The sequence below is a fragment of the Amblyomma americanum genome, chromosome 3, assembly GCF_052857255.1.
Source record: "Amblyomma americanum isolate KBUSLIRL-KWMA chromosome 3, ASM5285725v1, whole genome shotgun sequence".
Classification (NCBI taxonomy): domain Eukaryota; kingdom Metazoa; phylum Arthropoda; class Arachnida; order Ixodida; family Ixodidae; genus Amblyomma; species Amblyomma americanum.
The window spans coordinates 72,982,281-73,054,369 of NC_135499.1; the positions used below are offsets into that span (position 1 = coordinate 72,982,281).

The following is a 72,089-nucleotide window of genomic DNA, read 5'->3' on the forward strand; positions in this document are numbered from 1 at the left end:
ATGGGGCGCCAGATGTAAACGGCGAGCCCAGTCCATGAGCAAGAAAACGTTGGCGCTGTCGCATTACACGCGATAAATAGGCGCGTTCATCTCGGGAGGGCGATAATTTGGGACAGGATACCAGTCAATAAAGACGAATGCACGGTGAAGAAATGAAGTTGACGAAGGGCCGCGGAGCGTCTAGAATAAAAGTTTGCGTGCAGCGTTCATGAAAGCCTTTAATGGGGTGAAAGTGAACGAGGTGAGCAGGTCTTTCTTTTGTTTCTTTTCTTCACGTGGATTGACTTTCTTTTGCAAGGAGGCCGGTAGTCGGGTATCGAAAGGCCTTTAGGGATGGCAGGGAGCCATATAAGTACAGTTGGAAATGCGTGACGTATATGCCATATGTGACCGTTCGGATGACGATCCAGAATGACAAGGCCATCTGGTCACATCTACCCTTTAATGCTGAAGAGCTCTGGAGGTTTCATCTGGCAAACGGTATCGACACGGTTCCGACGTGGTCTTGTATCCTTGCGTCACCGTTGTTCAGCCTGGAGGTCATCGTCTGTGGAAGCTTGAGGTGTGGTTGATTCCGGCTCTTGTTGAGGGGCTGCCTTCCATAGGGGATCTCGTGTGAGATGGATTTCACGACCATCCTCGGTCTTTACAATAATGTACCCTGGTGTCTTGGATGGACTTGGAACAACATCAGGAGCCTAGATTTTGTGCAGTGTGTTGTACGTCGTTACATGGCGTCATGGCGTGAGCGAAGACAGGTTGCTGGAGCCGCGGTTGCAGGGAGCACAAAAGAAATAATAATGCCACATCTGCAGAAATTGGCACGCGGATGTAAGAACAAAACAAAACGAGAAAAGGGAAAGAAAGCGTAGATGAAGAGGAGCCGGAAAAGAAAGAGATGAACACAGAGGCAGGCGACGGTGCGGAAGAAAAAGGAGAGGAGGAATAATGCTACGGGACGTTGCGCAAGCGATAAAAATAGAACGACATCACTGATGGTGATGGCATGATTTATGGCTCAGGGTCTATAGCGCGAGCGCTATGTCCCGCGCCACTGCAGGCTTCGTCTTTTAGCCTGCAACAGGACCTTCGTCTGAAATTTGGTGGAGGGGAGAAATCCCCATCATCGTGGTCCTGAAGTTTCAGCAGCTTTGTTGTCGGCTGCATGTTTGTGGTACGCGCCGCCCACACCAGAAGCGACATCGCGTGTTAGCACCCCAGCCGCCCCGTACGCCGCCCCAAACAGTAAGCACGGTGAAGTGAAGCTGACGCGGGGACCAGGCGTTTTGAACCTATATACCGACCCGCGGTGACGCCCACACATGAGCTCAAAGCGCCCTGTTTATGCCGTTCGGTGCGTCCATGGGCATTGGCCGTCAACGCCTTGCGACCTGCGTCCCGGAAGCTGCGTGAGCCAGAGCTCATCTAATCATCGTCTCGCCCAGCGTCTACGTCTTTCGCACTGTGATTGATAAGAAATGAGCTACACAAATAGGTGGGGAAAGAGGGAATCCCAGAGCAACCGAGCTGCTGGCCAAGGGAAAGCTTGTACCCATAGAAAAATTGAAAAATTGGGGGTACCCGATGGCATTGGTGATAAAACGCTGCTTAGTAGTACGTTTACTGGGCTAGTTGGTCATTGGCTTCCATTAAGATGAAACGGCGCGAAATTAAAAGACAAAAAACGGAGACGTAACACACGAGACATGCGCAAACCCGGAATCTCCCGCACACAAAAACAACAAAACACACTCTTTATTTCTCTAAGAGACTAAAAGTCCCCTGAGCAAAACACTAATTTCAGAGCAGCGTGACTAGCACCGGAGCCGTTCACATGACAGCAGACAACATACCGCACTCATAAAAATAGTAAATCATAGGACGAAATTGCATAAGCCACGTAACTTCAATGCGTAATTAATACGAAACATGTAAAGCATTTTTACTACTTAAATCAAATTGAAATGGGCGAATGTGACAAGCAAGAAGAAACAATAAAGGACATCATTAACAGGCGTCAAGAACAAAATGCAATTAAATAGTTTAAAATAATAAAGGCCTACGTACAAAATAAGATAAATGTTATTAATGAGATAATACAACTAGCGAAGTGAAATTTTCTGTTAAAAACTGCGATACATTGAGAATTGTGGAAGAGAATACAACCAGAATATCGAAGAGTAAAAACTGCGATCATTCATGACAAGCCTGAGAAAATTCCTCATCGAGACATTCCTTTTAAGACCGGTGTTTTCACACCAGCATCCTTTTGAGTTAAGTGTGTTCAGAATCAAGAATTTCACCATTTGCCTCGCATAATTAGTACGAACCTGAGGTGCTGTCCATTTCTTTTTTTTTGCGCGTATATCTGGGTGGGACCATTTTTTTTAAGGATGAAAATTTGAGCAGGAATTTCCTAATGGGGAAGGTCGTGGATTTCTTACGGAGCAGGACGTAATACTCTAATGTTTTGTTTATTGGTGGAATATTCTGCACAAAAATAAAATAAAGGTGGTGTATGTGCTACGTAATCTCAAGAGGAAATAATATGGCTCATTTTGTTTAGAAATGCGCTGGACGAAATGGATAGGTTAAAAAAGTGCGATATACATGACGCAAGAAGGTCGGCAAAAAAACTCAACTGGTTTAATAGCCAAACCCTTTGTGTGGGAGTTGGAGCTACTTTTTAGTTCCCTAAGCGTAGAAAATACTTCAGAGGAAGCAGTATAGGCTGAAGAAGTAACGAATCCTTTACTTGCTTCGAAATGAAGCAAGCCGCGTCTTTATTGTAAGGAATGTTTGGCAGGTTAATGAAGTACTGATTGAAGCGGTCCGCTAACGCGGCACCCGTTACTGGCGACCCGTCGATTAAAAGTTCACCGATGCTCGCATTGCTACTTGCTCTATTGAGCACTTCATTCGTGGCCTGCCACATTAGCTTCGAATTGTCGCGCCTATTTTTCTGGAGCGGCTGCGCAGTTCTCTATTGAAAGGGTTCCTAAACTTTTTGAAAGCAACTAAATCATCTTTGTTCCTGCCTAATGAAAATTTTTTATACAGTCTGTCCGTTGTTTCAATCTTCTGGGAAAGTTCAGCGGTAATCCAAGGTTTCCTTAATTTTTGTGTTTTTGATTTGTTACCCAAGGAAAACGAGAGCCGTGATAGTCTTAAAGTTTTGAATCAATGAATTGTAAGCGTTATTAATGCTAGCATAATTATAGATGTCTCACCAATCCATCCTCTGTGTTGCTTCCCTGAGTGAGATTAAGTTTTCAATACTGAATGATTGGAACGTTATAAAAGGAAATTTATAACTCGCACAGCTGCGCTTCTTAACGGATACAAAAATAAGTCAGTAATATCACATGACACAGTGCCAGCACAATTAACAGTTGTGTCAACGTTAACTATGAAGAGATTAACGCAGATACGACGCAATACAAGGCACATGCTCGAGCCACTAGGTCACCGCTAGGAAAACGCAAGTAAATGAAAAAGCAGCATGTTCATAAGTGGCTATACGATAAAGCGAATAGCACAAACGGGAAGAAAATAATTGCGTCATGTGCAATAGGAAGCAGTAAAATATAGATATTGCTACAACACCTCTTGAACATAAAAGTCTTGAGCCATCTAGGAAACGTACAACTACCAAGCCCCTAGCATTTTTCCTAAACGGAGTTAAAGCGATATCTCAATGTGAAGCGCGGAATGAGTTGGGGAAGCATAATATGGAGAAGGTTAATGTAGCAGTAAGACGTACGAAGTGGAAAGAAAACATAAAAATCTGAATTACAATGGAGAGCAGTGCAGATGTTAGTAGTGAAGAAAGGTCCGATCTTGTGTAAGAAGTCGCAAGTACTAGCACACGCCAAACATATTTGGTCTTGTATGACATATGGGCTTTCAATGCCCCGTGTCGACACGTCGGTTTTGAGAGAAGCCGCAGTGAAAAGCTGGGGACTAGATTCAACGCCCTGAGGTTCATAAACGAGCATCGAGGCCGTACAGCGCATTGATGGTTTCGCATTTCGCTTCTAATTAAAAGATGCCGCCGCGGACGAGAGTCTATGCCATGTCCACGTGCTGAGCAGCTGAATGCAAAAGACTCTAAGACACCGCGGCTGGTACATCTTCCAGCATATAGGATATTTCAAGTACAGACGGTTTGATTGCATGTTAGCGAAGTACAGCTTACATAATATGCGTATACATAACAAGATACCAAAATCTGGCTCTGCTGGAGGATTCTAAAGTAAAAATAACTGATGTCGGTAAGTTTTGCTGCACCTATCTCGCCGAATTTCCCAGAAAACAGGCGGTGCCTGCTTTAATATAGCTTGAACGTTAGTCCGCTCTGTGTTGCAGCCTCGGCTCGTTTATCAAGCCGAGTTCCAGCCCCTTAACCTAAGAGTTTGGGACCACTTGGAAACAGTCCACACAGAGGCCATACGAGTTATCACTGGACTTCCTCGCTTGAGGCTCAGGTAAATACCATTGATGAGCTCGTGGAGCAGCGCCATAATGCGCGCAGCCTGAAAGTATCAGCAACCCCTGCGGCTTCTCCCCTAGCAAATTACTTTGATCCTACTTATCCGCTTCTTCACGCAACTCCTTTGAACACCCCCCCCCCCGCCCCCTTTAGAAGCGTCCCCAGGTCACCGACAACCGACCCCTAAATGTCATCCACAACGCTCATCGTTCAGTAAAAGAACCAGAGCCTCCTGTCCCATCAGACTCCATTGGCGCACTTCAGGCTTACGTGGACGCAAGCATAAAAGATCGTATGTTGCACACCACTATCCTCTTCCCAGCTCTACCTAATGCACGCCAGACATGTTTCTACATCACAGAGGCGCCGCTACCCTCTTTGATAGCATAGCTCATTGCCAATCGTGACGGTTTGTCCACTTTAAACGATCGCCTTTGTATCCCACCATCGAACCGTCTTCTCCTATATTCCCACTCAACACAAGCAGTAAAGCTCTACGGCGCGTAGTCTGTCCCCTGGGCATTGTTTCCGATGTGCGCAGCATTGTAAAATCATATCCAAGCTCTGTCCGAGTTGTGTGGGCTCGACGCAGTCCTCACCATCAGTCAGGCTGGTCCCTCTCCTCCCTTCACTTCTCTTCTTCTCCCGATCCAGCCAGACCACATGAAGACTTCAGATTATAAAGTGCCGAATTTATTTACAACTATTCACGATTGCGGTTTTGTTTAAAATCCGATGGTGCACATTTATCACACAAGGAAGACAGACAAAAGACAACCTGAATGTTCAAAGCAAAGAAAACCGATGCTTGGCGGCGCCACAGGCAACCAGGAGAGTTTTGATTTGTTATGGCGCTTCGCGTCTATGAGATTTGCGTGCTCCATGGTGTTGGTTTTGACGCGCCTCGATTTACAAGCGCCAAATAGCAGAAGAACTCCAAGTGCCGCTTCAAGTGCTTGGTAACCTTTGAAGGAGCCTGTTAAGGCTTGTCAGATGATCGCCACGGTCGATGAAGCACTATGATGGAACGATAGTCGTTGATCGTACAAGGCAGCACTTGTTTATTCGCAGGCTCGCCCGGCGAAACATTCCAGGCTGTGCCAGCCAACTTCAAACTACTTATCGGAAATCGTTTATTAGGGACGGGAGACAAGGTACAAGGCAGTTAAGAAAAATTGCTGATGGCCTAGCTCTGTTAAGCCAGGATATACGTAGCGAAAGCGCGGAGATTTCTGCATCGGAAGAGTGCATTCACTAGATGCGCCTTTATTGCTTGTTATACCGTTGTTATACCGCCTCAAACGCCAAAGGCTCTGGTTCGATTCTGATCCTCGAGACATGATTTTTTTTTTTATTCAGTGAGTGGGCGCGGGGTTTCAGTGGTTCCGATAGATGCCGCCACCGAATACGGTGGTTATCGGTTAAGCGCAGGTTCTGTTAAGACTCGTTTGCGCTCCGGCGTAACGCGCGCGCGCGCGCGCGCGCTGCACGGTGACGTCACGTCGGCCAACGCGAGACCATCTATAATCCAACTGCGCTTGACCGCCGACGCGTTCAGCTGCTTCGGCGCACTCTGACCGCACTGGCGGAGTCTTGGGGAGCATGTCTCTATTTCGCGCCGAGGGTGCCAGCCGCCGCCGGCTCGGCCAGACTGATTCGGCTCCGCGGCGAGGTGCGCGTTTTGACGCAATTCAATACCTTCGACTGTTAGGCGGAGCTGTTCTTTTTGAGCTCTCGTCTAATTGAATCCATTCACAGTACACATATGAAGGTATATGCAAGTGGGTGAGAGAGCTTGATCCAGTGGACCCGTTGGATCGAGAGGAAGCCGTTGAAGCGTCATGCGTCAGCTTTAGTTTCAAGCCGCCAACTTTAAACGCGACCGCCCTTGAGCTCCCATCCGTTTTTTGTGGCAAAAAAAAAATAACTTGGCTCTTGCAACCGTAGGAGACCTCGACGCCGCCTGCTGCACTGTGCAGCCGCGCCGTTCAAGGAATCACAATCCGTTGGTCCCAAAGCCCCGGCCAACCCGCCGACCTTGTCCTGGTCCCTCCCGGCTCCCCGCGATGGGTTATGATATTTAGTTTCCAACGGCTGCTCACTGAGGAAGGCGGAAACGACCCGCCGGCGCCTAACCTAACCGTGCTCCCTCAAAATCATCGCATGCTCTGTGGGGCTGAGGTCGCTGAAATGCAGGCCGGAGTTTTTGCGAGAACTACGTCATCGGGTTCGGAAACGGGATCCATCGTAACGCTGGCAAGACGCCGGTGCAAACGTAAACGAAGTGACGGTAGCGACCCCCGATAGATGTTTCAACGTGGGGCGGCGGTAGCTTTCATTTTGGCATCTGCTGGACCGCACCACTAGCGGCAGAAATCACGGAGTCTGCGTTTACGTCACGTTTCCCGTCACTGCGTTTTATGACGTCATAAGAGTTCTCCGTGACGTCTTAAGAGTTCTCGAGTCTGAATCGGGGTGGCGGGAAAAACTTTTTCAACTTCGAATCCAAATTTTATTGAAACAAATGCATCCTTCGCTCCCTGGCAAGCAGCAACAAAGCCATGAAATGCCGAACTATCAGATTTTGCTAACAAAAAAGTTTGATAGAGTTCTCTTCAGTGTCCCTTTAAAGAGCCCGACGCTATCATGGAGCAGCGAATCCCAGAGCAGTCTTCTCAGCTTTCAATCTGTTTCCCTTTGAATGTAAATCTTCAATGTTGTAAAAATGTCAATACAGTTTTCCCTTGCTTCTATTCCCCGCCTCCGGCCCACGTTCCTGCCTCAACCGACACGGCGGTGTTCCTGTACCCGATGCCAAGTGAAACACGGCGAGTCGTAGCACCAGCTAATCTGCCTGCATCAATGTGAAATTATTTTATCGGGAAGAGCGATTCAGGATAATTTGGAGAATATCCCACTTTGATGCTTAATTGATAAGGTGCGAGTGTGTCAAACTTTGTTGTATAGCTTGTTAATCAAAGATCAAAAACATTTTCGATTATTTTAACAAATGGCAGGATGGCAATTGGGGGGTAATTAGAATGTGATGTTTATCCCCCTTCTTGAATGCAGGAATTAGCTTAGCATTTTTAATGCTTAATGAAAATGCGGGATTTGAAGACCATGTTAGCAATATCTGCAAAAGCATCACAAATGAGATGCACATTTTGCCTGATATGCGGGAGTGATTATCAAGACCTTGACTGTCGTCATCTAGGTTACGAATTATATTGCATATGTCACTTGATGTGAAGCTTAAAAGGAAAACTCTACGAATAGATCGATGCAGCGCGTGAATTATGACCATATTTGAATTCTGTGGTGCTGGAGCAAACGCGTCACTGAATGTTTGACCAATGTAAAGGGGGTTAGTATACCGGGTGTTTCTGCGAACACTTTCAAAAATTTTCAAAATTAGGCTTTTTGAGGTAAAATATGGCTTTTGTGGCATAGCATTATAAACTGTTGGCGGACACCAGAAAACCGGTGAATCGTCTTAAGTATTGAGCTGCTTAACTAATTTTTAATAATGAACTTTTATGTGAAACAGTTAAGTGCCTAGTTTTAAATAGAGATTTGTAGCTGGTCGTTAGTAGTAGCCACATCAGTTCTTAGAATTTCGAAAACGCGATTAGCCTCGGCGCTGTGGCTCGACAAAATTTGGCCTTTTCGACTAGTTACGTGTAATGAAGGGGTGGCTTTGCCTGCATGCTTTCGAAAACGCATGTATTTTCGCACGATCCAGCGAGATTTTGTCGAGCCTCAGCGGCGAGGGTAATCGCGTTCTCGAAATTAAAAAACTGACATTGCTATTACTAACGACCGGCTACAAATTTCTAATTGCAACTAGGCGCCTAAATATACTAGTTAAAAAGTTAATTATTAAAATTAGTTCACCAGCTTACTAAACAAAATTCACCAGTTTTCTGGTTTCCATCAACACTGGTAATACTATGCCGCAAAAGCCACATTTTTACCCCAAAAAGCCTATTTTTGAAAATTTTTTAGTGTTCCCTGAAACACCCGGTATATTTGCTAGACTTAATGAATAGTAGATATTGGGTTATCGAGTTGTTTCTGTTCAAGAAGGCTGTTGTAATTGCCCGTTGTGTCTAAACGTTATTTCCAGTATATTCATTTCTCTTCCAGAACATTCTAATTTAGCTGTTCAAAAGAGCCCACTTCGTAGATTGGAATAGTCATAACGCGTTAGCAGTTTTGTTTCAATGGCTCCTTTTTTGCATTTCTCATAAAGCTTGTCTTTTTTCTTAGTTTAAAAGGCTGGAAATCATCCATAGAGTAATTACAGCTGAATTTTCTACGCGCCGTAATATTTACAAAATTTATTAATAGTATATCAGATAATGTGAAAGAATTGATCGATCGCACCACCAGCGTCATCGAAGCCCTTAATTACTGACCAGTCAACGATGGAGATATGTTAAAGCAAAAAAAAAGGTGTTGAGTTGCTGATATAAGGATATTATGTCATATGAATGTTTTCTGAATTTCCGCGCATGGTAATGAATAACTGATCAGAAAGAGGTAGAAATGTTAGTTCTTAGGTATACAGGTGAAAAGTATGAGGTCATTGAAATGGATAAGAATGAAGAAAGAATGAACAATCTGAAGTGAAAATACCTTGTATTGAAGATTGATGCAGAAAACGTGGCTATCTGCAGCCTTTAGAGTCTTTATCTCGCCATTTTAAGAGCGTTAGCTCTTACTCATCACATTTCGACATTTCGTGGGGTCTGCTGCCACCTCGAGGTCAAAGCGCCATCTGTGGCTGCAACTAGAAAACAGCGCATCTCGCACTGAGACTTGTAGCGCCATCTACAATTGCATTGTAGAAACAACCACCTTCCGCGTGTCAATGATGACGTCATGGTTCAATATGGTGGATAGAGGTTGACGTCAGGAGACGAAATAACGACATAGTTTCGGTTTATCGAATCCAAGATGGCGGCCATTAAAATCGATTGTGTCCTCTCATCCCTTCGCTAGGCGGCGTGCGTGCACGCGTAGCCGAGCATGGTTGCAATCCACCCCTTTGAAAGGGTATCTATTACATTCCGTTACTCGACCTGAGCGGGAACCACTGATACCTGATTTAATATCTGCAGTGGACCTAAGATATTAAACTTATTTTTGAAATATGGCGGAATGCTTGGCTTGAAGCACTCTGGCACGGGTCGTCCCGGCATAGCACTGCCTTCCTGATCGGCCCCGGAAATATTAGCGCGGCGCGACTTGTACTCTTTGCTCCCTTAGCCTTTACCCCTCCTACTTTCAGCAAGCGGCAGCGAGCGTGGCTTGGCTTGAGCAGTAGGCAGGCCGTGCACTTTCCTTTTCCTTCTTCCTCTCAGCAACATCAGTCAGTCAGTCAGTCAGTCAGTCAGTCAGTCAGTCAGTCGGTCGGTCGGTCGGTCGGCCGGTCGGTCGGTCGGTCGGTCGGTCGGTCGGTCGGTCAGTCAGTCAGTCAGTCAGTCAGTCAGTCAGTCAGTCAGTCAGTCAGTCAGTCAGTCAGTCAGTCAGTCGACATGAGCGGTGCGTTCTTCTTCGCTTTCTTCATTTAGTAAACCAAACAGCTAACGTTCGATCGTTACTTCAACGTCTTCCAGATGGTGGCGGCCTTTTTTTTTTTTTGTGTCCAACAATAAAGCCAATCTTTTCCCCCGTGAGTTCTCGTGCCTTAGCCGGTTTTAAGCCGCGCGAAGTGATGTTTTCCCCTGATTTTACAAGGAGCCTGTGAATAACATCTCGGTGAGCAATGTGGACAGGGCTCCTCACTTCGTCCGGAAAAGAAGTCGCAATAGCAGCGCAGTCCTCGCTTTGTGTGCACTGGACACCCCTTAGTTCCACGTTATTTATTTTAGGGTATTGACCTTTTCTTCGGTTCGATTCTTTATCATTTAGTTCTCTTGTCCGAGAACTTTGTTTGAAGCCAAGAGTTCCCGCTTGACTGCGGTAAACTTTTACGACTATGTTATGGAAGCACTTCAGGCTGGCGTCCATGTCTGATGCTACCTTACGCAAGCCTCTCATGTCCTGGACGGATTCCTGAATTTAGTGATTGCTTCTATCACGAGTTGATTAACAAGTTCAACATTCTTATCTTAAAACATACCGTCTGGATGCACTATTAATGCGAAAGAACTATTTAGATGTGTAAACACCGAGCAAGATCTTTCGATGTTTGTGGTTTTTGCGAAGTCAAATAAAGCAATAAAAATAAAAGAAATAAATATCCGTGACTGCGATTCAAACCCGCGGCGGCGTGAACAGATCAGCTTCGCTGGACACTGCGCGAAAGCTCTAGGCTAGGTTTTGTGGCGTAAGCATGCTTTGATTTTTCTTTTCAGCACTATATCGATGCAAAAAGAAAAAAAACTAGGCTATCGCCGCCGCTAAATACACGTCGTGTTATACTGCAACACGCTCCCGTGCTGTGCATTGCACATCGTATTTTTTCAATTAATGCTACTACGAAAGCAATTTTCACACTTTGAGCTACGTAGTGGTAGTGACAGAGAGATGTGCGTTGCATGCGTTGGGGTGGACAACCTTGAGGTACAAAAACGGGACTTGAGCAATGCCCGTTGGCGCTAACAACATCGCTGCAAAAACGCGACACTGCAGCATAGGCCACCGGCGTACGCTTGGCAAACTTGCATTGAAGGAAAAGGTGAAGACGCGCGTAACTGGCTCCCTGGGTCAATGAAAACCTCAATCGCGCTTTCAGGTAAGTTGTGGTGGTGTCCATCTGCAAAATACAGTGCTTTCGCACATTTCGTGCTTGGGAATGCTAAACCGCAAATAATTTTTTATGGCCAAATCGGTATTAGACGTCGTCATCAAAAAACGCGAGAAGTACAAGAAACAGAGCAAAGAGAGGTGACAGCAGCAGCGGTTGAGGATGAACGTACCGTAACGTACTGTGAGAGTAGACCTGGTGACGGAACTAACCTGCATGAACTGGATTGATGCTTAGCGGTAGTTAATCGACTGCAACCACTCAGGGTCTCAATATTTGGCAACAAACACAGTAAACATCAAACAGGGAATCTAAGGATCGTGCTAAAATATATGAGAAGGAAAGGTACAAAGACCAAAGAAATTAGACTAGCAGGGAATGGGCAGGCAGAAAATACATTTCCAGTGGTGCAACGGCGCAGCCACAGCGGAAGCAGTGTGTGTGCGTGCAAATTTCCACGCCTGCGGTGTGCGTGAACTATTGTGTTTACGCTAGACAACCGAGACAGCCCAGCGCATCCTCGCGCTGCGAGCTTACGCTGTCCTTCTCCTCCTCCTTCTCGTTCTCCTCCGCCTAGCGCACCGCTGTTCAATTCACAGATGGAGAATAAAATCGTGGAGCAGAAACGTCCCATGCCTGGCTGCTTCTCTTGCATGCGCCCTGCCCAATAAATAGGATTATTCCTCGCGTGAACATTTTATGAGTAATCCTCAACTTGGCTCTGAAACAAAGCGACACAGAACACAAACAACTTCTGCTTCGAAAACATCTACAAAGACCAGACAAAAAGTTCCGAAACATACCGGGTGTTTCAACTAAGGCTTTATAAAATTACAAAAATGATATGTTTTTTGAGTTTGAAGAGCGCTTCTTTCGGCGTAGCATTGTTAGCGGTGCTGTACATATTACAGCAAAGACGGGCTAACTAGCAGGCTGGTTAACTAATACTGAATAGTTAATTTTTTATCTATTACTTATAGGCTCCGTGATTATTGAGGCGCATGTAACCCACAGTAAGTAATATCTATATAACTTTTTATGAATTTCGAAAACGCAGTTATCCTGGGCGCTGTGGCCCAACAATTTTTGTTATTTCGGCGATTTACGTGCAGTGGAGGGGTTGGCTTGCCTGAAAACTTCTCGAAAACTCATGTATTTTGGAGCGATGTAGCAACAGTTTTTTGGGCTACAACCACTAGGGTAACAGCATTTTCGATCTTCTAAATGTTGATATTGTCACCGAAAAAAGTAGCAGGAAGCACAGCCGTTTACTGGGGCGAGGCTTGCCGAACCGCCGCGCTCATTCAAGAGAAAGAAGACGTTCGGCCACGCGCTGGGAGACAAGGTTCAGCCACCAGGTGGCGCCGGCAGAGAGACAGCAGTGTGGCAGATATTCTAAATGTTTGTATACATGTCCAACATTCTCGGACAAAAATTTTGAGACCTGGAAAATTGTACGATACTGTTATAGAAATATTGAAAATGTTCCATTATTCTCATATGTTGCAAAGTCATTCTTTTAAAGTGTTTCCATCGATTGCATCAAAAAGTTAAGACTGCCACAAACAACCAATGGGGAACGCTTTGAATGACAGCGAAAACGTCAATAGAAAAAAATACACAACTGCCGTAGGGTGATCTGGGGATATATTGATTGTTATACAGTTGAATCCCGGCACAACGAATGCCACTTCAACGAAATTTTCGCCACAACGTGGTATTTTTCATTCCCCACGAAATCCCCATAAAAGTTAATGTATTAAAATTCCCTCGAAAACGAATTACTTTGTGAGCACGCATTCGCTATTACGAATTTTTCGCGAGCCTTCACCGGTAAGTGGCCCCGCCTTTCTTCAAAAGTTGGTTGCTGTAAGAGATTATTGCTTGCTAAAGCGGTGGTTTGGAGCAGCTAAATAATGCACGGAATGAATGTTTATTACATTTTCATGCATTCTTTATTAAAAAATTTGGTTGGGAATCGTTTATTTGTTATAGAGAAGCAGCGAGGGAACGTGTTGGCGCCGTGCGAAGGCCGCCGGCCGTACGAGGACCAACGACAAATCCAAATCCAGTCGCCAGCCTCCCCTCCCCGCCTTCTCCGCAGCCCTTGCCGCCATTTTCTCGTGTGTCGGTGTGTGTTGATCGTCGATCTCTCGCTGCAGTCTGATCTCGTCGATCGCCTCGGCCATGTCGCCGCCAACGAAGAAGCGGAAGTTTATTTCGCTAGAAGAAAAGCATAGAATTATCGCCGAACCGGAAAGCGGGAAAAAGAAGGCAATTTATTGCCGCAGATTTTGGCATCGCGCCGAGTTTGCTATCGACGATTTTGAAGAATAAGGACAGCATTAGGAAGGTACTTTTATCGGGCACTTCAGCACAGCACAAGAAAGTGACGCGACCAACGTATGAAGAGCTCGTCAAGGCTGCCTATGCTTGGTTCGTCGATACGCGAGCAACAAACATGGCGCTGAGCGGTAAAATTGTACTGCAGAAGGTCCTAAATTATGCTTGCTTGCTAGGGCTGAACGACTTTAAGGCAAGCATAGGATGGCTGAATTGCTTTAAAGAAAAGCGTAATATCGTCGGCAAGGTTTTGTGCGGTGAATCGGCATCTGCGGACGTTGACGGCGCATCAGCGTGGACGGCGGACAACATGACTGACATAATGAGCAGTTACGCTCCGTCTGATATTTATTACGCAGACGAAGCGGGCCTCTTCTATGAGAAGCTGCCAGCGAAGACGCTTGATTTTCAAGGGCAGCGTTGCCACGGAGGCAAACATAGCAAGAAACGAGTGACTGTGCTGCTGTGCACAAATGTGGATGGGTCTGACAAACGCCTCCCGCTAGTTATTGGCAAAAGTGAAAAACCGCGCTGCTTCAAGGGGAACAGGAGCCTACCTGTCGAGTACGTGGCAAACAGCCGGTCGTGGATGACCCATGCCATTTTTGTTGACTGGGTGGTGGCACTTGAACGCGACATGAGCAGACAAAATTGAAATGCTTGTTTGCTCTTGGACAATTGTTTAGCACACCGCATTGACAACGTCAAGCTGTCAAGTGTGGAGCTGAAGTTCTTCCCGCCGAACTGTACATCAGTCATTCAACCCCTGGACCAAGGCATCATACGGAGCATGAAGTCTTCCTACCGGGAGAGGTTGATCCAGCGGCTTCTCCTGAACCGACACCGGTAGGGAGACGAAAGTCGATCTTTTCATGGCTTTAGAAATGATGGCTGCTGCATGGAGAGCAACACGGTGCAGCGTGATCCGCAACTGCTTCAAGCACGCCGGGTTTGTCGACAGCAAGGCGACCAGCACGACTGCAGCCGCGGAAAGTGTACCATCGTCATCGACTCCGGGATTTACGTTGCTTGGAAATCACTCCAGGAAGCTGGAAACGTTCCTGCTGACATAGCGCTGGACGATTTCCTCGACGCTGATGCGGACGTGATTGTCCACGAGGAACGAAGCGATGAAGACATCATCAAAATTGTTCGCGAGCCGGAAGAGCCGTCCGATCATGAAGACGACTCCGCTCAATATTTACCTACCCCGGCAGCCTCATCGCTGGTACTGGATGCCTTCGACGTTATTAGAAAATTCCTTGGCACACATGATGACAGGGTTGCGACGTCGCTGTTAACAGAATGCGAGAGTCACGTGACGCCGCGGCTCGCAGTGAAACGCAAGCAGGCTAAGATCACAGATTTTTGGCAATAAAACTATGTTTTGCTGGAGTTATTGCCTTGCATTTTCGGTTAATTTCTGGACAGCAAAATTTCGCGACAACGAAATTTATCGCGTGTTCCGTCAAATTCGTAGTAGCGGGATTCAAATGTAGTGAAATCTTACATTATATGAAAAAACTGCGTTCATAAACGGTTTCCCGCTCAAAAATGCTGCTGTACTTAATTGTTGGGTATGTACGTACGGTTGGCTACACCCCTCTGAATAATTAAGAAGCCTAACAGTAGTAAAAAGCAAGTTAACATGCAATATTAGTAACCAGCCTACTAATTCAAATCATATTTTTTTTTATTCTCCAGCAAGTATCTGGACGGTCACCTGGGCTAGGACGTCTTAGCTGTATTCTGACGAACTACACCGCTGATAATGCTATGCCGAGAAAAAAGCGCTCTTCTAACTCAAAAAACATATTTTTAAAAAATTATTTAAAGTCTTAGGTGAAACCCTGTAAAAAAGTGTTGAACGGAAATGGGATCAACTTGGTGACTACGGATCAGGCATAGGCGGTATCGAGAATACGTGTATTTCGGTACCATCTTTCGACATGTTTGATGTATCGGTATTAGGTATCGCTTGACAAAAATGAAAGCATCGGAGTATCGGTATGAAAAATACATTTTTAAAATTTTAAACGATAATCGATATTAAAAAAAAAAGAATTGTGCAGCAGATTTCGAGGCTGCTATGAGCCAGACATTGGGCCGGCGACGGTGACTCAAGCGGCAGCGCACTGGACAAAGGTAAGAATTAGGAAGAGGCGATGCAAATGCCGTCATATACGTCACGACATACATTTTGTGCTTCTGCACACTCGACGAAAGAAGGTAACAGGAGACAGGCTCACTGTTATTTAAGAAACAACACCCCTTCGCCCGTATTTGAAGTTGCGGTGTTCGCCAACAGGAACGGAAGACTTGTGAGGTAATTTCAGTTGCCAAATCCTGCGCGCTTAAGGTTTAGTTTAGCTTTGCTGCTTAAGTCGATCGCCTTCGGTGTGCTGGTTTACCGCAATGCTGTTCTTCGGGCTGTCTGAGGCCTTGCTCAAGTCCTCACGCCCCACTTCAGAACTCTATAGGTGGACACTTATTTCAGAGGCGGAAGTTCGAGCTGATACCTTACGTTCACAAGGTCCCGCATAGTCTGAACAGGGTTTCCGGAAAATTAGGTGCTGAGGTTCCTTTTCTCCGCCCTTCAAGCTATCCCGTTTGTTCTTATTAACCAAGAGAGATGGGCAAAAGAAGGGTGGGTGTGACACCAATCGCAGAAACATGTTTGTGCCTTTCAGAACGAACGCCGCCTGTGAGATTCCTCTAACCTATGGTGAGTTGTAGGTGTTCCAGAAGAGCCGCTGCACTGACAAACAATCACTAGAGCATGCCGACACCTTATATGCCAGGCCGGGGTCAGCATCTACCCAAACATTGCAAATCCTGTAGGCATGAAGACGAAGTATGCGGGTCGCTTTTCGGCCAAACGAAGATACCGCTGGTGCGAAGGAACGAAAAGAACGGGAAGTTCTTGTAGCCCTACAGATACCGAGATCTGATCTTGATAAATGCCTAAGTGAGGCTTCTATCCACATTTACAGTAAGTAACTGGATTTTCTTGGCTTGAGAAGGTGATTCTACGTTTGATGGTCTCGTGGGCTTCGTGCGCAAGCGTTTTTTTGTGCAGTTTGAATTTTTAAACAAGGTCGTACCAACTAGCCTTCCATTGCACTCTTCTTTTATGCACACGGCTGGTGTAATAACTGCTCGGCTTTCCCAAGCGTAAGGAGATTGTGGTTGTTAGCGCACGACAACGGCAGAGACAACTGGTAAATACTGCGAAAACAAACGAAGAGCATCCCTAACAGTTTCAAGTTTATCCGTATGTAGTTAAATAATTAGAGGCTGGTTAGCATGAAGCACATTACTTTTAAAAAGATTTTACTTGGCTGCTTATGTAAGTGTTCGTTTCAACGTCACCATGCCTTCATTCCAATGCTAAAGTTTTAACAAAACCAGCTGCGCTCACAGTGGAGCTTAATGAAAGGCTTGCTGCCGGGTTAGGCCTTTCAAGTACTGTGCGCTATATTTTAAACGCAAAAAAAATTCAGAAACCACGGTGAACTTTCTTAACTTAGCTAATAATATAACCAGCTTTAAAATTGCCATTTCACTGGTGTATCGAAGTATCGACGATACAGCATCCAGTAGCTGTATCGAGAATCAATTTTGGTTCGGAATCTTTTGTCGGTATCGGAAATAGACCTGATGGGTTATTGGGCATTGGTATTGAAGATACGTTTTTCACATTACCATGCCCATCACTGCTAGGGATAATATTTTAGAAACGGAACATACAGGGGAGAAACATTCTACTTCACAGAGAACCTCGCACACATTAAACTTTTTTCCTCATTTTGTAAATGATAGCTGCACCTCCATATTAGTTTGGAGAGAATTCTTATTTTGCTTTGTCTACAGAGCGCATATAAAACGCTGTAAAACATCGTCCCTCTTTGTGGACTTGCAAGTACACAAGCAACAAGTTCTCTAAACATTGCTGTGTCGGTCAGTCCCTTGATCCCAACGGCACAGTACTTGACAGGTTTGATAAGTGTATTTGCAAGAAAAGCACATCAAGAAAAAAAAAAGGTCACTGCTGAGGTAGTTCACTTCTTTCGCAAGCACGTGGGGCGATATCTATTCCTTTGTGAAAAGCTGGCTTGAACCCTGAAATGTCGCCGCCGCATGCAGTGCTGACTTGTTTAACGCCATCGGGGGCTGACCGAAACGAGGCAGAGGCAGCTGTTCTGGCAATTTCTAGTCTTTTGTCGCATTCGCGGTGAAAGTGAAAGCATTCAGACAATTGTACATTATTCTGAACAGCGTCCAGCGCATAAAGAAACAAACATGACGCTCAAGGCGAGGTTAAAGGAGCAGGTGGATATCTCAGAAGACGAAAGACCAATTGTGAGGCGATAGGGTTCGATCTCTTATATGCCTAGTTTTGTTTTTGGCGAGCACTGCGAGAAGACATGCTGTTATAAGCTCTAGGCTCTAACATATGTGACGGTGAAAGTACCACAGTATTCCCAGTCGAACTTTTTCTGTAGACAGAAGTGTTTTGAAGCCACACAATGGAGTATATCGTCGTCTTTCTCCTCACTACACTTGTAGGGAATGCCTTCGCCGTGTTTCCCGTGCCCCACAAGGATACTGAAGGCAAGTCGTTTTGCATCCAGGTAGAAATTGAGATGAACCAAGGATCACTGGAAGGGAGGGAGCGAAGAGCAAAAAGAATTATGTAGCTTAGGCAAAGAAGTATCAGTGATCAGCTCATGCTGAGCGCTTTTCCTGAAGACAGCACGAGTTAGTTTTCCTTTTGAGAATCTACATTCGCAATTTTTAAACCCTGCACTGATAGTGAAAAGAATATTGCTCACGCGGACTCGCAGTAAGAGAAAAAAATGTATGTCGCAAAATGTCCCGTTCTCGCAAGTTATATCCGCACAGGACGTCTAAAAGTTCAAGATACATTACAATGTGTCTAACAGCTAATACTTGGCAGAAAACGCGGCAGGTGAGTGTTAAACTTCCCTTCAAACTTATAGAAAACTCAAATTCACCATGCCTTTTTTCAGGAAGGTAAGATAATATAAGCGCATACGCTGTTTACGGAGGACCTGGCTGGATGAGTACGTGTCCGATACCAAACCTTGTAGATTTTAAAGAAGCAGCATGCGATTCAAACGTCGCAGCTTCATGCCTCGTTCACTTCAAATTTCGAAAAACTTCATCATATGAGGATTAGGAGGAGGAGGAAGAAGAGGAGAGGCAGGGGGGTTAACCGGAAGCATAATCGGTTTGCTACCCTACACAAGGGGAAAGGGGTGAGAATATAAAAAAGAAAGAGAAATGAGAGTATCAGAAAATTGAAGACACTATGAAAAGTCAGCGTTCGTTACAGTCACAGCCTATCGTGCAGGCCAGAAGTTCGCAACAAGCGGAGCAGTGCCTTGGATGCCTTCACTGCCGGCGATCGCCGCGGCCAGTGGCCGAGAATCTTCATTTCCGTCAGTGGGCGTGGATCTAGACGCTCCAGAGCACGGCAAAGGGATTGTTTTTCGGCGTTGTAGGCAGGGTAGTCACAAAGAATGTGGGATATATTCTCGTCATTCCCGCAGATGGCACATACAGGGCTATCAGCCATGCCGATTAAGAAAGAGTAATGGTTGGTGGAAGCTACACCAAGCCACAAGCGACACAGCAAAGTTTATTGACGTCGTGGTAGGCCGGATGGAAGCGGGAGCTTCAGATCTGGGTCCAAGGATTTTAAACGGGAATTGGAAAATTGGTCGCAATTCCACACGGCAAGTGTGATGTCCCGCGCAAGTGCGCGAAGACCTGCCCGCTGCGTCTGATCTCGAAATAGGGATCGAAACAACAAATTCGCCGTGGTGGTGAGCAGTTCGCGCGACCTCATCCACGCGGTGGTTGCCTGTTATGCCGCTGTGGCCCGGTAGCCGTTGGCAGATAAGGTCGTGCCCTTTATTTATGACACAGTGATGTAGTTGTCAGATTTCCGCGACCAGTTGTTCATGGGCTCCAAGGCGAAGAGCCGCTTGTAAGCCTTGGAGGGCAGCTTTGGAATCGGTGAAAACAGACCACTGCTGAGTGCGCCGCTGATTGATGTATTCAATGGCGACACAAAGAGCGGTGAGTGGTGCACCCGTTGAAGTCTGGTGAGCTATCCTAACTCTAATTTCTGTAGTCCTTGCGGGAATGACCACGGAGCCCGAAGAACTGATAGGGTTCACTGAGCCGTTGGTATAGACGTGCACCCGGTTTGCATGGTGCTCATGGAAATATTCAAGAGTGACTTGTTTTAGTTCTATCGCCGGTAAGTCAATCATCTTCCTGATTACAGGCATAAAAAGAAGCACACGGGGATTGTGCAGGCTCCAAAATGGCGAGGACTCTCTAGAGCCAGGTGTAAGCTGGGACGGCAGAATGGCGCGATGTGCATCAATGATGTTTGTATACTATGTGCGCGGCCTGGTAATTTGATGATTGGCAAGATGGTGAGAGGGAACCCGGGATATGTGTGGAAAATGTGCGCTCAGTGCGTCAACTGTTAGGTAGGTAGGGACTGGACGCTCCTGGGCGATCAGTACAGATGTGGCCTTAAAGGCACACTTCGGCAATCGTAGGCAAGTCCGCAAAGCTTGAGCTTGAACGCTTTGCAGACTTCGTATGTTTATTTTTCGAATGCTTCCAAGTGCCCTTTCAAACCTTGGACAAGAAGCTAGGCGTGTCCTTTTGTAGTATTAGAACAAATCATGTAATGAGGGCACAGTTCCAGACGAGTGGAAGTCCAGTCGTCTAGCTCCGCTCGTGAAACTAGGGAAATCGCCTCCTGACCTGACATCATACTGTCCAATTGCGCTGGCTAGCTGCGTTGTCAAAGTACTGGTAAGGATGGTACTTAGACGTATTGAGTGGAACCTGGAGCGCTACCGTATATATCCGCCTATAATGTCCGTGTTTCGACATGGACGCTCTTCAATTGACAACGTGGTCGAACTGGTGTCATCTGTCCAGCGCCAAAAACATTTGAAGCGCTTGTCCATAACATGAAAAACCAAAGAAAGTGTAGGGCTTATCAACTCCTCAGTGTGAACCGGTTTGGTAGAAACGCCACTTAGGTGGCATAAATCCCTACGCAAAGCACCCTCCCCAAAAATTCTTTTTGGTCTTGGGCATAACGACTGGTTCACTACTGCGGTGAAGCAGAGCCATCTAATCTTTTTGCCAACAGAAGAAAAACGCTGTCATTTCTTTCTCAAAATATGCGCACTTCTGGTTGCTTTAGTAAACCTGTATTGTTCCAAGTTTAGTGCGCGTGCGAGGTACGCTTCATCTGCACTGGAGTGAAAGGACAGTCTGTGCGTTTAAAAATGGACTGGCACGAGTTTCATGTAAAACTGCTTCTAGGAACTGCTTCCTCAGCGGTAATTTTAAAATGTGCGTGGAAAATTGTCATTTGAAAAAAAAAAGACCCTTTCTCAATCATCACGATGCACGAGTTCGTGTCAAGCCCGTTGAAAGCTCTTTTCGTGATTGTGTCAACTTCAGTTAGCAGTCGTTATATATACGTGATTTTTTATTTTTGGCGCGGTAGCTTAACAAGCTACACCCGACAGTTTAAACAACCTGCTACATGCGATAACAAAACTTAAAAAACTCCCTTTTAAATTTTGCTATGTCACAGCAGTCACCATTGAGAATTCACGGATGGGCCTGTGACACCTTTTATACGCGTTTTTAGTCCCGCAGCGACGATCTTGCTCGTGACCATAGTGTCCGCCAGCCCAGCACGACGCATTCTCGAAGTAAAACTGTTGTCTAAGAAGAATTGTTGCTACCTTACAGCAGAATATGGAATGGCTGTACGAGTGCGAAGTGAAACTGTAGCAGAGCATTGTAGATGAGCGTAGGTGAGTGAGCACACTTTCGTGTCTCCGTGCTGTAGCTTTGTCCTGAATTAACAAGCCTCGAGAACCAGTTGCTTTGGTTCTCGGAAAGCATCACCACGCGGCGATGACAATGACCGCTTTTGTTCAAGGAGCTTGTATTGTTCGCAACACACTTGCGCAGGCGCGCTCTTAGCGCCTTGCTGTGCGGCTGTAGTTTCAATTGATATCGTAGGAATATCAAAAGGCGGTAGATATGTTTGGCGTGATGCGGAGGCGGCTGCGATAGTCGTAATAAAATAGGCTGGAAGCATCGTTCTGCCATTCATAAGCCCAACATAACGTCACAGAAAATGCTTTTGCGAATATAAAGATTCAGGTCATCACACTTTTTTCACGCAGCCAAAAGTCAGTACTGGCGCGAGCTAGGAATGTCCCAGATTGAGAAGAAGCTAAGAGCCCGGCCGAACACCAATCGCGCTAAGGGGGTCGTGCTCTTCCTCGGAGACGGCATGGGCATCAGCACAGTCACGGCTGCGAGGATCTACAAGGGGCAGTCCAAGAAGAATTTCAGCGGCGAGGAGTCTGTGCTGTCCTGGGAGAGGTTCCCGCACGTTTCTTTGTCGAAGACGTACGGCCTCGACGCGCAGACCTCCGACTCAGCCAACTCAGCCACAGCCTACCTCTGTGGTGTCAAGGCCAACATTGGAACTATTGGTGTGGACTCAAGTGTGAAGGTATGTTTCAGAAATAACCCTGCATTCGTCATAATAAATAAAAGCCACCCATGGTGCCTTTTCTTGTTGGCTTGTGATGGCGGTTACTATCCTTTGTCGCCAAAAACGCGGCGTTTCACACTTCTACGCTACGCTATGGACCTCACAATGGGCCCTTAAAGAATTTATGCTGGGTCCCTGCAGTTATATTTTTGTATTTTGGCAGTTTATGCGAAAAACTGCCATGCGAAAAATGCCATGCGAAAAACTGCTGACCAGGAGCAGGTTTTGGTGAGAACTGCACAACGGAGCACACAACAAGTGATTCTCCAGGAATGCCGTGTGGCCCTGAAACAGCAACATGTCGCCGCAAAAATACTGCCACGATAAAAGAGGTAACCAACCACCTTCGATTGTGCCAGCTGAGCAAACACTGCGCGCACACAGCTTCCACATAGGTGGCAGAACTTCCTTTGACAGGGGACAATGGAAAGCGTTTGCAGAGCAAAAGATTTATTCTAAGAGGTAAATTGTAAGAGGCTAAAACTGTTAATGACGATAGGCTTGGTTTGTATAGCTGTTTGCATATGTGGAAGCAATCTGAAAGCAGCACTAGTACAGACAAACACAACGAGCAGCAACATAAACGACAACACTCGCAGACACCAAAGCGCTTGCGGCTTCCACTCCATTCGTGTCTGTCATGTTCTTTAGTATTGAGCTGCCTGCACGTAGTTTCAATTATAGGAGAGTTTGAAAACCCGTAAACGGCGCATGCTGACTGACAATGGCGTGAGTGATAAATGTCTCGGCTCGTCATTTTGTAAGCTATATTAATGAACTCCTACGAGCAAGGTCACAAGACACTTCCCTTAGCTCAAATAGATCCACTTCTTAGCCGTAAGATAGGTGTTGTGTGTTGTTTTTTTATGGCTTTCTCAACAGTGTGTTTGATATTATGGGGATAATTTCAATCTATAAGGCAATGAATTACGCATGTTTCACGCAAACTTCATTCAGCAGTATGTAACTATTTTCTTGACCGCACTGCCAAGAAAAGAAAAATAAATACAACTAAGAGAAATATAAATACCAAAGTGGTATTATGCATATTCTAAGCTCCTTTGACAACGCATTAGTTCCCTGTAGGTGTTTAGAGAAATTTTCGTACACACAGAAGATATGATGTGTAGCTCAAAATCCCTAATATCCTAGACTGGTTTATACCTTATTCGATGACGGGGGGAAAGTCAAATCACGCCAGGTTTGGCGATTACGCATTTGGTCAAACAGAGTAGTGAAAGGTCACCGCCAGTGCTCAGCAGAGGTTCTGTCCTAGTTCAGCCGGCAAGTATGGTTACGGTACTGTGAGCACCAAGTTGTTAAACCTAGAAGCCGTTTGTTCTCACACAGATGTTTCCTGCCTGCGCTCACCTGACCCCATAGAAAAATACCGAGGAAAACTTGCTGTTGTTATAGCATGTATTCTCGCAGCATTTTGGGACGTGAGCATATAGTAGCAGCAGTAGTTCTTGCCGCAACAAAGGAAACTGATCTCGAAACAAAAACTCGTTTTGTGGCATTTAGCTGCCGTTTGTTGCACGAACAGAACCAATTTTGTTGCGACGACTGTGTAAGGACAGAAATATGGTTTTTGCAAAGAGAGGAGCGAAAAATTGTGTTGTATTTTGGGACTGATGCTGCCGTACTCCTCGACTGGGGGCTTATGCACGCTGAGGGATAGCTGCGGTCCAGCACGGTTTCTGGCTTTTCAGCACTGTCAAAGTTGAGACAAGGGGTCGACGCGAGCTAAAATTCCCCTTCGGCGGAAAACCCGGGGTCTGTCGGCATTGTGACAAGAAAATCCTGATTCGTAGAGAGGGTCGTGGCGTCAGATGCAGGTAATTTCGCCGAAAAGAGAAACTGACTGGTCAAGCTCAGCCATCGAACCTCAGTCCTGGGTCGCGAGCCGGACATTCTACCTCTGCACAACAAAAAAGCGCTATAACGTTATACTCAAGGTAAACTTGTGTCCCCCCACTTTTTTTTTTTGCTGAAATCATCGATCCATATTCATTGCCGTGTTAGACCAGTGATGGCAGTACAACACAATCATGTAACGTTTGCACGCCTGCGCTGACTGACAATCATTTCATTCCTGTCACGATCGGGCTAAACATGGAGACAAAAATATCGAAACCAGCAGGTGCGGTCCTTAGCCCGCGCGCGTTTGTTGTGCATCTGAAAATATTGCGCCAGTGTGTTAAGAAACGACCATTATAAGCCAAACGACTATATCACCGCGTAAACGTTAAGCCTCGCGTTCCGCAGAAAATCTGTCGTCATAGGCGTTGTAAGCGGAAAAGCAGGGGCCTCAGCTGCTACCTAGGTCACGTGACCTTGGGACGTGAGTACAACCGGCTCATCGTGGCAGGTGAAAACCTGCCTATCGGACTGTGAGAAAACTGACCTGCGTGGCAGGTGGCAGTTGTTTTAGTGACTCGTTGCGACAGGTTGCTCGGGAAGAACAACCTGGCTCTCACAAGCCCCACCGGTGGCTTTGTTTGAAACAACCACCTGCCGGGGCAGTTGCACATCGCGTAACCGCTGCACCACTGCACCAGGAGTGCTACGAGGACTCCATGGGATCTATGAATGTAAAGTTAATAATTGTCACTTCCGTATATATAGGCATGTAGGCTGAACCTAGGCGACAAAGAAGGAGTAGTGCGCTGCAGGGATTACGAATGATATTGCACTGTACTCCTATGGGTAGTTTTTGGGATGATGAGGGAACAGTGCCCGCGTCTGTGAAGTGATAAGCAAAGAGGAGCCCGGGTGCTGACGGGACCCACTAACACTACCGAGGCATACTCTTAAGACGAAGCTTAAGTGCCCGTTCAAGTTTTTTGATAGAGCATATTCGAGGAACTAAGCTGCGCCGTCACTCAGAAATAAGAAAAGCTCATCCGGAGGTATGAGGTCGGCAGAAAAACGATCGTATATGCCGTAGGAAAACTAAGCATTTATTAACTTTATAACTCATTTTAACACATTATTTCTAAGCATAAGTTCCTGCAGATCTAACACAAAAAAAGAGTTCAGGCTCTTATTTAGACATCATGCCTTCGCGCAACACTTGCGCCAATCACATTTGCAAAATTTTAATTACGGCGACTGTGTATTAAAAAAAGGCCAGTGCTTCTCAATTTTCCATGGTAACAGGCGAAACAGTGCCACAACGACACGAGAGCGTACGTGAACAGCATCATGAAGTGGGCCCAGGATGCCGGCATGTGGACAGGCATCGTGACCACTGCGAGAGTCACCGACGCCTCCCCAGCGGGGGCCTACGCGCACTCTGGCTACCGCAAGTGGCAGGAGTCCGTTCCAAAGGGATGCAATGCCAAGGACATCGCGCAGCAGCTTATCTACGACTTACCTGGCTCCGAAATGAGGGTAACGCCACGCATGCGGTTCTTTTTCATTTTTCGGAAATCAGTATCTAGCAATATCGTGATTCTGCATGCCTCTGTGGGCATAGTCAGTACCCTGATAAAAACAGCTAATCACAAGCCTAGAAGAAGATATGAACGGGGGCGCAAACTAGGCCTCTAGCAAGAAAGAGACAGCATATGCGCACACTACCAACCGTTTATTGCGCGGAAAGGTGGCATATTTAAGCATGCAGCTCAAGCATGTGACATCGCATTATCACTCCGAACATAGCACCTGGAAAAAAGCAGCAACATCAGGAAAACGAGCAAGAAAATTTTACCCTTGCAAAAAAAAGCAACAGATTCTAATAAAAGAAATACAAAACTAAAAGGAAGGGGCCATCTCTTAGCAAAAGCAGTGTAACACATTCGTAGCAATAGCAGAGTCATACATGAGATGCAAAACCTGCCAGACAATAAAAAACTAATAACAAATAACAATCGTAGCAATGCAGAGTCAAACAAATGAAGCAAAAGCAGTCATAAACCGAAAAACAACAAACGCTAAAAGATAAAACCAATAAAAAAACAAAACAGACGGCCGCTAGAAAAGAAGGGCTGAAAAGTCGCACTGAACATATGACAAAAAGCTATAAAGAAATGAAACTTCATTTCTACGAAGGGATACCGAAAAGCCGCTAACACAGGTGCTTCCTTTCTTTTTAATCATAAAAGCCTCAAGAATTTAACGTGCCACCTGATCGCGACTCCTTCCCAGAATCCTTATTCCGTTAAGCCTTAGCTGACACTTGCATTCTTTACAATGAGGATGCAAATTCGACCCGCCTCCGTTTTCTAGCGATTTCTCATACTATCATGCCATCCCTATCGAAAAATCTCGCATATATGTGTCATATGTGTCTAGCTCATACGAGGTTATGGAATATGTGATATACGTGCCCACATATGCGATACGGGCCCTATGTCATACATGTCATATGTGTCTCGTATGTAAATGTATTGGGACAGAAAAACACTGGGCTGGATTTTAAAAGATGGGAACCATAAAATAGCTGCCATACAATTTAGGAAAGTAATAAAAAGGACGCGTGCAAAGGAATCACCATGGCCAACAGGATTCGAACCACAGTCCTCAACATCCGCAGCGGACTGCACTAACCACGACTCCACGACTGCCTATTTTCATTATTGCATGGAAATAATGCCGAAAATAAAAGTGTAAGCACGCTTACGCCACAAAACACCAGGCCACCTTACGCCTGTATGAACCCTGCTTCCAAAACATCAAAAGTCTGGGAGGCACACACATGCATCCAGATAGGGTAGCCAGCTAGGCGGCTCTGCAAGGCAGCATATACTCCCCGCACATTGTTCCCGAAACAAAGATTTCGAAAGATTTCGACGACTATGGTGATTCGGCGTGGCGGTCCATCATGCGACTCTTCCAGAGACTAAACAGTCCTAGCAACATGAATAGATCTTATGGCACAGCACTGTTTTTCCCCGCGGGCAAGAAACGAATACTGTAGGGTGTGATGTCAATGTACTCAATTGTTCGTTGTAAAATGTCCCAGAAGAATATAGCATCCATGCACACAACAAAACAATGGTCAATTGTCTCTCGTGTATTGCACAGACCACAATTCACCGTCTATGGCGCAAGCATCTCTTTAGCATGAAGCCATGCCTTCACAGGCAGCATTTACGTGTGCAGCTTAAAAAAGAATGTTTTCGTGGCAGAAGAAATTCACATTCAGCTAACACGTTTTAAAACAGTGGTGTCAAGGAACTCCAGAAAAGGTTGCCGATAAAACGGCGCAGGGAACAAATATTCTGTGTCTGAGTCATCTGCCTTCTGGAGAGGCTATACAGGTACTCTAAAGAAAAGCACACAATGAGGAAATTGAAGGCGTCAGTAACTTCCTTAAGTAGTCCCCATAAAAGCCCCTCGCGAGGTGTCCCATCGGTGCGAATAAGAAAGGCAAATGATCACTGAAGACGCCTAATAATCACGGCTACTAAAAAAGGGTAGTTTGAATATTTGAAAAAGAAAAAATGCGAGACAAGCTGATGCACGAATAAGTGAACAAGGCTGATTCTACCAGACTCTAGGGAAAGAAATAGGTTATCGCGACGCATGGGTTCCCATTGGGAACGCCATATGAATGAAGCAAATACTCTGTGCATCACTTGCACTTTCTTCCTCGCGCAGCGGACAACCTGCAGCACATAGGCAAGTTTTGCAAATAAAAAAATGTTGCAGACTTGAGCCCGAGCAAACACTGATAGTTTCCTACCCATCCAAGCCTGAGTTTGTCGCCTCATGGAGACTATCTGAGAATCCTGGTAGGCACCACTGTTGCGAATTTGGTGAAGAGGAACCCCTAGGTAGTGAAGGGGCCCGCAGTCCCGACTTATGCCACCATAATGACTTGGCGTTGTACCCCCAATGGCCCAAAGCATGGCCTTGTGGTAGAGCATCCGCCTCGCATTCGGGAGGTGCTGGGCTCGATCCGCAGTGCCGCCGGGTACCCACCGGTTTTTAATGGGCACAAGATTGCCCCCGGCCTGGTGCTGAGCTCTTCTGGGTGAGATGTTTGGGAAAAGGGTCTTGACTGTGAAAAGGGATTTATCTAGATTAAGAGCCGCACCTGATACCTCGCATAAAACAGTTCAGTCAAATGCAATGCCTTAAGCACACTCTTTTTGTCAGAACAAAAGAGGGCGACATCATCTGCTTAGGCTAAAATCTCAATGTCATACGGCGCCAAAGAGAAACCACGGATAGATGTGCAGTTAATAATACTGAGGCAAAGGGGTTCAAGATATAGGGCAAACAACAAAGGCGATAAGGAATAGCCTTGGCGAAAAGATAGTTTCAATGGAATAGGTTTGGTTAGCTATTCGTTAACAATTAGCCTTGTATAGGAATCCTTATAGCACAGTCTTATGCCCATAAGCATTTGCCTGCTCTAAGGCCGCAAAAAAGAAATCATGACGAACTTTATCAAAGTCCTTTACAAGGTCAATGTGAATTAGAGCTGCTTGTCCGATCTCATCTGATACTGTCTACACTACTGAAGGTGAAATATTAATATTGGTTTGGATGCCGCGGCCTCTGATACCGCAGACCTGATGCGTGCCTATTAAGTGAGCGACAACTAGCTGCAGATAATTGCGAATAACCTTTGGAAAAAGTGTGTAATCTACATTACAGAGGGAAATTGGACCATATTCCTGAACTGTCTTCAACCGATTTGAATCTGTGCTTTCTGGAATTAATATAGTATGCCCAGAATAGAAAGTGGGGGGTGCAAAAAATCAACATCGTAAGAAGCCTGGAAAACCTCTATCAAGACAGGTGCTAGGCAAGTGGAAAATGCTTTATAGAACCCGCTAGTAATGCCATCTTGCCCAGGAGAGTCATGAGCCGCCAGGTCAGAAATGGCAGATTTAATTTCGCCCAAAGTAATAGGCCCCTCCACTACACCACGCTGCTCATCGTCAAGTCGGGGAAAGACTTCGAATAAGTGACTGTAATCTGATGTCACGTTTGTGCCCGCACAACCACCAAACAGCTTCCGATAATAGTCAAAGAAAGCCTCAATAATACCAGGACCATCGCAGTATGTGCAACCACCGTGCTGAATTTCCAATATTCCTTTAGCTAGAGTAGCCTGCCTTGCATCACTCGTGAGTCAGGGCCCGACGAGATGGTTGCTCATCCAGAAATCTACGGGTCCCAGATCTTATCAAGGCCCCTTTGTACCTTTCGGTTTAAAACTGCTGAAGCTCTGCTTTTGCAGCAGTGATATCATCTCCATAGGCACCTGAGCTAATCCTCCCTATCTCTTATAGATCAACTAAAGTACGGGCGAGCTCTCGAAGGTGATGTCTCTTCAAAACCGCGATTCTTGCTGAGGCTTCAATAGCAATGTTTTTTGTTTCTTGTTTAAATAAGTCCATTTTTTCAAAACTTAGAGGTCACCGCCTGACCGCGTGTCCTTCAAGCAATTAGATACAGCACGTTTTAAGATTTCATCTGAGAGCAGGCAGCTATTCAGCCTCCATGGCGCCCATCGAGGATGGAGTATGCGCCGACTGTACCTCCCTATCTGAAGAGGCACCATGCAGTGATCACTGAAGAATATGGGCCGCACCAAGTAACCAAAAACGCTGGATAACATATCTGCTGCAACGTAAACCCTGTCAAGCCGAGCACTAGAGGAGCACTGAAAATAAGTGAAATGGATCTTATGTGCCTTATATTGCCCAACATCCACCAGGTTGTATTCGCATCCCAAATCAGTGAGCAAAGCAGCACTAGGGTCATATCGCTTACTTAACACTGCTCGGTCTTCATCTCGACAAACACAATTGAAATCACCCAACAGCATAATTTTACGATCCGTGGACAAATGGTCTACTAATGACAGGAAAAATAGCCTTCTATCGCTCTGTTTTACAGGGGCATAAATAAAAACAATTCGCCACTGTACACCCGAAATTGCGAGGTCACTGCAGGTAATTCGCCCGTCATCATCTGTGCTATACGACACGGCAGTAATCCACAGTGTGTTGGCCAGGAATAGCATGCACCCACCTGATAAGCCTCTCAATGACTAACGATAACATTAAATTCTGACAGAAAAGGCTCGACAGCAGCTTCAGTCTCCTCATCAGAGGACAGCTTGGTTTCCTGGATGGCTGCCACACTCACACCCCATTTTTTAAAAGATGCCGTAACTGATGTTGCCTTTGACGATTGTTAAGGGTAGCCTTTAGGGTACATTAGGGTACCCTAATGTTAAGGGTAGCGACCTGAAATGCTGTGTCACCCGCCATTTTTGGTGCCTGTCTTATTGAACGCCAGCCCGTGTTCTGGGGCGGACAGCCTTCAAATCGGCAGCCTGTAGGGCAGACATCGCCCTGCGTTTTGAGGTCACCCCAATGCCAACACACCAGGTGCCTTGTGCACATCGCCATCGACGCACACCTCATAATCTGCAGGATGTTTCAAAGGTGCGCTGTTGTCCATCGCCTTTTCTGAGATATCCAAGGCTTCGGGCTCATGAATCCGAGTGGGCCACGTCACTCGCAACCACGCTGACAGCCGACGGGGGACGGGGCACCGAACACGCTAGAAGCTGACACTTCAGGAGACACACTGCTGCACCCAGGCGACGAAGGGGCACGACCGGCACAGAAGGCATGTGGCACATTCACTGGCTGAAGCGCCTCCACTGACTCTACCGCAGGGGCGTTCTGCTCTCGTGATCGTTGGGTGACACGTGGCTCCTGAGCAGCAAGCACATGACTCAAAGTAGCAGACCCGCGCAGACCCGGGTCCGGTGGCTTTGGGTCTGGAGACGGGGATTCCTGTTTGTCCGTACTCGCAGGCAGACCCTTGCCGTTATTCGGTGCAGGAGCCTTTGGTCCATCTGTTTGGAGCTCATGACTCAGTTCACCCGACGCTTCCACAACATCCGACGCATCCATAATGTGCTCTTACACCACTCATGTGCCCAGTTGCCTTGGCGCAACCTGTCTGCATAACTCGTTACACAACTGTCTACTGTGTGCCCAAAGCGTCGGCACTAGGTGCATCTAGGCGTACGACACTGACGCCGTACATGGGCCACACGGTTACAACGAAGACACAGCGGAGGCCTTCCTGGGATCACAACTAAAGCTTGTACCTCGAAAAAGTTCAGCGTGTGAGGTATTGTACATGCTGACACTCCGCCCTTGAGCGTGAGCGAGATTTCACGGTTTGCTGTTTCTATGTGCTCTATTCCTGAGCATCTCCACTTCTAGCGCTCGATATTTTGTACAGTTCCAAAAGGCTCCAAAGCTTCCGCAATCCTCCGGTGTTTCATATAGCGCGGGAGCCAAAGAAGCTTGGGCTTCACGTTTTTGGTGTCCGGGTCAAACACGATACGTTTTAAACCTTTGACGTGGAACTCTGATTTGTCAATAAGCTGCTGTTTTGAGGAACTGCTCTCGCAGGTAACCATCCAAACGTCGCTCATTTGGTACTGGCAAATACACAGAATCTCACGGAGGTCCACAATCTGCGCAAGCGCGTCTCGGAAGTCGGGAGCGCGGTATGGGCCACCCTTGAGGTCAGCATGCAGAGAGACGGTGTTGAGGACAACATTACCGGTAGGTAGTCGAGGGAGGACAACTTTGTACGAGTCCGTGGCAACTTCAGATGTCCGGAGATCTCGGCCAACGGCCTGTGCGCTGTTCACAGCTAGAAGCAATTCAACACACAGCCATTCAGAACGGCTTCCTCTTTCTCTTCTACTCCACGACTGCCAGACGGAGCTACTGCGTTATTTTTGTGTGATAAAATTCACTGTCCTTTCCATTGCTTTGGAACTGGAGTGTAAGACGTCACATGAAGTGGTTATTTGCCTGGTTCAAGGAACGGAACTAGAGAACTCCTCTTCCACTGATACTGTGAATCTTGCTGGGCTCTGTTAAGTCAATGCTTATTAAGCATTGAAGCACGTTTTTGCGATGGGCTAGTATTTTTTGTTACACCCGGAGACCCGGAGCTCTGTCAAGGAAATACCCCAGTCACTCGTTGCGTAGCTTCACACTGATTCAACAAAGCAGGGAATGCCATATTTATATGCCATCTAGACGTGTATCCAAGCACATTGAAAACGCCGGACGATATGCAGCTTGCGTAACCGGGGTTCAAAGGAAGATAGAGGGCGCAAACAGAGAAACGAGGAGAACATTGTGTGAAACAGCTCAAGCGTTTTCTTTTGTCTTTTTCATGCTCTGGTCCGCATTTGTTATTTGCTTTTTGGCCGCTAGATTTCCGCACGTTTCACGAAGCACGCGCGACTGTATGCGAGGCACTAATGAATGACAATGTTTCCAAGAAATAGATGTACGCTGATGAGATGCACATCGGAGCTCCTGTCGGCACACGAGTGCCGCGTACATGCGTTCACACGAGACATTTTCACCCGAGACATATGTGTTCACCCGAGATATTCGCAACACGTATGAGCTCGTTTGAGCCCAAATGAGTTCATGCGAGGCACATATCTGACACATATGATTTCATATGAAACACGTGTTCATACGAGGCATGTTTCGGGACACAAATATCTCATATGAGTTCATACAAGACACATTTCGGACACAGAAGACCTCATATCAACCATACATGCGATTATATGAGGCACAAAAATTGACGCATTTAACTCATATGCTCCCCCATTGGGTTCGTTCGAGACACGTTTATGACACATATGACCCCGTATGCGTCCATCTGAGGCGCATATCATGACACCTATCTCCTCATATGAACCATATAAGTGTTCATACGAGGCACATATCTGGAACATATTACTCATATGCTGCCCATATGAGCTCATTTGGGACACAACTGTGACACGTATAGCTCGTATGTAACACATGTGAATTCATTCGAGACACATATGAAATCATACGAGATTTTTCGATAGGGTGGTCGTTAATGCAGCGACCCGTCTGGCCTATAGACCCTTCCAGAAATCAGTGGGATTTCATGCACCACTCCGACGGCACAGGATACGAAATTCTTGCCGTGCCTCTTTTCGCACAGGGCTTTCTCCTTGTGGATGATCCGCGAGCATAACCCGCTCAGCTTTTTCGGTGCGGGGAAAACGACAGTTACGTCGAACCGACCAGCAACCTTCTTCAAGCTGTGCGCCACTCGGTGTATATAGGCTACCACTTGTGGTCGCCGCGATTCCGGCTTAGCATGGGATTTTTTATTCTTGCCTTTAATTTTTTGAAGTAGGGTCTCTGCTACGCTGAAAACTACAAAACACGGGAAGTCAGCCATTTAAAGCCTTTCGATCTGATTGCTGAAGCTAGCCTCAGCCATATGAGCACAGGACTTAAGCAATGCAGACTCGAGGCAAAGTGAATCGATGGCCCTTTTAACTGTCTTGGAGTGCACTGATCCGTACGGAAGCAGTTCTTTATTTTTTTGCTCGGGGGAAATATATCCAACACACTCGCCCTTCTAAAAATTTGATATTAATATCTAAATAGTGCAAGCTGTTGTTGTCTGGTAGTTCATGAGTAAAAGCCAGCCCTTTTCCTTGTTGTCTGAAAACGGATAAGATTCTTTCCACTGTGCTGGGAAGGGTCAATGCAGAGTTAGTACTTTTTAGCATCACCAAGAAGTCGTCCACGTCCACGTATCTAAGAATTCGCAGGACTGGGCCACTGTCAAGAGAAGGAGCTAAAGCTCGGCCAATAGTTGATAAAAATGTGTTACACAGTGCGGGGGCAACACAGGAATCGATGCAAATGCCTCTCCTCTGCTAATACATTTCTGTTTCAAAGGAAACAAACGTAGACCTGAGGTAAAACTCAATTAGTGACAAAAAACTGTCCACACTTAGTCCAGCTGTGTTCTGAAATGCAATGGTCCCATTAGGTTCAATACGCTCTCGTACGGATTTGAACAGGTGGCTATGCGGAAATGAATAGAATAAATCGTCAACATCCACAGAAAACAAGTATCCAATAGAAGACTGCTGTTTAAAAAAAACTTCACCTCTGTAGATTTCTTGGTGACGAAGGGATCCTCCACTTCCAGTCTTTTCAAATGCTTCAGGATAAATTTGCTCACCTTCTGCTGCCAAGAGTCCCGCACACTAAAAATGGTTCTAAAAGGCATGTCTTGCTCATGGGTTTTCACCGGAAAAAATATCTCAAGGGACCCTTTCATGCAATCGCTGATTTCCTGGGCCAGCCTGGAGAGCTGTAGCTCATCACAAACCGAGATGGGTTTCGTTTTCACTCTACAGGCCCTCTTCAACACCTGGACAAAGTTCTTCAATATCGCCTGCCTAGATGCGCCATTATAATCATTCCAGAACTTATTTTGTATGGTACATGCTTTGCGCTGAATTCATAGAATAGGATGAATATCAACTCCAGGAATAGTAGCTCATCCTCTCACCGAATACGCAGCGAAAGCTTTTCGCGATTTTCATAACCTAGAGTGGACGCTTCAATTGATTTTGTATGACGGCGTTACGGAGGATTGCCTCCGGATTTAACCAAGGTCGAATCGCGCTTGTTTTAAAATTTAGCCATAAAATCATGCTTGTTTGTTTTTGGTGTCTACCATATGTGAGTGAAGCAGTCTTTCGTTTCTCGAAGGGAGAAATCACTATCCGGAATTTCAAAAACCTGCAGCGCCGACGCGGAGCGCTAATAGCTGCGTGCGGCTGCCGAGCAGCCATACTCAAAGAAACAGCTGTGGGTCGTGCAGAACAAGAAATGGGCGTTTATTCGTTCCGCCGGCTTTTGCAGACAGCGGTCGCTTATCCGCTTCCGATATCAGTTCACATGATGCACAAGTGGCGCGTCATTCACTTCACGCTATCACCCATGCAAACATGAATGCACCAGCGCTTTCACGATGCATTGTTAGAGCAAAACTCTCACAACGGAGCAAACAACGTTGTTTCACCCGCACCGATCCTTCGTGGAGCAGCTCGCGGCGTCGCCGCAGCGTGGCGTTGATTTCATGACAATCGCCAACACTTTGTCCCAGGATCAGTAGCTCTCCAAAGGGCTTTCCCAGCTTGTGTTTTGATCATGCGTTACCAGGTGCTCAAAATTACCCCGTGGACATGTATTATGGACTCGGTTTGTTTGTAGAAGCAGATTACTTTTTTATTCGGTGAAGTAAACATTTTTCAGCACAAGATAACTTAAAATGAAAATCCGTGGTTTATTGCAGTGGAGATGTATAAAGGAACTCGTAAAGTATATGAAAACAAGTATCGTCGCCATGCTGTATTGCAAGTACCTTAAAACAAAGCGGAGAGACTAATTTTAACATGGAAAAGGTCGGCGGCTTAATTGAAATTTACAAACTCGACACTGGCTTGCTAACGTACTCATGTACAACACTGAAGCAGTACTGGGTACCGATCATGAGTCGGTGGTCGGAATCGCTAGGCATTATTTGGGCAACCATGACTGCTCAGCCCTTTCAGTTGATCTTCGATATTGATATTCTAAACATTTTTTTGCACCCAGAGAGTAATCGAGAACTGAAGATAAAAAATTAGTATTGCAGTGCGAATCATGGACTGTTTTTTATCTCCAGATATGATTTTCTCCAAAGCCTCTCAAAGGGTGGAAATTGTCTAATTGAAACAGCAAGATTCCTCAAATACGCACCAGAGGTACCGTACAAATAGAGGAGTGTAGGAGGGGCACATTACGCTAGAAATCCAGAGAGAAAAATGATCTTTCTTGTGGCGAAATTTTCACGCACTGAATTGCTGAAGCTGGGGCTACTACCTCACTGTTTCCAGAATTACCATTTTGTGTGTACGCTCGCCAACATAAAAAGAAATCACTCTATTTGCAGTAAGTTTTGAGCGCCGAATTACTTAAAAAGAAGAAATCGCTTCAAGGTTTAGCACATTCTCAGAAGCTGCGAGTTTGCTCTTTACGCAGTAGCGTACGTACCACATGGAAGTTATTAAGGTTTCAAAAACTGAAAAGAAGAGAAGCACGCCGGACGTCCTCTCTCACGATGTCTCATAGTGCAAGGAATTGACAAAGCATCTAATTAGTATTCATTACCTTTGCATTGTTTTCATAATTAACTGTCATAACAACGGTCCGGTATGCGTGAAGAATTGAAGGGCATAAGCATACTGGAATGTGGTGCTGAACGCCCGAAGCAACACAGGGGCTATGAAGCACGCCGTAGCGGAGTAGAGGGCTGGGAATTAATTTATATCACCCGTAAAATTTCTAACGAGCATTGGCATCAAACCGCACATGAAAGTTTTTGCATTTCGCCTCCATGTAAATGTAGCCACAAGTGCAGGCAAAGACGCAAGAATGTAAGCAAGAGAAGCATATGTTTTAGAAAGCGTTCCTCAGAAGTAACATCCCATTATACCAACCGGTGTCATAATTTATAACTCAGATCACAAAGAAAGCCACCTCACCTAAATTTCCTCTAACTCTCATCTACTACCCAAAACGCCGCATTAATGTTACAAAGAGTGTTCTTAATAAGCTTAAAGGCATTCTAGATGTTAACAATGTGTTAAAACAGTGATGTTCATTTTCTATGTGCCAGCTGAAAGAGATATGCAATTAGTACTTGCGTGGCCGTGCTCAGCACGCTCAAGTACTCCATTACTGCTTTTCCACATCGAATAAGCCCTAATGCAACCACTTGGCAAGCGACCGCGGTCACCGTTTGCAGTTGGTTCACTTAAGACTCCACATAGAACTCAGTTGCTGTTTATTTCGCCTCTCTGGCTTCAGCACGATTAAATAAATATTCTCCCGATTTTGTCCTCCTGCGATTCACTTCCCTGCCTGGAACGTTCGTGTAGTTTGGATATTACTTTTATTTATATTTTTATTTCACTGTATTACTCTTCTTGATTTACCACCCTATTTAAGTGTTAGGCCCTTGCTACGGATATCGAAGCTGTATTAGCTGCATATTGAGGCTGTATTGGCACAGCAAACAAATTTTTTTGGTTCCAAAAATATGCGCAGGTAAAACGATGTCTGTTGGGTCTTACGCGAAAAAAATAGTACTGCAGAAGACAAAAATGAAAATTTTAGAGATGAATTATGGTTCTATCTGCAGGTGATTCTAGGAGGAGGCCGGAAAGTCTTTCTCAGCTCAAAGAAACGTGATGAAGAAGGCAAAAAGGGGGAAAGAAGCGACGGCAAGAACTTGATCAAGAAGTGGAAGGAATTGAAGAAGAGATTCAAAGCGCGTTATGTTTGGAACAGATCCAAGCTTCTTGCTGTGAATACACAATCGACCGACTATTTACTAGGTAATTCTGAGCTACTTTCCGAAGCAATCCGTACTTCGTGTAGGTGTATAATTTATTGCTGAACGCAGCCAGCATTTCAAGAGACTATCACTGAGTTTAGGAGGCTACAAGTTGATGTTTAAATCGCTCACTATTTTGGAGGAATGGAAGAAAGTGGGCAGGCAGATTGGTTTCTTGACAACACAAAATGAACACGGGAGACGGAGGCCTTAGGATGCTAGCCATCGTTGCGAAAATAGGGCTTGTCTGGGCAAATCGTTCATCATTGGCGAGTTTTAAATAGGGCTTCGCTCCGAGGAGGAAACCCTGTTTAGGGGAAGGAGACTTTGAAGTGAGAAGGGTGTTAAGATAGGGAGCGTGAACTTGAAGATATCTTGTCCAGCCAGGATAGCTGCTAACGAGGGCTAACCGGTTGACCAGGGAAACTGCGATGGAGAAAGAGGCCAACTCAGCAGAAAGGGATCCGGGGAGGGGGGGGGGGCGCAGAGGTAGCCAAGGTGAGCTTCAAAGACTATGTGTCCATGCAGAGATGATGCAATGGGTGGCACGGTATGACTGGTTCGGTTGACATGGAAAAACTCAGGAGAAAGCAATTGAGAAGCTCGGTTGAACGAAATACGGGGAAGCAAACAAAAACGAGAAGAAAAGGGTGCCGAGAAAGAGCAAAATGAAGGTTGGGGAGTAGGGGGCTAGGGAGTGCGAAAGCCAAGGTTTCCTAAGAAGCAGTCGTATTCCTACGCAATTCCATTTGCTGGAATATTCGCAATGCGACTGTGTTCTAAGATTAATTCGCGTCCAAATTTTCAGCTCGATCCGCGCAGTTGCGCAAATATGGCAGTGCCAATTGGAGCGAAGCTCCTCCCGGCTTGACCCGACGTTTCTTCGGCCAACGGCGTAGAACAGCCGGTTGGCTTATAACTGCTTCTCATGAACTTTTGGCCATCGAAATGGCAGAAACGCCCCATGCAACAGCTGTGTCACACTAGGGAAGAGTTCTGCGTCGACTGCCACTGCCTTAAATGCGTAATCACACAAACTCAGGTGATACTTTGGGGGCGAATATTTCGAAACGCGCATGTTCTAGAAGAATTCGACAAAATGACGAAGGCTAGAAATGCCACCATCTCTATGTTTCCAAAAGAAACATTCACGCTAGCCGCAGTAGCTGTAGAATTCAGTAAAATATCTTAGTTCATTCGCTGCCTGACGGTGAAAATCACCATCTCATTTTTATCCGCCTGACCGCATACGTTATATGCAGAGGTGGATTTCACGTAGCATTCAGCCCCTAGGTGTTTCTTCACGTAACGTCGAAGAACCACACACAAATAAGCCAATTCGTGATTTTCGAGAAATCGCTTTCCGTAATAAGGCTCGAGGCAGAACCGGAAACTGGACAAGTTGGTGAAAGTTGATCATTTGAATAACGTAAAAAAAGACTAGGACGAAACAAAAAAACAGCGCTGCTTGCGAATGTTTCTTTCTTCGTCCTGGCCTCTTCGTGCTATTCAAAATGCTTAAGAATCTAGGATAGATAAGCCCACTTCTGACTCGAAAGGTGACTAGATAGAATGAACACCCATTATTCGCCCTGTTTGATTGAAGTGACCTTTTACTTGCAAAGCGTGAGAGTCATGTATTCCGAAGGCTTCGTACAGATACACATGTGCGCAAAATGAAGGGTTCATTGAAGAATCATCAGCGGTTTGCCCAGCTTTTCACCTTTGATTGAATTTAGCACAAGCTCATGGCGTAATCCGCGATAAAATCAAATGACTAGGTTTGATGGCAGAGCTTCTGGAGAGTAATGAACTAAACTTTCTCATCTTCAAATGAGCATTTTCATCTTTCCTTGAATGCAGACGGTACTATTCACGGCATCATATACTGAGGTTTCTAAGATCAGCATTGCCAAACTGCCTCCAAATGCTCCCTGCATGAATTTAAGGGAGCATGAAGTTGAACACAGTTTCAGTTATCATTTTGCAAGACTGCACAACGCTAACCTCCGAGCGTTCGTACTCGTCAGCGCAACCAATCAGATAATTTCTCATGGCAGGATGGTCATTCAACGGCAACCTTAACTGCCGTGTAGAAAGCTACAGGTGGTAGACTATTTTCAACATGTTTCAAATTACGGTGTAAAACACCGGTGTTAGCGTTTCATCTAACAAGCTCGGCCGTCTTTGAAACTTTGGGAACGAAGATGGCACCCGAAAAGCTGCTTTCCTTAAGGAGCATGCGATAAAATATGTCATGCTCTAGAAGAATTCGACAAAATGACGAAGTCTAGAAATGCCACCATCTCTATGTTTCCAAAAGAAACATTCACGCTAGCCGCAGCAGCTGTAGAATTCAGTGAAATATCTTAGTTTATTATCTCAGAGAATTATCGTTTGTCCAGAGTTTTTCAACACAAGCATAAATTTCATGCTGTCACACGCGGCCTTATTCCCAGAAGCGAAAAGTTGTCACGCTTACTAGCGTTTCATTTGACAGTCCGGAAGTGTCAGGTGGTGTGCACGAGATCCGTTTCACTTGCGGCAAATCGGAAGATGTTTTCTTGAAGCAGCTGAAAGCGCATTTTAAACAAGCAAAAGAAAGGCCGCTTGGGCCAGTGTCCTTATTCTGTTAAAGACAGCAAGATAATAACTCGGCCACTCATAACGAAATTCTAGGCGCGCTCCCCAATTTGAAGAGCTGCCAGATCGTTAAGTAGTAGAAAACAGAGCAAACCTGTAATATTCGCGACACCTTCAATATGATGAAAACAGTCGAAAAAGGCATCAGCTTCTCATCGATTCATCTTTTGGATAACGAATTGGTGCATCCATACAAAGGTCTTGCTTTATAACACCTCTCGGAAATCATGTGTATATTTCTTCGTGGGTACGTTACTGTGGTAGATTGTGCAGTCACGCACTGTGACGTAGGTGTGCCACAAGAGAGCATGCGCCAGTTCTGTGCCTGTGTTGCTATCACCGGTCGTGCTGATAACGGGCCACCGCCGCAGCTATTTAAGCAGTCGTGTTCTTGGAATAAAGCGCTTTTTTGATTCTGTGCATTGTGACTCACGCGTCAGTCTGTTACAGTGGCGACGAGGCACGGTCGAACCCGTGCAAGGGCCTATTGGTCGGCGACATGGCTTTCGGCAGTCGCATTCGAGAGTTCGACCTCAGTGAAAATTCATCGTGGGTAGATTATGTCGTGCGCATTGAGTTATCGTGCGCAGCTAACAAGCTCACAACGGATGACGACAAACGAGCTGTGTTGCTCAGTTGCTGTGGGCCAGAGACGTACTCCTCATAGCAACCCTCGTCAAGCCTTCGCGGCCACCCAACGTGGGCTATTAAGTCATCGTCGACGCAGTGAAGAAGCATATCAACCCGAAGCCATCTGAACTATACTCGAGGTACGTCTTTTCGAAGCGCGACCAACAAGACGGAGAGGGTGTGGCTGACTATGTCACTGCTTAGCGCAAGTTATCCGAGAACTGCGGATTTGGCGGTACGAAAATTCCGTTAGAGGAAATGTTGCGTGACCGTCGGGTTTATGGAATTTCGGACAGTGTGGTTCAACAGCGTTGGTTGGCGGAAAAGGATCTGACGTTTGAGACGGCATACGAGTTAGCAGTAACGGCGGAAACGACTGCCAAGCAGCAAAAAGCAATGAGGAGCAATGCACAAGAACCCGAGTTCCAGCAGGAGTTGACGGCGGAAGTAGGAAGGGTGGCGAGCATGAAGAAACCAGAAAGACAGCGGCGTTGTTTTCGCTGTTTGGCAGCCCATTCAGGATGGCGGTGCAGATACAAAGATTCTGTGTGCTTCAGCTGCGGTGGAAAGGGACACTTATCAAAAGCATGCCGAAAAAAGCAAGCAGAAGTGGAAATGCAGCTGGATGATATGGAACATGCTGTGAAGAGCGAGTACGACGAGTCGTTCAGTATCAGCCAAGTAAAAAGTGGGACGCCAAAGTACGTTATCGCTGTAGAGATTGGGAAGGAAAGCGTGCCTATGGAAGTAGATTCTGGAGCTGCCAGGTCTAATATTAATGTGAACAAATTTCAAAAGCTGCAAGTGGCGAAACAGATCAAGCTGGAAGATTGCAACACGCAACTCGTTACCTGGACGAGGGAAGGTCTCGACGTGCTGGGAAAAGCGTCCGTGCCCGTGAAGTTCAAAGGCAGAGAATTTAAGTTGCCACTACTTGTAGTGAAAAAAGAGGGAAACACTCTTCTAGGCCGGGATTGGTTCCAGCCACTGGAAATCAGCATAGCTGGCCTTTACAGCGTCCACGCCAGAGCAGAAGGCATTTTGGAAAGGTTTCCAGAGGTGTTCAGTGACACGTTTCCAGGGGCTGCCCTACCCCGCATCCACATCGAACTCAAGGAGGGCGCCCAAGCCAGGTTCCTGAAATGTCGTAGCATTCCGTTTGCGATGAGGGAGGAAGTCGTGGCAGAGCTTAACCGCTTGGTGGAGCTGGGAATTCTACAACCCACTCAGTATTCCGACTGGGCAACGCCAATCGTCGTGGTGCGGAAAAAAAACGGCTCCCTCAGAATATGCGGGGATTATCGAAGCACTGTGAACCAGGCCGTCAAAAGCAATGTGTACCCACTTCAGACAAGCAAAGAACTTTTTGCGAGGTTAGGAAGGGGGCGTGTTTTTTCCAAGCTGGATCTGACGCAGGCCTATCAGCAACTGTTGGTAGATGAAGAAACGGCAGAGTTGCTCACGATTAACACCGTGCAGGGGCTATACAAGGTTTGTCGTCTGCCGTTCGGCGTGTCCGTTGCTCCTGGTGTTTTTCAAAGAACCATGGACACCGTGTTGGCTGGAATGCCGCACGTAGCGACATACCTAGACGACATCCTGATTGCCAGCGAGTCGATTGAGGAGCATGAAAGGATGTTGGCTGAAGTCCTCAGCCGCTTGGGCAAATCGGGTCTCAGAGTTCAAGCGGAAAAGTGCGAATTTTTCAAGGAGAGTCTTGAGTTTCTAGGGCATCGGATTGACGCAAAGGGCATCTACCCCTCCAAGGTCAAGGTCGAGGCCATCCACCAAGCTCCTGCACCCAAGAACAAAAAGGAACTGCAAGCCTTTTTGGGTATGATAAATTTCTATAATCGGTTATTGAAGGGAAGAACAGAAGTAGCGGAAAAGCTGTATCGTTTGTTGGATAGCCACGTAGCATGGAACTGGGGTGCAGAGCATATGGAAGCGTTTGAGAGCCTGAAGAAGTTGCTAACGTCTAACTCGTTGCTGGTGCATTTTAAGACGGATGTCCCGTTAGTGTTGTCATGCGACGCATTATCTGTGGGTGTAGGAGCTGTTTTGGCTCATCGCGACAGCAAAGGAAATGAGCAGCCTGTGGCGTATGCGTCCAGAACGCTATCTAGGGCGGAGCGCAATTATGCTCAGATTGACCGTGAGGCTCTTGCCGTGGTTTCTGGGGTTCGACATTTTCACCAATACCTTTGTGGGCGAGATTTCCTCATTATCACGGATCACAAACCCTTGCTAGGAATTTTCCAGAGGCAGAAGCAAATTCCGGCGGTTATTTCTCCCCGCATGTTACGGTGGACGCTAATGCTGTCGGCATACGATTACGTGCTCGAGTACAGGAAAACCAAGGACCATGGAAACGCCGACTGCCTAAGCAGGTTACCGGGCCCCTTAACCCGCCAAAAGACCGAGGCGCCAGGCGACATACTCCTTCTGGAAGCTGTGGAGTACCCTCCAGTGAGCGCAATGGAAGTGGCAGCCTTCACCAGGGGTGATCCCCTGCTGTACCAGGTGAAGCAATGGATCCTGGAGGGCTGGCCGCGAGAACGGGTAGCCCTGAAGTATTCTGCATATTGGGTAAGACAAAACGAGTTGTCCGTACATCGTGACTGTGTACTCTGGGGGAGCCGCGTAGTTATTCCAGAGGCACTGCAGAAGCAAGTTCTAAGCCTTATGCATGCTAACCATCCAGGAGTGACGGCCATGAAGGCAATCGCTAGGTCGTACGTGTGGTGGCCGAAGATGGACGAAAAGATCGTCGAGTTTGTGAGGCACTGCACGCCATGCCAGGAAAACAGGCAGAGTGAACCAAGGACACCAACGCATTTCTGGACTAAGCCTGAACGACCGTGGAGTAGAATACACGTGGATTTCGCAGGACCCGTCCAGGGCGTGTTTTTTTTGGTGGTTGTAGACGCCCTGTCAAACTGGGCCGAAATTGAAGTGATGCCGTCTCTCCAGTCATCTGCAGTAATTGAAAAGTTTCGCAAAATGTTTGCAACACATGGTTTGCCCGACTGGGTTGTGCCGGATAATGGCACCGCTTTTGCAAGCAGAGAAACTCAGGCTTTCCTGAAACTGAATGGTATACGCTATATGTATGCGGCGCCGTACCACCCGGCGAGCAACGGAAGGGCGGAGCGGATGGTCCGAGAACTGAAGTGTGCGTTACGGAAACAGACAGGGCACCGTATTATGCAAGGTTGCACGATTTCTATTCAAACAGCACTCTATTCCGCACGCCGAGACCGGGAAATCTCCAGCCGAAGTCATGCTGGGCCGGAAGTTCAGGACCGCCCTATCCAGCCTTCGCCCGGATGAGAGTGACGCAAGCTGCCTTCGGCAGCCGCCACCACGAGGTTTCCAGTCTGGTGACGCCGTGTACGCGCGGAACTTCCGGCCAGGGCCCAAGTGGTTGTTTGCACGCGTGTCGCGACCGATAGGCCACGTCATGTACGAGCCGAGTACGGCAGACGGAGCTGTGCACCGACGCCACCGCAACCACGTTCGCAGAGCATGGTGCTCTGATCCCCGGACAACAGACCAGCAAACCTGTCCCTCGTTCGCTCTGCCGTCTATGTCAAGCCGCGCACTGGGACCTCCGGAGCCCGAGACGTCTCAGCCGCTCCGGCGTTCCACTCGCCAACGTAACCCAGTGCGACGTTACGGCATCGATGACTAAGGGGGAAGGGATGTGGTAGATTGTGCAGTCACGCACTGTGACGTAGGTGTGCCACAAGAGAGCATGCGCCAGTTCTGTGCCTGTGTTGCTATCACCGGTCGTGCTGATAACGGGCCACCGCCGCAGCTATTTAAGCAGTCGTGTTCTTGGAATAAAGCGCTTTTTTGATTCTGTGCATTGTGACTCACGCGTCAGTCTGTTACAGTTACATTTCTTCAACCATCGGAAACGAAGCTGGCTCATGGTGCTTTTTCGCGTCATTCTCTGTTCCCGCCATCGACAGGTTCTCTCCCTTTTTATACCACGCACTGACGAGTACAAATATCCACTGAGCTGCAATCCTGAAAAGTGCTTTGGTAGTTTATTAGATACATGTTATCCTACCCTAACTTAAACGTTAACGGTATAAAGTTGACAATGACATTGAGTGTTATATCTAGCGCCTGCTCCACATAATAAATGCCTAAACAAAATGGAGGATATTGGGCAGCAAGAAAGCACCAAAGAATATGAAGCTGCTCGATGAGGACGCGCGAGTGTTTTAATTTTTCTGTAGGTTGAGGCTGCAGCTTAGTACTGATCTGTATCATCTCAAAGGCAAAACAGCTGTCAGTGCGCACCCGGAGCATTTCCCTGTATTTGGCCTATATTTCAGGACTCTTCGACAGTGATCATATGCCTTATTGGATCAACCGAAGCCAGCCCCACTCGACGAAGCCAAATCTCACCGAGATGGTTACAGTTGCGATTCAAATCCTTGCGAGGAATCCTGCAGGCTTCATTTTGTTCGCTGAAGGTAAGATATGGAACTGTAGGTCTAAGTTTGTGACCTTATTCATACTTCCTTAAATGCAGCATAAAACGTTGCTTTTCAGCACTCATTGCACTCCGCGCGAGGACTATATGCTTGTTTTTGGGCTGTATATTGCTCTCTGTATTACATTATCGTTTATAACACTAAGGAAACAGTATCGCACTTTACGTCATCGAACAAGACTTGGTCGCGTGAGGTATACTTAACTACAGAAGAGAATTATCGTCTGAGCAGAGTTTTTCAACCCATGCATAAATTTCATGCGGTCACACGCGGCCTTATTCCCCGAAGCGAAAAGTTTTCACGCTTTCTAGCGTTTCATTTGACAGTCCGGAAGTCTCGGGTGGCAGTTCTGTAAACGATTTCGACTAACTAAACTGTTGGGTTTTCTAGCGTGAGGGCAGTGCACACGACACATTGTTTGCCCTGGTTAGTCATGTAAAGGCGCGTTTCATCGTAACGTGCGTTGTGATGTGCAGTTGTCGAGATCAGACTATCTTTACTACCACCCGCATCCATCGCGTAGTATAGGTCAAAAATGATATGTTCAAAACAAAGAACCTTTAAAACCACTTGCGAGATTCTAAACAAGTGGAAACTCGGAACTGTATGCATGAAGTGTGGTAATAATTATGTTCGGTTTGTTGCAGTAGCACCAGTTAACACTACGATAAGGGGAACACATCGCTAAACCAAGCCCCTTTCAAGACTTGCTTGATGTTTAAGAGATGCTAAAGACTGCATAAAATATTCCAAATGTTTGAATCCGGTAACATAACTTGGGCGTGCAAAGAAAATGACGTGGACATGTATATGCGTGATTAGAATGAAAGAAGATACTGGCAGAAAGTCGAGCTTGAGAAATTACAGATCCAGTGCTATCAAAACATGCGATTAACAGTATTTGCTCAATCTTTCTATGCGCTCGTACTCGCACTGGTTATCTTGTGTGCATTTGCAGTGGCTTAGAAGCCGGCAATCCTTATGGCCTAAAACATTACCCGGCAACTAGCAGGTAGGATAATTTCGCTGAAATGATCAATTTCTTACCCTGCCTGGACACTTGGGAACCACCATCGCCTGCCCCTAAGTTTTATTGAAGCAACTAAAATATTCCCTTTCGTATTGCCCTATTTTATCCCGAAGCAACAGAGAACGTCTTGCATATACGTTTCCTACGACGAGTACGTATCTGGAGACGAAAACTGACGCCTGAAAGAACCGGCAGTACTATGCGAAAGAGAGGAGACAGTGGGTAGCAAAAGTAAAGCCTGTTTAAGCACGCTGACGCCATTTACTAGATGCAGCTAAGCCACGCACAGCCTAGATTAGTGCTGTCCACACTTGTTCGACTGCATGCTATTGCAATAAAAAGAGTGCTTTAGAGCTTCATTAGAGAAAGCATTAGCGATTGCAAATAAATGGAAATCAAGAAACAATTAGAAAGGTGATGATTAAGGACAAGAGTACTGATTCCAATAAATTAACCCGCGCGTCAGTGTATACATTAAAGGCAGCAGCCAAATGCACGGGCCTTTTGAGCAAGCTAGACTTTACGAAAAGAAAACAGAGGGCAGCTGAAGAGACGGGAATACAGTAGAACAGACTAAACAGCGTGCTGACTATCAACTCACTTTTCATTCGGCATGCGGTGAAATATGGGTATACAGTTTGAAAAGGGCGCAACCACACAAAAATTTACAGCACAAGCCGGATTTACATTACTCAGGCTCTTAGATATTGAAGGTGAAGAGACTGGAAAACTTCGATCACAAAATAACACCACTACGAAGGGCTGAGCAGAATTCTCTCATGGTAGTAAGACCATGCTGGTTATCTCCTCTCTACCCGTTTTGTAGAAGAGTTTCGCAAAAAGAGATGATTCTTTGTCCACAATGTTGCTCACAAGACGCCATTAACTACAAGCTGTGTGGGCTGTACCGGCGCAACACATGTGAGCAGATTTAACATTGAATGCGCAGGAAGCACCAAAACTGGCCAGGTCACTTTACCAGAAGAGTTAACGCACTTACATGGGGCAGTCTGTATGCCGTCAGACATACAGCGCGCAAGTTTTGTGTCCGTCCGTCTTAGCGTTCGGGATGTGTTTAACTTTAGCACCACTGTACAACATCGCTACAAGATGTGGCCGATGTGGAGTCGCTTGCCTGCAAAAGATTTCCAATTTAACCTTGGAAGAGCGGAAATCCTTTTGACCGACATCAATAGAACACCTTGTTATGATGGTGATCATTATCGTTAGCCAAGGCTAACGTTTCTTTTTTTTGTCGGCACGAGGTGAGGTGAAGGGAATATTTTTACAAGAATTAATACTGTATGGATAAATCAAGAATGAAAGGCCAATCGGAACTTTGCACTGCAGGCCTCATTCTCTGGAAACTAAAGGTTTGGGCTGCAATAGCAGTTTTTGCGCTCCTGGGAAAACGTTCCCCTAAGTCCCTTTGTCGCAGCGACACTTATCGGAACGCCTTTTTACAGCTATGCTTTCACAGCTGCCGTGTTATGCTTTTGAGAGAACAAAAAATACTTTTCATCAGAAGACACTCTCTGCATGTTTTGTCAGTTCTATATGCGCAGGCGCTACTATCGCAGAAGTAGCGCTCCTTACCTTCTCACTTATTAAAAAAAGGAGGGGCTCTTGGAGCATCACTGAGAATAAAAAATATTTACCCGAGCTCCAGCTACAGCCTCTGTATCGCCCTTAACACAAAATAATTTCGAATCGGCTGCATACTCTTTCCTCTACTTCCAAAGATTTCGCGCGCTGTTGATCTGATCCTCTTAGTTCGTTCTTTTTTGCCCCATAAAGAAGCTTCGTAAAAAGTGCTTATGAACTGAACTTTCATTTTTTTTTCTCGCAGGCGCACGCATTGACCACGGTCACCACATTAACCGCGCCAAGCTTGCTTTGCAAGAAGCCCTCGAGTTCGATGAAGCAGTTAAAAAAACGGTCAGCATTTTACCAAAAAAAGAGACACTGATTGTGGTAACCGCCGACCACTCTCACACTATGACTATTGCTGGGTACCCACCGCGGGGAACGAACATCTTCGGTAAGCTTCTCCGTGATCAGTCCCTTCAGCTCATGCTTCCTACGACGATACACATGTCGATAGTTTCATAAGCAGCATCTACTGTACGGGTGCTGCCTATCTTCAGTAAGGCGGCAAGTCTTTTGCAGCAAAGAAGTCGAAACACCAGGTTTTCTTTTTCTCTGTGACGGTAAATAGTGAAAAATCGCAGCATGGTAAACAATGCGCTTCCATAGACAATCACGAATTTGATTTATATGGGAGTTTTTTAGGTTGAGTCAGGTTTGATATAAGAAGCGAATTTAGCTCATGCTTTAAAGGTGCTTTATTTACTCCTTTGTTTTCGTTAAGAAGAACATGCAAGAAAGTGAGTGGCAATCCCTTGCCTTTCTCCACACTAAACAACGGGTCTTTGAACATTCCCTCTAAACATGTTGGTATACTTAACTTATGCGCTCTTGAGCATTCAACATCCATTGGCTTGCCCTTCTACTGTTTAAGGCTAAATGGTAGAGGGACGGTTGTGAAAACGAAGTCAATCGCGCAAAAGTGTCAAATCTGTGATACCCCAAAGAGCACGAAGGATAGTAAGCCGATCAACCAGAAACCGACGGGTAGGTGCTGACATGGGTTCCACCGCGCCGATGTATTGGGGTCCAGGTATTTTACTCGTTTTTCTTTATTTATACATGCGTTTTGTTGATCGTGGCGCTACGTGGCTTAATTTAATTTAATCACCCGGTTAAGTACGCCAGACACGAGCGGACCTTTCTCGAAAAATCGTGATCATGCGTGGCTATTAAAGCGTTATTCTAGATGATTGACGGTACTTCAGGCATCTTATCTAGAAACTCAGTTGCTGTCTTTAAACTGTGCTGTCTTTAAAGTAAACAGAGCTATACTGCTAGCACAGAAGCATGCGAACAAGAAGTATGCTGCTTCTTAATTTTGGATTTGTATGTTTGTAGGTTTCCAACGTAGCATGAGTATAAATCTTCAAGGCCACCTCTCAGGCTCAAATACATGTTTTATAGGCACAAACTGACTTCTATATTCTATCGACCTGAACAGAGCTTTCATTATGGATTTGCCCGTTAAGCATGAAGTCTAATGCTGAAGGTATCTACAGTCAAGCCCACTTATAACGAACCTGACCGTCACGCGGATTGCGTTCCTTGTACCCGAGGTTCGTAGTAACTGGACTTCCCATGTTAGAGCCAAAAATACAAAACCAGATTGTGTAAGTCTTCTATGCGCGTCTGTTTATTAATTTGTAAGCATTACTTGCTTCATGCGCGGCGCGGACAGCAAGTGTCCCCTTTCTGTCTACAAAATAACTCGAGTAAGGTGGGGTAAGTTCGGGGGAGCGTCGCGCCAGCTGCGCGAGAAAAGAAACATGGGTCGGAAAAGAAACATGGGTAGCACAATCCCTACGGGTGGCTGTGACAGGAACAACCACCTGCCAGTGCCCTGGCGCATCCCTTAACCGCTGCGCCCCTGCGCTAGTGGAGTTATGAGGACTATGAATGTTAAGTAAGTTGGCGTCAAGCGGCCCCAACTACTCCGGGGACAATACTCCTCCAAAGAAAAGAAAACCCCCGGCGCGCTACGCGAGCGCTTCTCCAACCATCTGGAACCGAACTCCCTGGCGGCCTTGTGAGCTGGGAAGAGGTCTTGCTTCAAAGGTTACGCCCCCGTTTCGCCCTCACCGCAGCCAGCCATAATCTGGTTGTAGCCAGCACAGTATCACACCCCTTTCGGTGACTCCAGCTCCTTCTGCCCCGCTCCTGCCTGCGAGGCGGACCCTAAACGCTTGCTTTGGACCTGCCCCTCTTTGCGTGCTATACGGCAGAAACACTTGCTCCGGTGCGGGCCGCCCCCAGATTGTCAACCTAATCTAGAAGAATAAATTTTTGGGCCGTACCACTGGACGTGACTCGTACACCGTTGCAATAAAAAAGAGAAGGAGGTGTCATGGTGGCTTGGAGGCGCTCCTTACTCTCCGCTCCTGCAACAAATTGGGATTTTCCACTTCGGGGTCGAGTTTACAGCGTCTCCTCTTTCGCTATAACCGAGTTGTGTGGCAACGCTTGTTCGTTGAATCTGAGATGCAATGCCATTGCCCTAATAGAGAATTTGATGGCAACACCGCACTTGTTCGTGATAAGCGAGAGCTATTTGTAAGTGGGGACGTCATAAGTGGGCACGAATGTATTTGTAATGACAGTGTCAGAGTTTGTTCTGCTCCTTCAAAGGTCTTGCCGGGAACACCACGAGCAGCACTCCAGTTGAGTACACTGTTCTTTCTTACGCCGAAGGACCGCAAGGGGCAAGACCACTGAGGAATATGACTGAAGTGGAGACCTGTAAGTATCCTTTTGGAGCTAATAGAAAAATCTTAGTGCGGCTAAAATGTCGAATGTAACAGGGCTCAAAAATTAGAAGTAATGAAAAAAATTCAGGAGAAAGCTACGCCGTGGGCTGTGCGATATGCCTTGGCTGATTATCTCTTACTGCTTGAGATTGCACCAGTGCGTGAACCACGCTGGCGTTTTGCTCATTTGGGTTATTATGAAGTACGGGCGCCCTCAGAGGGTTCGAACCAGCCAACTCGTGTTCCTGCCAACTCGTGCTATGACAGGGTCAGCCATGTAGCTCCAAGAATACGTTTTCTTTGCTTTTTCGATCAGTTCTCTCCTGTCACCGCCGTAGGTGGAGAGTGCCGTGGTTTGCTTCATGTAGCAGAGTGAGTCAGTATTGCGCTCCCGCAGCGCGACTAGCTTGCGCACGAATTTGTTGACCGCACATGCGTCTTTGCTCGGCGCTGGAGACTGTTCCCGTCCGCTTATGCTCGTTTTCTTGAAATTTTGATGCGCCGCCCAAACAGTGCGCGCGCTAAACTTGGACACGATCTGATCGCGACAACTTCAAACAATGCACGACAGTGCCGCAAAAGCTAAGTTATCTGTGCTCGCTGATAGCATATTTCCAGGCAATAAACGCGGCTGCTGCACGCCGTCTTTCCGCCTTGCTGTTGTCACCGGCAAGAGAAAATTGAAGCCCCTTGGCTGGGACGCCATTCTAGAGCTACAGTTGTGAAGGAAACAGTTTGCGTGACGCCTGCATGAAGTGGCCGGGCTGTAGTGTTGCCCATTCATCGTATTATGTATGTAGACCGCCGTGAGGCTGTTCTCAAGCATTATGCCACAACATGAGATGAAATCCAGAGCCAACTTGAAGCGCACGCTTTTATTGGGCCAGGGAGGGGGTTGCACTGTCGATTTAGACTATCAGGCTCAGTAAATGGCGAGCGCTTTGGAGCTTTTCACCATGACGCCTATTGCAAACATGTAGAACGAATATATGCAATCTTTACAGCACTCCTGTGTCGCCAGAAAAAGCTTTTAAAAAACATCGGATTAGATGAAAATAAATTTACATGACTCTAGCCAACATGCCCAGCGGGAAAGGTACGCCGGGCTTGTTTTCACATTTCTTGACACTAATGCTGAGGGCAGTTTATCTAGGATTTTTAGGGGGTATTACATCTTAACTCTCTTGGAAAGCCGCATACCTTTGCACAAAAGATAGAAGTACCTATTTTTACTCTGTAGCAATACTTGAAGATCAGGGTGCCTCCAAGCTTACCATCATACCTCGTGGTCTTCATTTAGGAGTACCTCTACGTCAAGAGTACCCTAACATGGTGACTAACGTGGTTAAGCAGTATGCAGAGCAAAACCACGGCTAGCACAAAGATGATAAACTCTTTGTAATGACAGTGTTCGCATCGCAATTAACGTGCTTCAACGTCTTTAGAAAGTTGAGAGAGTGCTTTACTAAAGCTAATGCTACCTTGTTAGCCGTCATCTGCGTGCAAACGGTTCCGACTCTTACTTGATCGCGATGGTGTTTCTCGTTTCTGCAGCCCATATCGACTTTGTACAGCAAGCGGCCTTCCCTTTGCGTCTAGCCTCCCACGGAGGAGAGGACGTGGCTGTCTACGCCCAGGGGCCATGGTCGCACCTCTTCGCCGGTGTGAACGACCAGACGTACATCCCCTACGTCATGGCCTACGCGGCCTGCATCGGACGCTTCAGAGGCCGCGGATGCCACCAGTGGAATAACGACTGGGCCGAATAACCACTCGAGAAATGTTTCATCTCATGGATTCATATGTAGGAAGGCGTGGAAAATATATTTAAAAAAACATTTGAATCTTCACAGTTCAGCGATTTCGGCTTAAATGAAAAAAACTCCATAAACATAAGGAAATTGCATAGTATGTAGGTAGCTTTAAAACATGCAGACGATATTATCTATATGTGCGGACTATACAAGATTTCATTTTTTTTTCAGATCCTTTGTCAGAGCCTGAGAAGCCTACCGGTGGCTATGAAAGACAAAAAAATATGCCCCGGGTGGGCGCCTACGGGACATGTAACCGTGCTAAAAGATATAGCAAAATCAGCTCCAATCTGCAATCAACTACGATATGCAAGCAAATGCTGTCGCGGTAGCTAAGAGTGGCTGCTTTCCGGCTCTTGTATTTGTGAACAAATGTGGAAAACTTCAGGAATATCAATGATAAATACGCGAAAACTTAACTTTAGATATAACACCAGGACTGGCACATTCAATTCAGAAGGATGGAGATGGCTTCGAATTGACGAAGAGCCTTCTTTTTATTATATATATATATATATATATATATATATATATATATGACTTTACATGGCGTTCCACGTCACGCTCGCGGTATTACAGGACGTGCTACGTCCGCCGCTATGGTCGAGGGTGGCGCTGGTGAACACTCTCAAGGTTCGAGTACACCAAATAAACATAAATACCCACGTGAGCAGCAGATTGGACAGCCGTCGCCGTAGCTCAGTTGGTAAGAGCACCGCACGCGATATTCGGAGGTCGTGGGTTCGGATCCCACCGGCGGCATGGTTGTTTTTTCTGCTGCTTTATAAGTAATTTTCTTTAAGCGATTTATTAATCTAAGTAATATTATCCCACTGATAAGCACAAGAGATTAAAAATAATAATAATAACGTCCCCCTATGCACCTTGGTTTCGGTGACTGTTGGCTCCCATCATAAGTTTGTCAAACGGGCCCCTTATTTACTTTACCTTGTCTGCTAATAGCTTAACGATGGTCTCGGTTCTGGCAGTCTTGATGCCACAGGTTGCTTAAGAGGGCTCTCGCACAGTTTCCGCCCTCGCCGTTAGATGACGTTCCACGTCACGCTTGCGGTATTACAGGACGTGCTACGTCCGCCGCTACGGCCGAGGGTGGCACTGGTGAACACTCTCAAGGTTCGCTTACACGCAAAACATAAATACCCGCGAAAGTAGCATATTGGACCGCCGTCGCCGTAGCTGAGTTGGTAAGAGCATCGACCGCGATATTCGGAGGTCGTGGGTTCGGATCCCACCGGCGGCATGGTTGTTTCTTCTGCTGCTTCATAAGTATTTTTCTTTAACAAAACTAATTGATTGGCAGTAGATATTTAAAAAAATAGTAACATTCCCCTATGCACCTTGGTTTCGGTGACTGTTGGCTTCCTTAATATGTTTGTCAAACGAGCCCCTCACTTCATTTGCCTTGTCTGCTAATATATATATATATATATATATAGCCGACATTTGCTCCTGCGGACTATACACCGGGTGCGGACTATGGTCTGAAAATTACGGAGGTTTTCTGATTTCCCAGCGCGCTTAAAAAGTGGTCCCTTCGTTAAGAAAAGTCAAGTCTACCCAAGAACACAACGTGCAAGATATAACGTCAATAAAAGGCCGACCAATTTTAAAACCGATTGGATTGGAGCAGACTTTATTTGTGCCTGCAGTTGGGCGCTCGCGCTCCCCGACGAGGGCCTACGTCGTCTACGAGGTTGCCGTTACTCGGCGCGGGTCTCCGCTCGCCGTTGCCGGCTCGCTGGGTCCCTGCCTTTCGAGCGCCCCGAGTACCTGCTGGACGGCCCATAGCTGTCGGTCTTGGTCGTCGCTCTTCGCGGCTGCCTCCAGCCGTGGCGGGATTGTTCTTGATTTTGCTTCCTTTGAATTTTTGACGCAGTCCCGCAAGATGTGCGTGTGATCTGCCGTCTCCCTTCGGCAGACTCTGCATGTATCGGTCGGATAGGTCTCGGGGTACATGCGGTGCATCAGTCCCGGGCTCGGTAGCGATCTGGTCTGGAGCTGTCTCAGTAGTACCGCCTCCGCTCGACTCAGCCTCTGGTGCGGGGGTGGGAGATTCGTGCGAGCCAGGCGGTAGGCCTTCGTGATATCGCGGTAGTCCGTCATGCGGTCCTTGGCTCCGAACCACGTCGGACGGTGTGTTGCCGGGGCGCGGTTGGTTAGCTCTCGCACCGCTGCGTGTGCCGTCTCATTGTGGTTCTCACTGCGTTTCGATGCGTCGCCCGCGTGCGCCGGAAACCACTTGATTCTTACTCTCCTGTCTTGCAGTTTGGTCGCTCGTAGTACGCGCTCGGCCTCCTGCCGACTTGGCCTTTGGCGAAGTTCCGCACCGCCTGTCTCGAGTCACTCAGCACCGTGTAGCAGTCTGCGTCGGCGATGGCCAGGGCGATGGCCACCTCCTCCGCTTGTTCCGCTCCGGCGCGTCTCACGCTCGCTGCCGTCCTCGTGGCGCCGGTCGACGCCTCTATGACGACCGCTGCGAAGGCGCTCCGTTGGTATTCGGCCGCGTCGACGTACCACGTGTGCTCGTCGTTGGCGTGCAGGTCGATGAGAGCCTTGGCCCTCGCCGCTCTTCTTCCCTTGTTAAACTCGAAGTTCATGTTCTTGGGTATGGGGTCGATTCTGGTCTGGCGTCGGACCTCTTCGGGGACGGGGAGCTTTATCTCCGCCTCATTCGAGTGTCCTATTCCCAGGTCGTCCAGTATCTTCCTCCCGGCTTTGGTCGTGGACAGCCGCTCCAGTTGAGAAGTCCGTTGCGTTTCGGCTATTTCGAGCGTGTTGCGCCTCCCGAGTTGTAGGAGGCAGGTCGTGCTCGTGGACTCGAACAGGCCCAGCGCCGTATTGTACGCTGTTCTGATGATTACATTGATTTTGTTGCGTTCGTGTTGCAGCCATCTGTGGTAGGCTGCAACGTACGCGACGTGGCTGATGATGACGGATTGGACGAGCCTGATTAGGCTCTCCTCTCTCATGCCAGCCTTCCGGGAAGTGACTCTTTTGAGGAGTCGCATAGCGTTGGCCGCTTTTGCCGTGAGACGGGCGATGGTTTCGCCGTTTCTACCATGCTTTTCGATGACCATGCCCAGGATCCTGATTTTGCTGACCTCGGGGATCACGTTGCCGGATTTGCTTACGATTCTGATTTTTTCGCATTCGCGTTGTCTGGTCTTGCCTCTGCCATTGTTGGTAGGTGGGAATATTAGGAGCTCCGATTTGCTCGGCGAACATCTCAGTCCGGTGCCTTTCAGCTGGTCTTCTATCGCGTCGACGGCGGCTTGCAGCGCGCCCTCGATGTGGGCGTCGCTGCCGCCGGTCACCCACAGTGTGATATCGTCCGCGTAGATGGTGTGCCTGACGTCTTCGATGTCCGCAGCATCGGCATCGGCGAAATGACCGATCCCCGCGGTGTGCCGGTGCTCCCGAGCTTCTTCTCTTGCGTTTGTAGGTCGCCTGCTCGTAGCTCGGCGGTCCTGTCCGTGAGGTAGTCCTTGATGTAGTTGTAGGATCTTTCGCCCATGTTGAGCTCAGAGACTTGGGAGAGAATCGCCGAGTGTTTCACATTATTGAAGGCGCTCTTTAGGTCGAGCCCCAGGATTGCCTTGTTGTCGCGGGCGCTGCCGCCATCGTCTATGATTTGGTATTTGAGCTGCAGCATCGCGTCCTGCGTGCTTAGGTGCTGTCTGAAGCCGATCACCGTGGCCGGGTACAGCCCTTCTCGTTCCAGGTAGTCTTGCCACCTGTTGAGGAGGACGTGCTCCAGCACCTTGCCCACGCAGGACGTGAGCGAGACGGGCCGGAGGTTGTCCGTGTCCGGTGGCTTCCCCGGCTAGGGTATCAGGATAGTCTGGCTGTCTTCCACTGCTTTGGTAGCGCGGCCGCTCTCCAGCACTTGTTGAAGTATTTTGCGAGGTTCTCAATCGAGCCGTCGTCGAGGTTCTTGAGCGCCTTGTTCGTGACGAGGTCCGGGCCAGCTGCCGACCGGCTGTTGAGTTCGTGCAGGGCCGCGCGGACCTCCTCGACGTCTATGTCACGATCGAGCTTCGCGTTGGGTAGGCCGCCGTACTGCGCGTGTTGTTCGGTGGGTGTAGTGGGCAGGTATTTGTCATTGATGCGGCTGGTGACTTCGTCGGCGCCGTGTACCGAGACCGCCCGATGTATGAGCTTGGCGAGTCTGTCCCTTTGGTGCGACTTGGTCTTGGTTTCGTCAAGCAGGTTCCGCAGCAGGTTCTACGTCTTCCCGCTATGCATCTGCCCGTCTGCCGCGTTGCAGATCTCGATCCACTGTTGCGTGCATAGCGCGCGGCAGTGCTCCTCGATCGCTTGGTTGACCTCCGCCACCTTCTTTCTGAGTCTGCGGTTAAGCCGTTGTTTCTTCCAGCGACTGAGTATCGACTGCTTGGCTTCGATGAGATGCGCTAGCCGGCTGTCCACTTTATCAATCGCCACGTCCGTTTCAATTTCTTTAGTCGCGTCGCGTACGCTCTTGGTGAGTTCGGCCGTCCACGACTCTATGTCTTCGATCTCGTCGTCAGCCTCTGTCTTCTGGCTTCTCGCGTCTCGGAAGGCATCCCAGTCTATCCATCTGTGTGTTTTGATGCTGGTGTCGTTGTGTTCCAGTATGCTTATTTCCACGATGGTGTGGTCGCTGCCGACGTCGGTTCCCGTGTTTCTCCAGGTGATCGCGCCCCGGACGTCATTCTTGACGAACGTGAGGTCCGGAGTGCTGTCCCGGGACACAGAGTTACCGATTATCGTCGGATGCGTCGGGTCCGTGATGAGGGTGAAGTCGAGTTCCATGGCGTCTTGGTACAGGTCGCGGCGGCCCTTTGCTGTGTACTTGTTGTAGCCCCAGGCTGGGTTCATCGCGTTGAAGTCCCCGCAGACGATCAGCGTGTTGCGGCCTGCTGCGGTGCTGGCTTTGCGCAGTATTGTTTTGAATCTCTGTTTTCTCTGCGATGGGTTGCTGTAGGTGTTGAGCAGAAATATGCTTCCTTTTCTCTTCTTGCCCGGGATGATTTCGGTGAGTGTGTGCTCGATCTTGATATTGCTTTGCCGCTGGTGCTCAACGAACGTGAGTTCCTTCCTGACCAGGGTGCACAGGCCTCTCCCGTCGGGCTGGCCCTTGTGCACTCTGTAGCCGGGGAGGGACGGTGCGTCGGTGAGTGTTTCTTGTAATAGGATCACGTCCGGCTTGAGCGTGGCATGCGCGATGTGCAGTTGGATGGCTGCCTTCTTCCTTCCGAGGCCGCGACAGTTCCACGACCACGCTGTTAAGCCTGCTGCTGTTGTTGTGTTGGCGGCCATGATTGCGTTGGTGTGTACGTGGTTCCCTGGTTGGGTGGATGTTGCGCGAAGAGGGGCGCAAACGTCGGGTGGCTCACTATCTGCTTTCGATGTAGGCGAATCTGTTCGTGTTTTCGGCTTGGTAGGTCACTATTGTTTCATTGCTGTCACTGCTGCGATGTTAGCCGTGATTAATTGTTCGAGTTTGGTGAATCCCGCTTCGAATTTGGCCTCGGGTTTGTCGATTCGATCGTTTTCTGTGTGCTTTCGCGTGGCCTCGACGGCTCGCTTCTTCGGTGCCGGTTCCTCTACGGCTGTCTCCTGGGTATTCATGGTTGTTTCGTCGGTCTTGCTTGTGCTTGAGGTGGGTCTCTGTAGAGGCTCGTTGTTGCATAGCAGCAACTTACGGATCTCGGCGATCTCTCTCGTGAGGCTGTTGATGTGCGTGCATGCATAGGTGTGGATACGAGGCAGGAGCGCGGTGCACAATGTGGACAAAGCATTGTAAAATTATTTTCGCGTTTCACAATGTTCCGCCTATCAAAGCGGCGGCTCATTAACAACTGTAGAGCACTTTAAGAATAGCCAGAATAAGTATGCAACGTCATGCCGAAGCTGATATCTCTTTAAAATGTCACCATATATGCGTGTCGGGATGCCGGAGATGCCCCAAAAGGTGCCTTATCCGATGGCTGTTTTCCGAATCGCACAAGCTTCTCGAGGAGTCCGACAAGCTGTTGTATGCGCTAGATTTGCTGACTAATACAGTTGTGCAAACCAGAGAGCCTAGGTAACTCTACACAAAAAGCAGTTCTCAAAAGGAACGATAAACGAACGAAAGCGAACCACGATTGCGCAGACGATACCATCGGCCGCCTCCAGCGTCTGCGAGCGGCCCCTGTGTTGTTAGACACAACGTTGATGTATAAGCAATGAAAATGCACAAGAAAAAGTTCTATGGGACAGAGCCCTCTAACATGCCATCTCTAAGCACACACATGACACACCTTGTTGTTGCTGTTGTTGATCTTGTTACCCTCACACAATGGCACATGCCCACATAGGGGGATTGGCGAAGAATTGGGGCACAGAGAGTTTTTCAGGTAAATATTTCCTGGACGAACATAAAATGAATGCTGAGGAAGGAAGAAGTAAACAAAAAGCAACCGCGAAATGGAACGGGAAATGCATAACGCACGCAGCAGATCGATCGACACTGATGTCTATAGCCGAGTGGTTTAATGATAATGATAATTGTAAGAAGGAAAATATTAGTGGAAAAGAAAGTTGCCAAGGTAGGCGATTTGATTCCATTAAAATACTTTGGACGGCGGTAAAAACAGACTTGTGGCTGTACCCAAGAATGGTGGCTCCAAACGACAATATGACTGGGCTGCTCAAGCAAAGGCCAAGCTGTTGTAATGGCTTCTCTAAAAACCGTGTTCTCATCATGGTGTAGCGGCGACAAAACGACAAAAAATGGTGTATGGTTTCGTGCCCACCATAGAATACGCAGACGGGATAAAGCGCCAACACAGACCTGTGCAAATAAAAATTTAAGGGTGGGATCCGGCAGCGGAGCATTGATAGAGATACCTCAAGCTGCCGTGAATGGCATGATTGCCTGCTCCACGAATACCTCAGTTGCAGGTAATGATCAGATCTTAAAAGAGATCCAGTTGTAATTCTTAACAAATTCTGTTTTCGAAACCTCGCTGCTGTGATGTACGCTATAGCCGGAACGATAGGTAGCACGGGGCCATTGAGGGACGCCTTTACCAGGCAGTCCGCAACTTCATTGGCTATCTCACCGCTATGACCTGGCACCCATATCATGTGAACAACGATCAAATGCGGAGGGAGTAATGAATGGAAGGTGTTCAAGATTTGCGAATCCAAAGCCGCAGCAAGGGACGAACACAAAGAAAGAGAGTCTGTAATGACAGCCACTGAAGAGAAAGATGGCTCTAGTTTGCGAAGAGCAAGCACCACCGCCAGAAACTCCGCTTTGAAAATTGGGGCGTAGTCGGGAAGCCGCACAGAAAAAGACCAATCTAGAAGCGGGCAATATATTCCCACCCCTGCCTTTTCATCACATTGGGAGTCATCAGTAGCTATCGTTAAGCTAATAGGTATACGCTTTGTAAATGGTCTTCTGATAATCCATTTAAAATTTGGGGTGGTAAATGTTTACCGTTTTTCGGGAAAATGTCATCATAGACAATTTCTACTGAGGACCCACTGTTTTTTGCTGGAAGGATTTTATACAGTAGAACATTTAAAGGAGCAAGCAAATTTTGTACCATAACCACCTGTGGGGTTTGAAATCTAGGCCAGTTGACATTAAAAAAGGAAGTCGGCTGGCAACAAAAAACAGACAAGGAGCGGTGTAAATCTGATTCATATATCGTCAGGTACGTCTGAACGGTTAGAAATTGAAATCTAGATGATAAAGGAGGAATACGGGCTTCAAGATATAGCACGTTATTGGCAACACATTTGGGGAGGCCAAGGCGCAACCGAAACGCTTCCCGCTCCGAAAGAACGAGCGGGCGAATTTTGTAAGCAGCCGTACTAGAAAACAGCACAGATCCAAATTCTAAAATTGGTCGGACATACAAAACATATATCAGCAAAAGTGCATCTCTCCACATTCCAGACCGGGGATTACTTAATCTACGCAACATGCCCACAGCGCAAGCCCCTTTCGCTGCGACATGGTCAATGTGGGAGCGCCATGTGAGGCTGTCATCTTAAATGACACCAAGATATTTTAATGACTTAACTTGAAGAATATTTTGTCGCTGGTAACTGAGAGGCGGATGAACAGGATCCTTCATTTGAAAGATAAGTACAGTGCACCTGTTTACATTTAAGGTGAGTCGTAAGTCACACAACCAACTTTCAAGCAAATTCAGATACGATTGCAGGCGCACATAAAGAGATTGAATATCGGTGGCAGCAGTGAAAAATGCAATTTCGTCCGCCTAGACGTACGTGCGAATGTGTTGATGGCTGGGAACAGCTAATTAGAATATTAAAGAGCACAGGCAACAGGACTGCCCCTTATGGAACACCTATGGATTGTTATTATCTTCCAAAACTGACACCATTTATTATACAAAAACCGTCTGTTTCAGAGGAATGCAGATATAGACGCAAATAAGTAATTAGGAAACTACAGAGTATACAATCTTTGCAATAATATGTAATGTACCACGCTGTCATAAGCTTTGGCTACATCTAATGTCACCAACGCAGTATGCATTTTTTTGTGCCGCGCAAGAAGAATACGACTCTCAAGGTCGGTGTGCGCGTTCCATATAGAAGATTTTTAACGGAAACCCATTTGACAGGGACTAAGGATATTATTCCGGTCCACAAACTCCGAAACACGTAGGAGTATGGCCCTTTCAATCCGCCTTTTTATTTTCCTGTGCTGCCACCTCGCGTACAACGCTGGAAGCTCACTGGTAGGGTACTGCGCGCCCAACCCGGCCGGACTGAGTGCCGCTCCGGAGCACGTTTTGTTGGAATCTGTCGACGATGGGGTGTCCTGGGCAGCACCTGGCACCTGGAGGATTTCTAGGATTGACTGATGGCTGGGTGCGAAGTCCGAGGCAGGCTGCAGTGCCCACCGAAGAGCAAATTCTTCAGTATCTCTGATCATCCGGCATGCGATGCGAACACCAGCTTAGCAAGGGCCGCCGCTTCAGAGATGAAGGCTACATTAGGAACACAATGTTCAATGAAATATCCCCGATCAGTGAGGTTGGCGTTTTCCGCTGTATATGCCTGCCATCCATGAAAGGTGGATACTACATCGTGCACGCCGTAGTACAGAAAACGACTGCGGACAACAGTTTCCACAAGCAGTCGTTGTGCTCAAGCGCTGCCAAATAGCTACACGAGCTATAAAAGCACAAGCGTACTCGCAACAGAGCAGCTCTGTTAGCATTTCACTGTATTTTCCCACAGCACACCACTGCATAAGTTAAACAAGCATGCGCGTCCATAAAGACGAGCGCGAGAGGCGCACATTGAGTCATTCCGGCGATACCACGCAGAGCTCTTCATCATGGATATGATGCGAACACACGCATAACGCACCTTCTTCTTCTGCCTCTTAATACATGGCACATACCCACACGGGAGGATTGGCCAGGGTGTAGTGGCATAAACAAGAAAATTTCCATAGGAGATTATGACAAAATTTTAGCACCATGCGTGAATGCTCTCGTAACTTCTTTTTCGTTGCCCGCTCCATCGCGCATTGAAAGCGGCTCACAGCACTTGCCCATTTGGCCTTCTTGCTTAAGAAAGCAAAAAATGTCGGAACGAAGTCTGGGTGCCGCGGTGACATTCGAGGCCTTCCTGCCCATGAATAAAACACTTCGTGATAGACTGCACACGCATTTAAACACAGTACCTCGTCCGTATCTGTCACAAAGTGATTCCCGCACAGTCTTGACGTGCTTGACGGTGCCCAAAGGCGGCCACGATCGTCGAGCCGGCGTACTGCTTTGATCCACGCTTCGCGTCGAAGGCTGTCCCGGGAAGCGCTCGGAAAGCGAAAAAACCCGAGTTTGCTTCCCTTTACATATTGGGCATTGCAGCCGTATGCAAAATATTTCGTAGGTATCGCCAAATGCGTCGCGCTTAACGCCCGACGGCTGCAGCAACGCACCCCGCGTAGGAAGCCGGTTTATTTACACTTCCACGGCCGGCCTCGAGTAGAGCGCGCGACCCTTCCAATATGTTTCGCGACACCGCCGCCAGGGGATGGGCGCATGCGCAGTCGCGTCGTGAAAAAGGCGGATTAACTTAACCGCGTTTGATGTCAATGAAATGGGTCTAATATTATCCAGAGAACAGCCACCACCATTGTTTTTACGTAAAGGGATCACTGGTGATTTTCCTCTCGGGAGGAATCCGTGCATGTTTGATGGAAAAATTAACAAGCTGCAATAAGGAGTTACGGTGCTCTTCAAAGAGGATCCTTAACATTTTTGACGTTACCCTATCAGGGCCAGGAGCAGCAGATGGTAACCTCAACACTATCGGGGAAAGCTTGGGAATGGTTATAGGGGGGACATGCTGAATCTGGTCCACTGATGCCACAAACGCACAGCGCAAAGAAAGTACAGACTAGAAACGCTGCTCTAATCCTTTGGAATTTGTCTTAATTGTTTCTATTGCTTCTTGCGGGGTTAAAACACATGAGGGTGAATTTTCTGAAACCGGATCTTTTTCCGCGATCTTAAGAATCCGAAAAGTGCGCGACGATTTCCCGATTTTGTTAGGAAATCGAAATGCTCGGATTCATAATTTTCTTTCGCTTGTGAGATTGCGCGTTTAAGAATAACCGCAATGAACTTGTAATAATGCCAATTTTTCGGGCACTGATTGTGTCAGAGCTTCTTTCATGCAGCCTTTCAGCGTCTGTAATACTGCGAACAATCTGCACTCCACCATCTAGCTGAAGTGTTCCCTCTTGATGTACGTATAAAAAATTCAAGACTTCTATCGGCTTCTTTGTGGATTTGTTGATGCACATCTTGTCCAATAAATTGCTTCTTCCTCTTCTTCTCGCGTAAACTATGAAAACGTCAATATAAATTATTATTAGTAGTATCATCATCATCATCTGAAATGAGCAGCAGGGGTGGATGCTGTCCAGCTTACACCCTAAAGCTCAGCACGAGTTGACGAAAGGGCTAGGGCGGCTGCAAGATCGTATAGACTTCCGGGAAAAGGGGACCGAACACTAACTATTAAAATTATTTCCACCATCGTCGCCATAAGAAGATAGAAACCAAACAGGAGACTCTAGAGGTAAAATAGATTAAAAGGGAGACGAAGAAGACGAGGGTCATACAATGGAGTCAGTTTACAAGTTCCTTGCGCTAAGAAACCAGGCTGGTATTCAGGTGATGGCAACAATAATGTTTGTAAGTATACGCTATCCGTTTTTCTCACGTTCCCTATAATATATTAAACTACTGGAAAGATAGTAAATTTATTATGGCATGTCTTCTTTAATGTGGTCGAATAGCCTCCCTTTCTTGCCGAGCGTTTCCCCTTCTTGACGAGAAAATTATTCCTATTCTTGAGTTTAAGCGGATTGAATCACAATATAAGTAATTCATTGAAATGAAACTGTGCTTGCAAGAAATCATGTTTCGGAAATAAACCATTATTGCTCATCAATACTAATACTTACGCTTGCATACTATATTTAAATATCTATGGGGACGCTCAAGTGGCCTTAAGATCGTGTAATGGGACCGCATTAGATTACATATCTGTCGCAGGTTTCGTTGCAAAATCTGTGCGAGCTTGGTTCGGTTTCTTTGCAGCTGTCGGTCCAACCGCGGCCATTTATGACTGCTAGCTGCAACAGCAGGTATCCGCTATGCTGTGACGGTGCCCACATTTGTATATATCGCATTTTTTAACGCGACAGCGTTGAGAGGCTCGTATCGCAGAAAATCCGGCGTCGCAGTCGGTGAGGGGAACAATTGGCGGTGGTTTACCTCTGGTTAAACCTGGAGTGACGCGATAGCTACATCTGGCCGAGTGGAACTTGCTCAGATGAACTGCAAAGTCAGTATTTCGCCGCTCCGTTTCGCTGGGCGCTCCTTCTTTATCTTTGCCCCTCTTGACACGGTGCATGCGCGCAGCTGCGGTAGCTCGGTTTCACCGGCACGCCTGCTCCGCACCACGTGGCTGGTCATGTGACCAACCACATGATGAACCACGTGATCAGCCAAGGTGCGGCGCCGCCGGCAGCTGCTCCGCACCACGTGACAAATCACGGCGCAGCCACGCTGAAGGCTCGAAATGCTAACGTTGTGATCGAAGCTGTCGCAACAAAATCCACTAAATATCGCCAGAGAAGCAACGTAGGAAGCATGTGGGCCCCCTAGGTCACATAGCCTTGCGGCGTCCTCACAACATGCCCAGCGGATTGTGGGCAAACTGCACACCGTGGCAGTCAATGATTGGTCACGAGAGGTTGCTCTACACACAAGCCCCACTGCCGCACAAGCCCCACTGGTGACAGGGTCTGTCATCGCAGGGAGCATCGCTTAACCGCTGCAACACGGCACCAGTAGTGGTAAGAGGACTCCTAGCGATCTGTGAAAGTTATGCAGAGAATGACCAAATCTACATACATGGGCATTAAGCTATTAAAGCTATCGCGTCATATCCTTAAGGTGGAGCTTAAGTGCCTGTTTCCAATTTCGTTATGAGGTTGCTATCTAGAAATTAGGTTGTTCACAACCCGGTTGGCTGGTTGTGATGACATCATAACGCCACGTGACCCGTGTGACGTAATCGGCGGATTTCGTGACATCGGACGGTATTAACGCGACCTGCCTTTTCTGCCATGGGCAGATTTTTAGAAGTGTACTAAATAAACTTTTTTTGCAATACTACAGTAAGATCTGGCCGCAGAAATATAGCGAACGCTTACGCAGTGCGTCATAAGCTTTTAAAATTTGCACACCCCGTGGTGTCCCAGCGTCTAAATGGCATTTCACTGCTGAGTACGAGTTCCGCGCTTCTATCTTGTCGGCGTGAACAGTATTTTAATGGAAGCGAAAAGAAGAAACCCTTTTCTTGAGTGATAGGAGGGCTCGGAAAAACAGCGAAATTTGGCAAATAAGTGTTTTAACTTGTTTTACCCCAATGCATGGAAGGTTGAAAAAAACAGACCAGCAGCAACGTATTCAAAAGTTAGCTATCAGCAATGAGAGTGCGATGGACGGCTGAGTTCAAGAAAAAAGAAATGCGAAAAGTGGACTTCATCTATTGTTATGGTTCAGTTGAAAAATAATCCGGTGTTTAGCCAAGACATCATGCCTACTTGTCAGTTGATAAGGGAGGCTGATAGCAGTTCTGCAAGGAGTTCTGGCTGGCTGTATTCTTCTATTGCGTCTGTCGATTTGTTGTAACTGAGCACGATCCAAGAGAATTAAAAATGTTGCGCGGTTCTATTGTGCACGTGGGTGCGGCGATACGTGGTGAAAATTTTAAAATTGGATTTTAAAATCAGCAGGCATTCACTCGCTACTACTCAGTGATGTGCTAATAGTCTGCTTCCTCAAACAACAACGACAAAAAAGCCTGTAGCCCAGGGAGCTGGGAGCGTTACGGCACTTCTGTTTGTATATTCCGGGATATTTTTTAGCCGGTAATTGGCAAACGCGGTGATGACGGCGCAAAAATACAGATTCTGAACACATTCTTTCATTGGTGAACTGAACATGGTTGAAAGTTTCTTTTATATACCGGATAACACATTTCGACTATTTCCTGCAGCGTGATTAGTTAAGTCGGAGAAAAACAAGTTAGGTGCGTGGGCGCAATAATCCAGCGTTACAACAAGAGGTAATGCCAGCTTATCGTCATCCATATGCAGATGTAAAGTTAGTGGTTTTGATTAATTGTATGGCAAAGTCTTTATCACTTCCAAACCCTCCTACAACCCTTGAAATTTCTCCAGATATATACTTTCCTATTAATTTCTTGGTGCAGGCTAGTTGGTAAATCTTCACGGAAAGCGGCAGCGCTTGTCCTGTGTTCCCGTGTCTCTCTTTCGTTCTTGTTGCTTCGCGCTGCCGCTTTCCATGATATAGTTTCCTGTTCGGCTGCGATCGTCAGATTTCTCGGTATCGCTTGGACGATTAACTGTAACATCAGCTCAAGAAATGTCATCACGCTTTCCGCGTACCTGTTGGTGCAGTAACAGCTGGTCAGTAAGCGAAGGTGGAGCGCTTTTCTATCCTTGCCGCTCCGCGCGGTAAAACTCGACGTCCATGAGTCGCCGCTAGAGAGCGTCTTGACCGCGACTCAAATGTGAGGCTTCCAACAGTGGGGGCTTCAAGCTGACATCGGTTCTAAACAAGAAAGCAAGCTGCACTGGCTCATATCGTTTGCCTGGTGCAATGCTTCATCAAACTTGTCCTGACACTCAGGTGCAGTACGCTCAGCAGACGCTTCTACAGAACTATACTGGCAAGCTTGTTTGTCGGATTTCTTCATATCTTTGGAGCTGGTAGCATTCCGCAGCAAACTGCCAGATCTCCCAACTTCATTTTATTGTCTCCTAGAGCGAGTGTAAGAAGATGAAATCCTTGAAATTTCGTCTTGTACAGACCAAGAAGATAACCCCATGTGCGATGTTGAGTGTCGCACCTTGCAGTGTTGCTCACTATGCGCCATCCTTGCTTCGCCTTGTGCGCGAGTGCAGCCCAAGGTGTCTCCCAATGGAACAGCAGTATTTGTGAGACCAAAGGACCGGGTAATAGTTAACATATGTAAACAAGAATTAGTAAAATTATTGTTCTCCCTTCAAAGCGCGGGCGTACACGAGAATCAACTGTTAGCATTAATTCGTTTTTTTGGAATGTTTCCAGTATTTCGGACAGTTTTCTTTTCTTTGTATTTTTTGGCTTTCAAAATGTTCGGTAATTTCACATTTAAAGTCCTCAAATTTTGGTGCAGGCGAATGCTCAAGAATGTAGAATCTTTACGGAGTTCTTATTCTTTGTAATGCGCGAGTTCACAAATGCGAGTTAACATTATGCTAACTGCAATTAAGAAGGAATGGGCAGGACATAAAATGCGAAGGAAAGATAGCTGATGGTTTTTTCCGGTTACGAAGTTGCTTCAGGCCAGGGCAGACGCACCACGGGGCGGCCTTGAGTCAGGTTGGTGTATTAGATTAGGAATTTTGCGGGCATAAGGTGGTCGCAGCTGGCGTAGTCAGGGTTAACTGGAGGTGGATGGCAAAATTTAGAGATGTAAAATTTCTGGAAATTTAGGAAACCGGAAAAAACGAAAAAAGAACCAACTTGTTTTTCCGGAAATATCAGAAAGGTTGTATAAATACTCTAAGCAAGATAATGCGCAGTATTTATTGCCAAGTACACCCGGAGTTTGACAAATAAAAGATATTTTTAGCAATTTTTGTTCACATGAATTCAATACTCCCTAGTACCTTGGCTTGCCAAATACTGCTGTTCGCAGGCCATGAGACATTAGGCTAATTGCTCAGTCTTAATCAGGCGCGTTCCAAGAATTTCGCCTCATTGCATTCGCTCCAGGAGCCAAGTTGCCAAGTCGTGAGATGTGGGAGTATCTACTGTCAAAACATGACTGCACCACGGTTAAAATGAAAGCCGACAAAAAAGCCCATAATATACTTCTATAGAATTGTCCCTTGAGCGAACAGCATCAGAGTGTCAGAAGGCGTTGATGAAGTGGTGGCCCAAACGATTTACACTAGTGCGGCGGCATCATTGCTTAGAAGTGATGCGAGCTTGAAGCCTTCAAGCTTCGAAGTCTCGCCTTCGTGACACCGTCAAGGTGCTCGCTAGACTAGCGACTCCTGGAGGTTATGTATAACGCGTGATGGGGCGAGCTGAATAAGGTGAGGAAATGTATGATGTCTGTGCGTATTTTCAACCTGCTGCTGGACGCAGGAAAAGCGTGCTGAAGTTGATGCGGCTACATCAGGGCCAATAGTCTACACCGCAGTGAAAATGAGGATAGCAGGCAGACAGAATTGCTTATATCTGCAGAGATTTCAAAGCTTATTGGGAGCTTCGCAGTGGGAAACAGTTCGCTATAAAGTTACTTAATCCCAGAAACTGATAAGTTGCATATGAGCCATCATAAGCCAGCATTAACCCCATCCAAACGCTGTTTTGCGGCGGTCACGCCCCTAACTTGCTTTTCTCGAAAAGCCATTAAGCTAAGGACGCTGCAAGAAGTTGAGTGTGATCAGGTACAAAGTGAATCTCACGTGCAGTGCTGGAGGGTGTAACTAAGATGGAATCGCTGATTTTTCTCTACTATTACTATGGTGGCTGGTTAGCCGCTATTAATGTTTCCATAAAGAAAAACAGAAGCGCAGTTTTTTCTGTCCTTCTGTGCAATGTGCAGCGATCGCATTTGTGAGTACAGTTCACTCCTCTTTTCGTTTCGCCACTAGCCCTTCACATGCGTACAAAGTTTGCGGCCCTCACGAAATGAACTTCTTTCGTGATCTTGTACGAGTATTGCCAACTATACGTTGTTCTGAAAATATGCGCGTTTTTTTTTGGGGTATCTTCATCGCGTCTTAGCAAATTTTAAACCTTTACAGTCTTTTGTGGTGCTTCCAGGTCTTTCAGGGACCAAGAAAAAATTGTACAGTTCGAACATAGACATGCGCGTTCTTGAACGGGAATGCGTCGTAGCACTCAATTAACAACTTTACCAATGTGTGCGAGACTCAAATTTGCCGCTCAACTTTCATGAATTTTGCTCCCTGCTTTGTATTCGCTTGTTAGCTATCGAGTACTAGACTGACCCGCGCATAGTAACTTAGTTCATCCAGAATTGCTTTTAAGGAATACTAAGAATGATAGCTCTGTGTATGTCTTACTAATATGCTCATTTTTTTTTCATTGTGCGGATGGCTCAAGTTAAGCTCTGTCCCGCAGACACAAAAATAATGAGTATAGTCATTGTTATGTCAACACGTATTCACCGTATTCCTTCCTGCTGGCTTGGAATTCAACACTGCTGCTTCTTCGTCTCCTCTATTAGACCTTTTGTAATAAACGTCTGCAGTGTGAATGTTAGCTACAAGCGAAAAAGGAAATCAATTAAGGTATAATGGAAACCCAGTGCGCTACGTCAAGTGAAAACCAGAAATGCTTTTTTAATTATTTATTTTGCTGACGTGGAACAAACCTCTGCTACATTTCGACATAATCCCCGCAACCCCTTCCGCCACGCTCAATGCAAGTTTTCCAGCGCTTGCAATGTGCCTTAAATCCCGCATAAAAAGATTACTTTGGGCGTGCGCTCAAGGACTTATGAACCGCGTGGCGTACCTCTTCATTAGAATGGAACTTCTTGCCACCCAGTGCTTCCTTGAGTGGCCCAAACACATGAAAATCGCTCGGTGGAAGGTCTGGCGAGTATGGTGGATGCGGAACACACTCAAACTTCAGGTCTGCGATTGTCGCAACTGTTGCATGAGCGATGTGGGGTCGTGCATTGTCATACTGCAATAGTAAACCTTCTGACAGCAATCCACGGCGCTTTGACTTGATGGCAGACCAAAGACGGTTTTTAGGAGATCAGTGTATGGTGCACTAGTGACAGTGGTTCCTTGTGAAGTGTAGTCCTCTAGGATGACACCTTTTGCGTCCCAGAAGAGCCTCAACATTAGCTTGCCTGCTGATGGTTGAGTTTGGAACTTCTTTCCTGGTCTGAATGGGCAGCATAAGCTACGGATGTATACCCTTTGAGAACTTCTTTGCCCATTCATGCACTTCATTCTGAGAAAGAGATCAGTGTCCATTCTGCGCCTTCATTCTGCGGTAAATTTCGATAGGTTTCACACCATCACTGTACAGAAATCGAACAACAGAATACTGCTGCTCCCTGGTGCAAGCTGCTAGTGGGGCGGCCATTTTTACACTGCTCCTGAGCCGGTGTTTCCGCGTCTGCACCATGCTGCGGCCTAGTGAATATCCGGCACACTGTTTTAACTACATCTACCAAATTACAGGCTACTGATGCCATTTGTGGCCTTTTAGTACACTTTTATGGTTTTCAAAGACTGACCCTCGTACAGGTAGATATATCGTGGCATCGAGCACTCAGCGCAGAGCACTTGCTATTCTGAACTACCGTAGGGTGCAGGCTCACGGTGCGGGCCGATCCCCGCCACTGTGAGTTGATTGCATTCATGTCATTTTACTTCTTAGTCGAGCCGATGGATATGATTTTGTTTTATTGTCTTTTCCTTGCAACTTACAGTTCACTTTGGGTAGAAACAGCACGAACGGGCGAAGGACCGAGAACGAGGAAACACATGGACAAGCGCTGACTCGCTACTACATTTTTTATTCAGAAGAAATTTATAACTTACAATGACATGACCTAAAATTTTTTCTGATATATGTTTTATATGTTTTTCACTGTTTCTTCTGAATAAAAAGTGTAATTGCGAGTCAGCGCTTGTCTACGTGTTTCCTCATTCTCGGTCCTTTGTCCTTTCGCGCTGATTCTACCCAAAGTGAATAGATGCCAACTCGCTCATCTATCCATTCTACTATAGTTCACTCCAGAGTCTGCCATTTTGGACTGCATGCTCAACTTTAGGTAGTATATTCCTTGTCGGATTTATTTCCCTGGTGTGTGATTTGGTTGGCGCAATCATGCAAGATCTCTGTTCTGCATTTTTTCCTTTCAGACTTTCCACAGCCTTTTCCTGCTGTCCCAGATGTTTGCCGTCATGGGCGCCCACGATGTGATGATGCACCTCAAGTTTGTCTCCATCGACACATCGTTCCCAGGTACACGAAGGGCGACGATGACCGTAGCTCTCCGCACCGGGGCATTTAGCAAGAAAAGGATGATGTGCGGGCAGGGTGCAAGCTGTGAAGGATCTTCTACCAGTGCGGCAGACAGCTTGTTCTTTGTGTTGGCGCCATTTCTGGAAACGTGCAATGTAAGAAGGCGCCTAATAAAAATATGGTAAAGTGGTCCCTTGGTACGTTTTAACTTCGAAGACATATGATAAAACTGAGCCTTCTTTCAAATAAAGCTGTCGGGCTCCACGAAAGGGTTCCTCATGCCCCGTTCCGCCATTCAAGATTTTGAATCCAAAGACAACCGTTTTGGCCTGCTGCGTAATTAAAGTAACGAGTTATTAAAAAAGCCTACGCATATGTTGCCCGATGTCTCTTGTTTGCGGAAAAGTGCCACCCTTCTCTCGCTGTGCACAAAGATATGACATTAGTTCCTAAAAAAATGTGACCTCATCACCACCACCAAGCTGCATTCAGTCGGATATCTGTAAAGCTTTCAAGCGCTGGGTTTTGAAGTTCTTCCGGTAAGCGTTATTGAACTGCCGTTGTCAAAACACGCATATGGTATCTGTGATTGCAGAGATTTGCTTGGCGCTGGTACCGCGAATGCTCATTCTGTTCGTCACCATCATCGTGGACCTCGTCCTGGTTATCGGCATCGAAGATGTAAGTTTGTTTAATGTTTGCGGGCATATCTGTCAGTAATGTGATAAAAAAACCATACTTTTGCTTTCCCGTTGGACGTTCCTGCATTCAGAATATTAAATCGTTGGAACGCCCATAGCTCGACCACGCGGTTGTGTTCTTACAAGAAATGGAATGGAATGGAAAACTTTATTGGTTCTTAAGATATTAGCGAGTTGAGGACGAAGTCTTCATTCTTGATAACTTTGGGT

The 72,089-nt window shown here is 46.8% G+C and overlaps 1 protein-coding gene across 1 annotated transcript; it reads left to right on the plus strand.

The window, feature by feature from the left end:
* The first annotated feature begins 21,863 nt into the window (after positions 1 to 21,863).
* Positions 21,864 to 52,538, plus strand: LOC144124670 (alkaline phosphatase, tissue-nonspecific isozyme-like). Its single transcript, XM_077657488.1, has 7 exons — positions 21,864 to 22,194; positions 25,399 to 25,632; positions 37,294 to 37,489; positions 45,111 to 45,251; positions 48,152 to 48,343; positions 50,578 to 50,688; positions 52,251 to 52,538. The coding sequence occupies exons 1-7, from the start codon at positions 21,889 to 21,891 to the stop codon at positions 52,463 to 52,465; spliced, it is 1,395 nt and encodes a 464-aa protein (XP_077513614.1). The 5' UTR covers positions 21,864 to 21,888; the 3' UTR covers positions 52,466 to 52,538.
* Positions 52,539 to 72,089: the final 19,551 nt, after the last annotated feature.

What these genes read in the sequence shown, in the direction of transcription:
- LOC144124670 (XM_077657488.1), top strand. Translation starts at nt 21,889, where the DNA reads ATGTCCCAGATTGAGAAGAAGCTAAGAGCCCGGCCGAACACCAATCGC. An exon ending in GTGTGGACTCAAGTGTGAAG is followed by an intron (nt 22,195 to 25,398) that starts GTATGTTTCAGA and finishes CCATGGTAACAG; the next exon opens with GCGAAACAGTGCCACAACGA. An exon ending in GCGGGGAACGAACATCTTCG is followed by an intron (nt 48,344 to 50,577) that starts GTAAGCTTCTCC and finishes GCTCCTTCAAAG; the next exon opens with GTCTTGCCGGGAACACCACG.